This window comes from Schistocerca americana, chromosome 6, assembly GCF_021461395.2.
Source record: "Schistocerca americana isolate TAMUIC-IGC-003095 chromosome 6, iqSchAmer2.1, whole genome shotgun sequence".
NCBI classification, from domain to species: domain Eukaryota; kingdom Metazoa; phylum Arthropoda; class Insecta; order Orthoptera; family Acrididae; genus Schistocerca; species Schistocerca americana.
Window position 1 is genome coordinate 198,947,176 of NC_060124.1, and position 72,089 is coordinate 199,019,264.

General features: G+C 38.7%; 1 protein-coding gene across 1 annotated transcript; it reads left to right on the forward strand.

Moving 5' to 3' along the window:
- The first annotated feature begins 10,051 nt into the window (after positions 1–10,051).
- Positions 10,052–40,410, forward strand: LOC124619586 (serine/arginine-rich splicing factor 7-like). Its single transcript, XM_047146088.1, has 6 exons — positions 10,052–10,146; positions 10,424–10,489; positions 10,607–10,760; positions 11,634–11,825; positions 13,522–13,704; positions 39,972–40,410. Exons 2-6 carry the CDS (start codon positions 10,432–10,434, stop codon positions 40,024–40,026), a joined length of 642 nt encoding a protein of 213 aa, XP_047002044.1. The 5' UTR covers positions 10,052–10,146; positions 10,424–10,431; the 3' UTR covers positions 40,027–40,410.
- Positions 40,411–72,089: the final 31,679 nt, after the last annotated feature.

Genomic DNA, 72,089 nt, shown 5'->3' on the forward strand with positions numbered 1-72,089 from the left:
CATCAAGGAAGAATTACAAAGGAGTCTTCATCCAAGTCCGTACAAATTCTTAGAAGCAGCACTGAACACGAAATTGTGAGTGAAACAAGAAATTTAATTCAATCTGCCAGTAATCTCTGCAAAGCGTTTAGAATCTACTTAATGTAATTATCTACAGAAGATCAGTCAGTGATTGGTATATAGAAAGAACAAGCCGCGATTTAAATGAAAACTGTAACGATCTAGGAGCTGTGTTCATAAATCTGAATAAGTTCTCAATCATTAAACGTCTGGCAAAGGTGGTCTTCATTTAAATAGGCTAGGATCCAAAAGTCTTAGTAAAATGTTCACTGATACATATAAAATTCTGAAAAATGGGGGAAACTTATAAGAGATGATGGGGATGAGAAACTGTGTTTGGTATCCCAAGAACGAGTATGCTTAAAACCACAAATAGGGAACAATGTCCCTACATAAGTGCTGATTTTTCAAGCAAATGTCATAAAGTGGACGAGTTACTAATTATTCTGTCTGAATATAGAAATATCAAAGCTATTTACTTCAATGAACAGTGGCTTGCATTTGATAATATTAAAATTCTTAATAAAATTGATAATTTCGAATTAACCAACAGCTTTTGAAATTGAAATCACATGTAGGCTCGTGTGTATTTACTAATTCTAACATAAAATATGAAATACGAGATTATTTTAATCATTTTGATAAAGAGTATATATTTGAAACCTGCTGTGTCGAGTTGAGGGACCTAAATTTCATAGTAGTTTCCATTTATAACGTACCAGTGAAAACTACAACTGAAGCTTTTCTGGTGAAATTCCATTGCCTGCTTGTAAAGCTTAGTAAAGAAAAAAGGAAAGACATAGTAATATCTGCTGACTTCTGTTTTAATATCATAGTTAAAAGCACTGATGTTTCAAAATAAACCGACTCAATAAAAAACTTTGGTGTCAAAACAAACTTCATGAAACCCACAAGAGTAAATATAATATTCTAACAAATTATGTGTTTGAAGATGTTTGTAAATTTTGCATAGCTTTAGGAATTTCTGACTACTCTACATTATTCAATGAACTACCAAAAATTTACAAAGAAATTACATTTAACAAAAGCCATATGAAAAGAAACTTCAATGAAAAAAAAATCAGTTACATTTAGAAATAAGTTGAGAGAGGTTGGAGAGCCTTATAACAGCCATTTTCCAAATAATAGTAACTTTAAGGATTTTTAAGTATCTTTCTTGAAATACTTAATGAAACTATTGTGCTTAGAATCACATTAACAAAACTATTGATCATTTTTAATATAAATGTGTGAACTTTCTGAAACAACGTTTTATTAATTAATCAGTATATGTGTAACAACAACTACACACCCCAGAACACATAATAACCACCTAGTAATTACAACATAATGCAGTAAACAAGAAAACTGTCGATATCAGTTTACAAACCTGAACATGTTCCCTTAATCTGACACCAACACACAGTACAAAGTCTAAATATACAGTCATTCCTTCACTTATTTCACAGGCCACAGTTTCTTACACATGTTTCATATCTGTCATTGCTAAGTGGTTTTGTGAAAGCTTTGGGTAACACTTCTTCAGAAAGCAGGTGTTCAACAATAATAACACCTGACTCCACATGCCTTTTTATAAAATAATAATTTATATCTAAATGCTTTAATATAGATTTAGTCCCTAGTATCTTGGCTAACTGAATGGCTCCTTTATTATCACAATATATGGTAAATGGCTTTATGACACTGCTTGGATCTACCTCAAACGTAAATTGTCTCAACCACAGTAAATCTTGAGCAGTCGATGCCAGCAGCTTCACAAGTAGCAAGTGCAATAATTTTTTCTCTTCTACTAGACCAGAGATTTTGCAATTTTATGCAAGGAGCAGTTACAGAGTCTCTGTCATTGATTTTATGTCTCCAATCGGCATCGCTGAAGGCTGTTATTTCTCTGTTACCATCTCTAGAAAATTCTAGCTGGTTGTCCGTGGTTTCCTTTAAATATCTAAACAATCTTTTTACTGACAACCAATGAATCTATTTAAAACAGTGATTATATCTGCTAAAGAGATTTACATCGAAATACATATCAGGTCTGGTAATTTTTAATGGATACAGAAGACTTCCTGTTGCTTCTTGATATGGTGCCTTGATATCACCTGATTTAACTCGTTCAGAGTGCAAACCAAGTTCAAGTGGTGTTGGAACTGGCTTGGTTTCACTCATTCCAAATTTGTCCAGAACTTTTTTTGCATAGGTTTTCTGGGAGATCCAAATTATTTCTTTATTACGATCCTGTGTAATTCCCAGGTCTATCTGTCGTAAATCTTTTATCTCAAAAAATTCCTTAAAAGAACTTTTGAATTGATCCGAAACAGTTCTGTCATTTGAGAACAATAACAAATCATCGCCATAAAAACTGTGATGACTAGTTTGGTGCTATCTCTGCGAAAATAGATACATGGACCAGTGTTTTATCTGTTCAATTTCAGTTTTCTTCACACCTCTTCAATTTTTTGATTCCAATTCCTACCACCCTGTTTGATTCCATAAGTCTCCTTAGAGATAAGCACTAGTGATGTCTCTAGGTTCTTTCGAACTGACATAGATGAGAGATATCTAATGGATGCATCCTTGACTACTTGTGCCAAGGTTTCCTGATAATCAACACCTTGAACTTAAGGGCATCCTTTTACCACTAGGCATGCTTTAATTTTTTCTGGTGTACTGCTAGCCCCAGGTTTCATTTTTAATGCCCACATAGTCTTGAGTGGTTTGTGTACCCTGGGTAGCTCTATTTCTTCAAATGTGTTATTATGAACTGGAGATAAGAATTCTTTCTTCATTGCTTTTTTCCATTCTTCATTATTGGCCCCTTCCAAAGCTTCTTTGACATCAATGTCTTCACTTGGAAGTCGTTCTTTCAAATAGTAACATGATCAGGCCATGTCTTCAGTTTTGGTTCTCTGTTTGATCCTCGAGGTGTAGCCTCTTAAACTATGTTTTGATTTTCATGATCCTCATCTTGAGCTTCAGTTTCTAATGAATCAGTGTCAAAGTCTTAAAAGGGTTCATTATCACTGTCTTCTGATTTAACTTTTTCTTCAGTTTGTGAAGTACTGATGTGTTAAAGAACTGCTTCATATTCCAATCATAAGGCATTTGTGGTCTTAGGTTACTCTGTCTTTGAGCTTGAAAAAATTCGCATTCACCTGGAATTTTACATCTCTGCTTACAATTATCTGCCCAGCCTCCCCGTTGAAGAATCGATAGCCTTTGGTTGCCTGACAGTAGCCTACAAATGTCAACTTCTGTGACTTCTTGTCCCACTTCTTGTGATGGGGTTTTGGAATGTGAACCATTGCACTACAGCCAAAAATTCTCAGATGTGATAAACAAAGCTTTCTCCTATGCCAAAGTTCATATGGCGTCTTATCTCTGAGTGTGGTGGATGGTGAACGATTTGAAAGGTATGCAGCAGTAGACAATGGTTCAGCCCAATTCTCCTTTGGTAGGTTAGCACTGAACATTATAGTATTACCCTTTTTAACCAATGTTCTATTAGCTCTCTCGGTAATGCCACTATGCTATGGCCTGTAACGTACTGTAAGCTGGTGGATGATACTCTCAGAAGTCAGAAATCTTTTTAGTTTATCATTGACACACTCCTTTCCATTATCAGACCGCAAATTCTTCTTTGTGTCTGTGTTTCCTCCATGGCTTTGAAGTTTTTAAACATCTGTGTCACCTCAGACGTTTTTTTCAAAAAAAAAAACTTGAATCTTGAAAAATCATTAATAAATGTGAGAAAATAATGATTTCGACTAACAGATGTGTTCTCCATTTGCCCACATAAATCAGAATGTATTAAGTCTAATATGTATTTAGAATACCTTTTTCTAGTTTGAATGGAAGATATGACTGTTTTCCTATGATAGACATCTCACAGGGGTCCTTGACCACAATGTATTCATTTAGTCACATTTAAACCTTTTACAGCTTCAGCATACTTTTGCGATTCATATGTCCTAGCCTGCAATTCCATAAGAATCCACTACATTTTGTATAGTGTTTCATTTCACTTGTATTTAACCAATAGATGCCATTCTTAGGCAATGCTTTGGCAATTAGTTCACCTTCTGTGTCGTAGATGAATCACCTTTTTTTGTTAAAAGTCACTTTATGCCCTATGCCTACAATTTTACTAATTGAGGGCAAATTTACAGCTGAGTTTGGGAATTGAATTACATCAGATACTTCTACTTCTACTGTTTTATCACCAGTATAGAAGGTCAGATCAACATTTCCAGTAGTCTCTGCTAATAAGCCATCACCTCCCACACTGGTCACTGAACTATTGCATGGCTAGACATTGTAAAGCTTCTTTCCATGACTAGTATTGTGAGTTTAAGCACAAAAATCTTTTCTGTGAGACTATTTAACATCAGCAGCAAGAAAAGCTTTCTTTTGTTGCGTCTGTTTCCTAAATATATATCAGTCATCGTCATTTTATGACGAGCTTTCTCTTTTTTCGTCGTCGCTAGAACTGTATTTACCAATATGATTCGGTTTGTTGCACTTGTAGCATTTAATAATAGGTTTTGTGGGCCTTTTCTTATTTGTATATTGAACAGATTCTTCATTTCTATATGTCCCTTCAGGTTTGATGTCGTTACATCTACATCTACATTGATACTCCGCAAGCCACCCAACGGTGTGTGGCGGAGGGCACTTTACGTGCCACTGTCATTACCTCCCTTTCCTGTTCCAGTCGCGTATGGTTCGCGGGAAGAACGACTGTCTGAAAGCCTCCATGCGCGCTCTAATCTCTCTAATTTTACATTCGTGATCTCCTCGGGAGTTATAAGTAGGGGGAAGCAATATATTCGATACCTCATCCAGAAACGCACCCTCTCGAAACCTGGCGAGCAAGCTACACCGCGATGCAGAGCGCCTCTCTTGCAGAGTCTGCCACTTGAGTTCATTAAACATCTCCGTAACGCTATCACGGTTACCAAATAACCCTGTGACGAAACGCGCCGCTCTTCTTTGGATCTTCTCTATCTCCTCCGTCAGACCAATCTGGTACGGATCCCACACTGATGAGCAATACTCAAGTATAGGTTGAACGAGTGTTTTGTAAGCCACCTCCTTTGTTGATGGACTACATTTTCTAAGCACTCTCCCAATGAATCTCAACCTGGTACCCGCCTTACCAACAATTAATTTTATATGATCATTCCAGTTCAAATCGTTCCGCACGCATACTCCCAGGTATTTTACAGAAGTAACTGCTACCAGTGTTTGTTCCACTATCATATAATCATACAATAAAGCATCCTTCTTTCCATGTATTCGCAATACATTAGCAGTTTCACTTTAATAGAATCTCCCATGACATGTGTACCACTGTTTTCAAAGGCTATGATCATTGGTCCAGCCAGGAGCGAAGTTCATATTCACTCTTCACTCACCGCAAATTTCATTTCGTTTAATTTAAATGCGGTCGTTATTATTCGACTGCAGCAGTCGTCTACCGACTTACATTTGTCTAATTTTTTAGTGATTAATTATCTAAGGTAGCCCACTCTACATGTGAGTCCTGTGTCTTCCAATACATTTTCCAAGGCCATCCAGGCTTCTGGTGCTGGATTTGTGTCCTTTATACGGGAATAGTTCATCTTGTCCACAAAAAGTATGATCCGACTATGTGCCTTTTTTCTCTCTTCTTCCAAGCATCAACCTGGTTCGTGGGATCTGAAGGAGGGTTTTCAACAACGTCCCACAGTTCGTCATGGGCCAAATACGCTTTCATGGCAAATTTCCACATCGAGTAATTTTCGCTCCCAATCAACATTTCAACCACTGGAAGTATAGTTAAGGCTACTACCACTAATTTTTAGCTTTGAGTGAGAGAAAAAGACATCGCCAATCTGCACCCAACAATGATCAATCGGCAAAATATGAATGACCGGCACACACGTAACTCCCGAACTGGCTGTGGATTTTCGCGACGACTTCGATTTTAACGTTTATAAAATCTCACTTTCACGCCTGTGCGTGGGCTTATAATCTTTTATTGAGCACTTTTTAATATAAACATGAAATCTGTCTGAAACATCATTTTATTAATTAATCAGAACATTCATAACAACAATGACACACCCCAGAACACATAATAACCACCAAGTAATTACAACACATTGGAGTCAACAAAAAACCTGTCAATATCAATTTGCATATCTTAACATAAACGACTAATAAACTTAAATGGAGAACTCAGGGTATAAAAATTTCTAGTGTCAAGAAGAGGAAACACTACAATAAACTGAAATATAATAAAACAGACGTTTTACCGAATATTTTTGCTGTTATAAAACTATATTTAAAAAGTTTCTGAAGGCTCTCAAACAAATACAAACATAAGTTCATTGCAGAGCATAAAAGTAAGACAAAAGCAGTGTGGTAAATTGTCAAATCAGAGTTAGGTATTAGATTTAATACTAATAAAATATATAGGATTAAAGTAAATCGTAGCTTTATTGTAAATCCAGTTCAAATATCAGAGTGTTTAAATGGGTTCTTGATAAATGTGGCGAAGTCAGATGTTGACATAACGGAGAATCAGACTCCAGAAGCTGAGTAAATTATGGATTTAAAAAAAAGTCACAGTGAAGGATGTGGGAAATGTTATATTATCATTAAAAGATAAAAACTCTGCTGTGTGAGATGGGATACCCAATAAAGCGATTGGAACTGTGTGCAGTGGCATAATAGCATGTCCCCTGGCTAATATATTCAACAAGTCTTTTGAACAGGGATGCTTTCCCAATGTTATGAAGTATGCTGAAGTCTGAGCTCTGCCGAGAAAGGTTCGAGGGAAGACCTGGGAAACTACCATCCTATTTCCATTTTTCCAGTCCTGTCAAAAGTGCTAGAGAAAGTAGCTGCAAATCACATCAAATATTTGTAGTATAAAATTATTTTATTGTAAGTAGAACAAAAGCAAACTGGTGCTTTTCATTTATTATAATAAAACATCCTGGATGCAGTGAATAACTTCAGTGAAAAGATATGTAAATGATTGGATCAGAGGAGTAAAGTTGCAGGTATCGTCTGTGATCTCTCAAAACAATTTCACTCTGTCAACCATGACATGCTTATCTACGAATTATACAAAATCAGGATTAAGGACAATACTCTAAATTGGCTAACATCAGATTTACACAAAAGAAAACTAAGGGTAACTATTGGTTTAGATGCAGTGAATTATTATTCTAAATGGAGTGCAGTATCACAAGGTGTGCCTCAAGGTTTCATTTTGGTCCAATCCTGTTCCTATTCTACATAAATGACTAACGCATAGGTATAAATTCCCCATCAGTTCTGTCTACAGACGATACTTCTGTTTTAATTGTAGATGATGCTACAGAAAAAATTCCAAGCTCCATCGTAAGCACACTGGATATCTTACAAAACTAGCTCCTGTTAAATGGTTTGAAGGTGAACATTGCAAAAACCTATATCTTACATTTCAAAACCAAACATTCAAAAGGTGTGGAACTTAAAATACAATCTAATAATCAACTTACAGTAGAAGTTAGCATGGTCAAATTCGTAGGTCTAAATGTGGACAAGACCTTAAGCTGGAATACACATTGACTTCCTATCAAATAAACTACATAGTTTTGCATTTGCAATGGAAATGCTTGCATTCCACTAACTTGAGTACATGAAAAATTCCTTATCATAGTTATTTTGAATCTGTTATTAGATTTGGCATAATTATCTGCATAGGTTCGAGTAGTGTATCTCAAATACTGAAACTGCAAAAAAAATTGCCACATACGTATGTAGTGCACAGAAAACAGAATCTTATCGCCCATGGTTTCGGAAACTAAAAATCCTATCTGTTCTCTCCATATACATTCATGAAATTATAATCTTCCTGCACAGCAAGTAAAAAGTTTTAACCACACGTATAACGTGAGAAACAAAACTGATTTTATGCTACCTAGACAGCAGTTGGAACTGTGTGCACAGACCCCACAGTGTTTGGGGACGACAACATATAACAAGTTTATTGGCAAAACATATTTAACATGAAACAAGAAATTTTAAAAACGATATTGCAGCAGATTCTGTCGGAGAAATGCTACTATTCTATAGAAGAATTCATAGAGGATTAAATGATAATTTGAGCAATGGGTAATTAAGTGTTAGGTATTATTGTTTGTATAAATAATAAAATTGTACTATTATTCTCATGCTGTTTGTTAACATGAGCTGTTCTATGATTATGGTGAAATTTTACCGCAATTTTTACATGTCTCCTGTACGTGAATCAAATGATTTAGATTATGCACGTTATGATACAAATAAATCACAATTCACAAAAAAATCACATTTCGCATATCTGCTATTCATTAGCAACAATCTGTCTGTGCAGATCGTTGTGCGCAGAAACTCGTGCAGACAGTTCGTTGAGCGTGTACAGCTTTGATAATGTCAAATGAAATACTGCTTTTAAGCCCGGTCCACACGCAACGATCTGTCTGCGCAGACATCGGCGCAGATGTCTGTACATGCAAAAGATCGCTGCAAATGTGGTGTGTTCACACGACACAAACCCCAATCGACTACTCGCCCGCCATCTGTCGGTGTAGAAAAGAAATATCAGTGGCAAGCGACTACGCTCCCCGAAAACGTCAAAATTTAATTCAGTTATTTTGAAAAATAGAAATGGAGGAAGTTCTGTTGTGGTCTGTGTTTGCAACTTGTGTTGCAAAAAACATTCAGACCAACCGCAGGAAACAGAGAAAGCGGTCAAAATGGTGCAGACAGTGGCTGCTAAAGCGAAAGCAGTTTTGTCACGTAAATTTACTGCGAGAGTTGCAGGGCGAACCTGTTTTGTTTTACATAACCTCGTGTTCCATTTTCTCGCACATTGGCACTCCAATTTCATCTTCAATTGTACTCCTGCTTGGTCTTGCCGTTTCTTGATCACTAAGAAAGCCAAGCAGATCAAAATACCATAACGTTGGCTGGTATACTTGATCTACTCCTACACCAGATCTTCTAGATTTCTGAACTTTGGATAACTCTTTTCGGTAAACAGTTCGCTGACAGACTAATTTACTTGACTTGCCTTCATGAACTCATCTTTCAGGAAAGCGTAAATAGCTTCACATGTGTTGGGTATTATTTCACTCAATGCTTGTTTCGATATTGCAGATGAAAATTCCAAATCATTGTAGCTCCTTCCTGTTGCTAGAAATCTTAATGTTACTGCCAGGCGTTCATGAGGAGAAATTTCCCTTCTCATACAAGTATTTTTCTCATAATATGAGGGGTTACATGCTTTAAGAGATAATTATAAGTTTCGACATCCATCCGCAAATAATTTCGCCAGTTCGCAACGAAATTATTTTTTTATTACCGTTTCTCTGTTTGCCGAGGCGCCAACTGCCCGCAATTTTTCAATTAGAGCATTGTATGCTGCTGTCTTTTTGTCTCGGTCACTATATTCTTTACTTTTAATCTTCCACAAACATGGGTGGTTTCTGTATATTTCAATGAATTCACTTACAAACTCTCGAGAACACTGACGAGTATCAGACATTTTAATGCCCTGTGCACACAAATACAAACACTAGACTGAGCAAACAGCTGTTTCGCGCCAGATTTGCGGCGATCTCCTGTCCACACGCTCCAACTTGTCTGCGCAGATGTGGTTTGAACCGACAGATTTGAGAGGTTTCGCTCAAACCTCCAACTCCAACTTCCAGGTTTGCACACACCTCAGGTTGGTGCAAATCTTCTGTTCACACGCAACGATCTGTCTGCGCAGATGTGATGTGCGCAGACATTTGCGCAGACAGATCGTTGCGTGTGGACGGGCCTTTAGAAAGCATGTGTGCACACTTTTGCATTCATTTTTCAGTACATTTACGTTCAAATTGGCTATTCTTTGAAATATTTTGAATTTATGCTATAACATCTTTGAGGTTGTACTTTTTCTTGTGGCGCGTATTTCCCATGAGCTCCTGCGACTGTGCGTCCGTTTGATTCGATCGCCATTTTGGGATTACGTTTGTATTGAATGCGACAGTTGCAAAATTTTGTAGGGTAAGCGTACTGTGAATATTTTTGATTGAGTATGTGAAGTTTTTCACAGCAAGTGTTTAAATGTCCTTGTAAATTTTTGAGTGCAAAATATAAGCCTTCGTCGTTGAATTAGAGTAACTTTGTTGTCGGCGAGATGTACGAATTTTTGTTTGGTGTCTATTTTGCTCAGAAATGAGTGTAATGGCGGAGCTGTAGACCTGGCTTTGAGTCTTATAAGCACAATAGATTCCTTGTTTTCAGGCATATGTAAATTAAATTCAGTAGCTTTTTGTTCCAGGCACCAAAATGTCTCGATATCGAGATTCGGGGTCATCTGATGCTAAGTTATATGTTGGAGACTTAGGTACGTAAGTAAGACCTCACATTTATATATTGCGTTGATTGATGCATTGTGAGAATTCAGTTGAAATGTTCAGAAACCACCGACAGGAAGAGAAGTAAAGGGCTCCTTTGTTGTTAGGATCGTCGGCGTCCAAACAGGAACTTGAAGAAGCGTTTTCGTATTACGGCCCTTTGCGCAATGTGTGGGTCGCTCGTAATCCACCCGGCTTTGCGTTTGTGGAATTTGAGGACGTGAGAGACGCAGAAGATGCAATTCGGGGATTGGATGGAAGGTATGTACCCCTGTCTCTCACAACGATGTAACGCTGCATCATTGTAGAGAAGTCACTTGAGAGCTAACCCATCTGAACACACATGGTGTTGGGGGAGGCTTATTTAGTTGTAAAATATTTATCGCATTCATCTGAAGGTGACAAGCAGTATGAACAAATGTTTCGAAAATTTCTGTCTGTGACTAGTAATGTGTTCTGGGGTAAATGTGAATTTGTGTTTTCATGCATTTCTGTAGCATCCATAAGTCAGTAGGGTATAACCTTGGTTTATTATTGTAAAAACTTACGTCAGCAGAAGTATGCAATTCCATTGAGAATTGTCAGAGTATATTGTATACAAAGTATTTTAAGCTGTGTTAAAATTACTTCACTCAGTAGAAAGAAACTGTTATATTTAGTTTGTGTTACTGTTGGTGTTTAGCTCTGCTTGATCTTGTAATCTTAAATTTTATCATGCATGTGCTGTGATTTAATTACCTTATTTCCTTTCGTGTGTCTCATTGTATTCTGAATATTGTTGGTGATTAATTTTCTATGCTCTGTCGGACTTGAAGGGGACTGTGGAAGAAAGAAATCTTTCAGTTAGGAATAGAAGGCTTTATCTGTTATCAAATGCACTGCATGCTGGTAACAAACAGTTCCATATATATTGCTGGAGAATGCTGTTTCCTTTATAAATTTTTTGTCCTGTATTTTTCTTGTTTCTGAATTCAACATTATACATGACATCCAGTTCCTCAAAATTGCTCTTTTGGGCTAGCAGTTTCTTGTGCAGACCCCTTCGGTTTGTCCTGATCATTAATAGTAGGTACAGTAGTTTTGTCTTTGTTATTTAAATCATGTCTCCCTTATCACTACTTTTTCATTAAACAGAACTATATGTGGCAGAAGAGTTCGTGTAGAAATGTCAAATGGCATAGGTGGCAAAGGTGGCCGATTCAGAGGTTCAGTACCACGACGAGGTCGGCCATTTCACCCAGAAGACAGGTGCTACGAATGTGGGGAGCGAGGCCACTATGCCCGTGATTGCTACAGATACCGTTCTCGTAGCAGTGGACGGCGCAGGTGAGTGATTTGTTCAGATTGGGGAGGAGTTCTGACCCTCCAAATCGGCGGCCTTGGCTGCTTGCCACGTACTGAAAATATTGCACACACGCATGCCCTGCTCACAGTTATAATTGTTGTTCCTAACGTTTTTATAGGAAGAGCGGCAGACAAATTTCACAAAACACACTCTTCGACCCGTACGGCTGACATATCTCGTCAAGTCGACCTCACAACCCAACTGCTCTGCAGAGCTACAGAGCCGCGAGAGCGAGCATTGCGTAGTGTTTTAGCGTAAAGTGGGCTACAGCTTCGAGTTCACCAGCCATCTCTAAGTTCTCCCTCTTCTGTGTCTACGGGTTTTATGTTCTGCACACTGTCGACAAGAATTTCTCGTAGTTCTGCTGTGCTTGAACCTCTAGAGCTACTGTTCACAAATAAGTGAGTCTGTAACTTGTACAGAGATGACAAGAAACTAATAGTATGGGTTTCATAGTTTCAACTCGCTGTCAAATGTTTCTTTTAATGTGATTTTTGTGAAATATTTATAAATGTTTAAAGTCTTTGAGCAGACTGTTAATCACAGTTGACAGGGAGTTAGTAATTGGCCCAACGTAGTCCACTTTGTGAGAATTGCTATAGGACCATTCATATCAGGAAGGAAACATTGTGAGTTCTTAAATTTTCACAAATGGGAATACTTTGGGCTGGCTGTTAAACTCTGAGACCCAGTTATTTGTTATATAACATATTCATAACAATACTCAGTATCATTTGATTATTGTTCCATTTGCTAATACAATATTGAGACCATACTGATCAATTTTGAAGTTTTCAGTTTGTTAAATTGTAAAATACATCAATGTGTAACTTCTAAGTTATTACTGTTATATTACTGAAAATTTTCATTTATTTTTCTGATTGTTGGCACATGGCAATAACTTACATAACTTCAAACTTCCTGATACACATTACTGCCTTTGGTGCTTGGATTGAGGCAAGCTTTCAAATTTTAATTGCGTTGTGCAGTCTATGTAGTGTGGACATTTTGTTACCCGTTTGGAAAGTAAAGGGAATTTTGAGGGCTAACTCTGAGCATATCTGGCTATTCAGGAGTAGTTTGCACAGTTTTTCATCCAGTTTATAGTTACAATATTTGCTTATTATTATCCCGAATTAGTCACACTGTGTAGGGTTTAGTCTTCATTAGACTACTGTCCATTACAGGGTGTTTCACGCCATCTGTCTGGTGAGCAGCAATTAATATCAAGTTATGTAGTCCATAATAATACTCAACTGAGTTAATTTCACTCCCATCTGCATGCTCCCCAAATAAATGGTGAAAGAATTGAGTAGCAGTACTGAAGCTTCGATGTTATAATTGTAGCTGACTTTCAGTTGCCATGTTGTTTTTTACTAAAATTCATAACCCTACATTTTTATTGGGACAAAGAAAATTGTTGCAGGTTTCCTTTGTCACATGAACATTTTATTATTTCTGATCTGTTATTTGCAAGGTCGGGAGACATATTACTGCTTTTTCGGATTTTAGCTGCACATTGGAGATGAATATTTAATGTCTTGTTACAGATAGTGAGACATTTTCATTAAGTTTGTATGCAGCTGTGCGTTTAATGTATCAATTGTAGGAGTGATCTTTACATTGTATACTTCATAGTAAATTTTTGTTACTTTCATATGCATTATTCATCCTCAGGTCATACTCACGTAGTCGTTCACGTTCAAGATCAAGATCACGTAGCCGCAGCAGGTCACGAAGCCGTCGTTCAAGAACAAGATCAAGATCTCACAGCCGCTCGAAGACACCTAGGTCACGTTCTCGCACTCGCAGCCCAGCTCGTTCTAGGACACCGCGCTCACGAAGCCGCAGTGGAAGCAGGTTAGAAACAGAATTCATAATTCTTACGTACTTTACATTCTACAGACCTCTACACTTTCCTGGCAGTGAGCTTGTCCAGAGGAATTTGAGATATGGACAGGTAACATGTTTTATGCTAATGTATTTCCCCAATTTTTTTGTTCGAAAAATCATGTGAAACACCTATTAAGACTTGATGCGTAGATCAGTTGAAAATACAGGAATCATTAAATATGGTAAAAGCTCGGTGTTTCAGCAGCATGTTATCACATGAAACTTGCTTTGCTCAGCCCATACATTACTGTTAAGCAACTACTGAGAGGCTAGAAGATGGAAAAACTATCCTTAGTGCTGAAATTGAAATGTATTTGTAGCAGAGATTGTGGTAAGACTATTTCTAGCAAATATCCCTTGTAGTTTGCTGGCTTTCAATGACATTCTAGCTGTTGTTAGATGGGAGTGTGAACACTGATACGGTCTTGACAGTAATGATGATGTCATCTTGGTGGAGGCTGGAAGTTTACTGATAGAAATTATTTCATTGAATACAAAACTCACTGCCATGTCAAAATGTGATGTACTTACGCTGTGGCAATATTTTGCAGCCACATGAACATCATCATTATTAAGAAAAAGAAAGTTGCCCCCTTACCATATAGTGGAGATGCTAAGTCACAGTAGGCACAACAGTGTCACAAAGCTTTTGACCCATCTCTCTCTCTCTCTCTCTCTCTCTCTCTCTCTCTCACTCACACACACACACACACACACACACACACACACACACACACACACGCAACTAGCCACACTGCATTTTCCGTCATTTGATCATTATCCGTAAGTTACATCCTAAAGAGCCCATAATTACATTAACATGAGTGCTAATTAATGTAAGTAACTTGTGATTTTCGGCAAGTCTTACAATTTGGGAAAACACATTGTGCTGGAGCCTTTTTCTCTTAGAGGATTCGTGTAAATGTAATATAATACTTACCAGAATTGGCACAATATGGGAGAACAATGAATTAGTTCACTTATTTTGTTTACCAAATTCATTAGGGAAAATTCTGGATGGAATACAGAGTTGTGCATGTCAAGTCAATGTGAAGAATTATCTGCGGAAGGTAAGTAAACCCTGAACAGAGCAAAAGATAGTGGTTATGGACTTCAGCGTTCTTTCGTACATAGGTTTCTTAGCTGGCTTGACACAGTTAAAGCTTGCTGGCCTGTATTGCAGGCTTTTTTCTGTTTAAGGACTTTTGCAAGTAGAGGACAAAGGGTGTCACTTTCATTCTTTGATCTGTCACATGAACTTGACACAGATTGTCAAGAGGTTCTGTGTAGTAAACTGGAAGCTTATTAATTGGAGGAATAGTTCAGCCTTGTATGATAATAGTGGCAAAAATGTGATTCGCAATAGAGTAGACCAGGGTCCGTACTGAATTTCTGAATCTGATGTTGTATGGGAAGGCTACACAGTGTCATCAGTCTGTATGTACAAAGTTTCAGCGTGTGTCTCCTCTCGTAGGTGGGTCCCAAGCTTGCACCATCTACACACATGGTGAAATGCCAACTTCAAATAACTTACACGAAAGGCACTCTTACCTTACAAGCTCCTGCATGATTCTTCAATTTCTCCAGGCGTATTTCGTCACATTACTGATTATTTTTCTAATACCTGTAGTGACAGCTGTACTACAAAAAATGCAGAAAATCATGTGATTTGGAGAATCCATATTTAATCAGCTGTAAATCGTAGTTTTATGAATGGATTCAACCAAAAATTTTAATGGCACTTAGCCATGTTGTCTTCTGCTTTCCATCAATAATATATGCCTTTCTCTGTCAAAGTACATGCAACTGAAAAATTGATGTAAGCATTTTGGGTGCGTATTGGGGACACTATCTCCAGTGTATGTTCTATAGTCTTTTTTATCATACAGTATTTGGAAAGAGTATTCTTTTAGCTTCAGAAGCTATATAGTTTTATACACATGTCTTCACATTGCTGAAATGACTCCCAAAAGGTTTCAAAAATAAATTACATACTGAAAAAAATTTTACAGCATTATTTGAGACAGTACTGAAAGCATTCTTAAAATATTGCCAATACTGTTAACACTGTTGTTGAAGGAAATATCTTCGCTAAGATAGCAGAAATGTGTTTCATATGAAACACAGATACCTTTCTGTAGTTGTAATTACAGGATGGAATAGTAGGTAAAACAAAGGAAAGGCAACAAAAACAATGTTCATATCAACTTTTGACATCTTCTGTAGCAGAAGTATGTGCCACAGGGCCCCCCCCCCCCCCACCCCGGAGACACACACACACACACACACACACACACACACACACACACACACACAGTGGCTCCATGTTCCATACGTCAGTCAGCTATAAGCCTTTCCTTTATTTCATATTAAAAATATTTCTAGTGCATACAGTTTTTAATTGATGCAAGTTATACTACTGTAAAGAAATGCTGAATCCAGAAGTAACTATCTGCTGTACATTATTTAGCAGTTCTATGGTATTTATGGCCCTGTTTAATGATTTAGCAACAAAACATTGGCACACAACATAGTTCTTTGCATTCAGTTTTTAATGTTGTAAAAGAGCTGAACATACAAACACACAAAGCTGATGTCAATTTAAAGGCTTTCACACAAAAATAAGTTAGGAGAACATTGTTTTCTTCCCACAATTTGCGTGGAAAGATCATGCAAATTGTAAGCAGTGAACCATGACACATCAATTTCTGTGTAAAATATAAACGAGATTGCAAGCACTAATTGCATTGCATGTGCCTGCACGTACACAGTAATTGTCTTGCATTCTTTCTTTATCTAGTGAGCATTGTACTAACTCAGATATTATATGACTTGTAAGTAAAACAGATCACATCAGTCTTTCTTAGGACAGAATAAGGCATTTTCAGTGCATTTAATATAAGTTCGGTATGGAGTGAGTGGAGGAAAGGGTAGTTGCCAGTGTGTGCTGAGTGCGGCAGCAGGGGGTGATAACCACCATACTTAGTGGGACCTGGATGCCCTGAGGGCCCCAAAAATGGAATTCTTTCAATTAATATAATTCTATTCTGCCTAATTCTAAGAATATATACTTTCAGTACGTAATAATTTTTGTGTTCAAATTCCTTTCTAAAGCAGACTCAACTCCTGAATGCCTAGTTATCACACTACTGTCAAACACAAAAGTTGCCTACAGTGTTTTGTTGTTCAGTTTTGGCACTACTACTAAAGTAGCATTTGTGTGATATCGTTGAACATGTTGATGGTACTATGAGCAGGTATGACAGTACCAGTAGGTTACTGTAGAGTAGTTGCTCCTCTAGACGGCATCCTATACAAGCTGACCAGTTGCGTCTTTACGTGTGGTTACTCGTACTTGAGGTACTTGGGCTATGCATTCCTTTACACCGCAATTTAGTCTTCCCATTGTTATCGTTTTTAGGCAAACCAAAGGGTAAAAACTGAAGTAAAAGAGCATGTCCTTGCAGTATTTATTTATTTCCGTTAAAAGTAAAAGAAAAAAAATCAGTCAACTCTATTAAAATAGGTTACATAAATAAGTCTTCAGTCAGAATAAATTTCCACCTGCTGGCCATTAGCATCACAAGAGAAACACACAACATCCTGACAAGAATGCTTCTTGCAGACATTGTTTCTACAATTGTTGCACGATGTCTTCGTCCTGACATTTTTGTGTCATCCAAATATATGATCTATTCCAGGTGTAGGTTTGTCATGAACTGGGCTTCCTTTTCTGAATTTTTCAAGAGCTATTTGTATAGCTTTCAGAAGGTTCGTTAGTTTCGCTCTTTGCACTAGATGAGCCTTCATAAGACAATATGACAGGTTTTTAAGAAAAAGCCATCGGTTGTCTGTCTGGGGTGTTGTGGCTAAAGATGACATTCAAATTTATTCCTGCAATATCAAGATGTCGATAGAATAATGCCAGCAGCTATCTGGTTATTCTGGCTGTAGTATACGATGCTCACATCTGATTCAGTCTCTGCTCCTCCGTTGGTTCTGTTATAGTCCAAATTTACTGCTGATTTCTCACTTTAGATGTCAATTTCATTTGTATCACGCATCGTAGAGAGGAGGACCACAGCTTCTGGTTTTTTAGTGTCAGTTGAAGATAAACAGATTGTACTGAAAGCCATTGAGTGTCTATTTGCTTTCCGTTGTTACCAGCTTGAAATTCAGGTGTTTTTTGTTAAGTGCCAATGGAGGTGAACTTCTTATCTAGTAGATTATGAGCTAGACTATAACTGGTGTAATAGTTATGTCATAATATTCCTGTTTGTGCCCTGTATGGGAGTTACCAGTCTTTTGATGTCGTCTTCAGGTTTATTTGATTTTAGATAAGGTGCAGCAAACTGTTTGCCACAATACACTTCAAAATTGAGGGTTTAAAATGTTTTTGCATCACTAAGGGAGTATAGTTTGATACCATACTTCGCAGGCTTATTTGGAATGTACTGTACAAACTTAAGACGGCCTGTAAAGGCCTGCAGCATTTCAGCAATTGTCACAAATTCACTGACATTATAGTGATTAATAAAGTTATTTACAAATTCTTGGTGAAGCTCACATAGAGGTGCCACTTTTTCTGTAGACCTTGGTTCAATTCTTCTTTCCATATTGTCAAACCTAATTGCTCTAAGTAAAAAACAGAGAGTTTATAACTGAAAAGTGATTGTAAGATAGTCACACCAGCACCATCAGATGTCCACAGTTGACTGCAGTTGGCATGATGTCCTTTCTTTATGCCAATCAAAAAAAGTGCACCAAAAAGAGCAAAAAGAGCTGAAGTGTCTTGCAATCATGAACTCTAAAATAGTTGCTATCGCTACGTTTTTTTCCCAGTCCACGTGTTTGTATGAGCTAAGATGTCTTCTATCATGTTTTTAGTGATAACAAAATAATATGCATCTAAAGGTGTAAGTGCGTTTCTGTCAGTCCCTTTTGGGCCTGGTAAAGTTTTGGTAATGTTTTTAGCACCTTTTTCCCTGCAGTTAGGGGTGGAAAGTATGTTGTAATCATAAAAGTACTCCTTTGCAAAGCTAATGAATTTATAAGAATAACATCAAAGTGTTTCACAATAAGTTGCGGACTTTGTGAGATACTATTAAAGAAAGACAATATATTCAGTGGGATATTTGAGTATCTGTATTCAATACACATACTTCAAAAAATCCAAAAAGATCCTATTTAGATAGCAGCAAATACTCCGTTCATACACAAGAGGGACCTGTGAATTCCACTGCATATATTGTCTTTCTTTAATAGTATCTCACAAAGTCCGGAACTTATTGTGAAACACTGATGTTATTCCTATAAATTCGTTAGCTTTACAAAGGAGTACTTTTATGAGTACAACAGACTTTCCACTCCTAACTGCAGGGAAAAAAGTGCTAAAAACATTATCAAAACTTTACCAGGCCCAGGTAGTTTGTTTTTTAAGCATAGGAAGGTCCAAAGTTGAATATGCTGCTAAAATATCTATTGAAGAAATAGATAAGAGGTGGCAATCGAGTGACTGAAAAGATGAATTTGCTTCAAGAACAAAGAAAGGATTATATTGAAGTAGGAAAAACATATCTGGCAGAAAATATTTACCAGCTTATTTAACTGTAAGCAAAATGCATAGAATTTCTTAAGATTACTGACAAAAATCACACAAATAGTATTCATTGTATTATTATGCTTGTCATTCAGCCTTTAATTTTTTGTTGTGGCTCCTTGATTGGTATTTGAAGTGAATGTTTGAGGCTAAAACTGTGACAAAGCCGAAACAAACTCACAATACAAGCAGCAGGTCATTGTTTCGTATCTCGTGTATAATAATCGAGCAAAGCGATTTTTTTAAAACGCCTGCTCCCTGAAGGAACTTTGAAGTGTCAATTTTGATCTCATGCAGAACCAATCTTTAGTGAAGGTCACCATAGGGGAAGTACACTTTGCATGCCAAATATGATATTACACATATGGCATAGCACTTAACACACTAGAGAAGATATTGAACTACATCTACATTTATACTCCGCAAGCCACCCAACGGTGTGTGGCGGAGGGCACTTCACGTGCCACTGTCATTACCTCCCTTTCCTGTTCCAGTTGCGTATGGTTCGCGGGAAGAAAGACTGTCTGAAAGCCTCCGTGCGCGCTCTAATCTCTCTAATTTTACATTCGTGATCTCCTCGGGAGGTATAAGTAGGGGGAAGCAACGTATTCGATACCTCATCCAGAAACGCACCCTCTCGAAACCTGGCGAGCAATCTACACCGCGATGCAGAGCGCCTCTCTTGCAGAGTCTGCCACTTGAGTTTGCTAAACATCTCCGTAACGCCATCACGGTTACCAAATAACCCTGTGACGAAACGCGCCGCTCTTCTTTGGATCTTCTCTATCTCCTCCGTCAAACCGATCTGGTACGGATCCCACACTGATGAGCAATACTCAAGTATAGGTCGAACGAGTGTTTTGTAAGCCACCTTCTTTGTTGATGGACTACATTTTCTAAGGACTCTCCCAATGAATGTAAACCTGGTACCCGCCTTACCAACAATTAATTTTATATGATCATTCCACTTCAAATCGTTCTGCACACATACTCCCAGATATTTTACAGAAGTAACTGCTACCAGTGTCTGTTCCGCTATCATATAATCATACAATAAAGGATCCTTCTTTCTATGTATTCGCAGTACATTACATTTGTCTATGTTAAGGGACAGTTGTCACTCCCTGCACCAAGTGCCTATCCGCTGCAGATCTTCCTGCATTTCGCTACAATGTTCTAATGCTGCAACTTCTCTGTATACTACAGCATCATCCGCGAAAAGCCGCATGGGAATTCCGACACTATCTACTAGGTCATTTATATATATTGTGAAAAGCAATGGTCCCATAACACTCCCCTGTGGCACGCCAGAGGTTACTTTAACGTCTGTAGACGTCTCTCCATTGATAACAACATGCTGTGTTCTGTTTGCTAAAAACTCTTCAATCCAGCCACACAGCTGGTCTGATATTCCGTAGGCTCTTACTTTGTTTATCAGGCGACAGTGCGGAACTGTATCAAACGCCTTCCGGAAGTCAAGAAAAATAACATCTACCTGGGAGCCTGTATCTAATATTTTCTGGGTCTCATGAACAACTCTGTGTAGAATCGAATTGGTATCCCGTCAGGTCCAGTGGACTTTCCTCTATTGAGTGATTCCAGTTGCTTTTCTATTCCTTGGACACTTATTTCGATGTCAGACATTTTTTCGTTTGTGCGAGGATTTAGAGAAGGAACTGCAGTGCGGTCTTCCTCTGTGAAACAGCTTTGGAAAAAGGTGTTTAGTATTTCAGCTTTACGCGTGTCATCCTCTGATTCAATGCCATCATCATTCCGGAGTGTCTGGATATGGTGTTTCGAGCCATTTACTGATTTAACGTAGGACCAGAACTTCCTAGGATTTTCTGTCAAGTCGGTACATAGAATTTTACTTTCGAATTCACTGAACGCTTCACGCATAGCCCTCCTTACGCTAACTTTGACATTGTTTAGCTTCTGTTTGTCTTGAGAGGTTTTGGCTGCGTTTAAACTTGGAGTGAAGCTCTCTTTGCTTTCGCAGTAGTTTCCTAACTTTGTTGTTGTGCCACGGTGGGTTTTTCCCGTCCCTCACAGTTTTACTCGGCACGTACCTGTCTAAAACGCATTTTACGATTGCCTTGAACTTTTTCCATAAACACTCAACATTGTCAATGTCGGAAGAAAAATTTTCTTTTTGATCTGTTAGGTAGTCTGAAATATGCCTTCTATTACTCTTGCTAAACAGATAAACCTTCCTCCCTTTTTTTGTATTCCTATTAACTTCCATATTCAGGGATGCTGCAACGGCCTCATGATCACTGATTCCCTGTTCTGCGCTTACAGTCAAAAAGTTTGGGTCTGTTTGTTATCAGTAGGTCCAAGATGTTATCTCCACGAGTCGGTTCTCTGTTTAATTGCTCGAGGTAATTTTCGGATAGTGCACTCAGTATAATGTCACTCGATGCTCTGTCCCTACCACCCGTCCTAAACATCTGAATGTCCCAGTCTTCATCTGGTAAATTGAAATCTCCACCTAAGACTATAACATGCTGAGAAAATTTATGTGAAATGTATTCCAAATTTTCTCTCAGTTGTTCTGCCACTAATGCTGCTGAGTCGGGAGGTTGGTAAAAGGAGCCAATTATTAACCTAGCTCGGTTCTTGAGTGCAACCTCCACACACAATAATTCACAGGAACTATCCACTTCTACTTCACTACAGGATAAACTACTACTAACAGCGACGAACACTCCACCACCGGTTGCATGAAATCTATCCTTTCTAAACACCGTCTGTACCTTTGTAAAAATTTCGGCAGAATTTATCTCTGGCTTAAGCCAGCTTTCTGTACCTATAACGATTTCAGCTTTGGTGCTTTCTATAAGCGCTTGAAGTTCTGATACTTTACCAACGCAGCTTCGACAGTTGACAATTACAATACCGATTGCTGCTTGGTCCCCGGATGTCCTGACTTTGCCCCGCACCCGTTGAGGCTGTTGCCCTTTCTGTACTTGCCCAAGGCCATCTAACCTAAAAAACCGCCCAGCCCACGCCAAACAACCCCTGCTACCCGTGTAGCCGCTTGTTGCGTGTAGTGGACTCCTGACCTATCCAGCGGAACCCGAAACCCCACCACCCTATGGCGCAAGTCGAGGAATCTGCAGCCCACACGGTCGCAGAACCGTCTCAGCCTCTGATTCAGACCCTCCACTCGGCTCTGTACCAAAGGTCCGCAGTCAGTCCTGTCGACGATGCTGCAGATGGTGAGCTCTGCTTTCATCCCGCTAGCGAGACTAGCAGTCTTCACCAAATCAGATAGCCGCTGGAAGCGAGAGAGGATTTCCTCTGATCCATAGCGACACACTTGATTGGTGCCGACATGAGCGACCACCTGCAGATGGGTGCACCCTGTACCCTTCATGGCATCCGGAAGGACCCTTTCCACATCTGGAATGACTCCCCCCGGTATGCACACGGAGTGCACATTGGTTTTCTTCCCCTCTCTTGCTGCCATTTCCCTAAGGGGCCCCATTACGCGCCTGATGTTGTAGCTCCCAACTACCAGTATGCCCACCCTCTGCGACCGCTCGGATCTTGCAGACTGAGGGGCAACCTCTGGAACAGGACAAGCAGCCATGTCAAGCCGAAGATCAGTATCAGCCTGAGACAGAGCCTGAAACCGGTTCGTCAGACAAACTGGAGAGACCAACTGTTCAGCCCTCCGGAATGTCTTTCGCCCCCTGCCACACCTTGAGACGACCTCCCACTCTACCACAGGTGAGGGATCAGCCTCAATGCGGGCAGTATCCCGGGCAACCACAGTCGTAGTCCGATCGGGGGATTTGTGGGACGAGCTGGCCGTCCCCGACAAACCCCCATCCGGACCCCCACAGTGATGCCCATTGGCAACAGCCTCAAGTTGTGTGACTGAAGCCAACACTGCCTGAAGCTGGGAGCGAAGGGATGCCAACTCAGCCTGCATCTGAACACAGCAGTTGCAGTCCCTATCCATGCTAAAAACTGTTTTGCAAAGAGCGTCTGAACTGATCTACAGAGAGCGCAAACAAATCGACAAAATTTAAATGATTATTAAAATACAAGATTGCCTAGTAAATGCAGTAATGCTGCTACTTGCGCACTGCTGACACTGCTCGGCGGCGGAAGGAGACTACGTGAATTTACACTATTCAGGTACTAAAACAAGATGCTACAACTGTCAAATACTATAATACACCCGAAATTTATGAATTAAACAATGCAAGTATCAAAAACACGCAAAGAAATTAAGAATTAAACTATGTAACAAATGAGTGAGCTTGGAGTATACGACTTCCTGCTGCAGCTGCTTATCCAATGGCGGCAGGGAGCAGGATAGTCTTCTTCTACAGGTGGCTAGAGACAGAGCATGGAAGGGGCTACAATGAAGTATCACTTCAAAAAATGGGAAGTGAGAAACTAAACAGTGAAGGGACTTTGCCACATTTCCGATTCTTTTGTGGGATGAAACAAAAATTACACTACTTTCTCAATTCGATTCTACCCACAGGAGAATCTCTTGACGATGATGGTGCATATGCATTGAAAGCTCGAATTTGAATTTTGGCTTGAAAGCTGAGAACATTTTATTAAGAAGAAACTTCAGTTTGTGATTTTTCCACGTGTAGACCCTTTTGTCCATGCGTATCGGGCATTTGGTTTGGTGAGAACGAAAAGAAGGAAACTATTCTACAGTCGTTGCAAGGGCACTTTTTCAACAGTAGGTACTCTGCCTGCAACTTCTAATTTACAGTTTGTGTATTGGAAAGCATGTTGTGAAAAACATTTGAAGACAGAAAAGGCTTCAAAGTAAGAGGCAAAAGTTTTGGGACTTCTTGATCCTTCATCTGACTGGCTAACATATATGTACTGTTCTGCAGTCAGCAAAATTCATACCATTTTCAAGCAGATGTTCACCCTGAATGACAGGATTTTCTTGCTGAAAACCATTAACTGTACACAGCAAAGGTGTCAGATGTTAGAAGGCTGCTCCAGGGGGACAAAGTAGACACTTCGCGAGACTACCGTATTTACTCGAATCCAAGCCGCACTTTTTTCCAGTTTTTGTGATCCAAAAAACTGTCTGCGGCTTAGAATCGAGTGCAAAGTAAGCGGAAGTTCTGAAAAATGTTTGTAGGTGCTGCGACAACTAACTTCTGCTGTCGAATATATGTAGCGCTACACAGGCATGCTTTGCAGGCACAAAGATAAATATTGGCGCCAAAACCTCTGTGTCAGTAAATAAATTAAATAAAAAATCGTGGAAGACGAGCTTCTTTCTGCACCCCGATTTTCGACCACTGCATTTTCATACATTATCCAACGAAGTAAATACAAATTCCGTATTGGTCATCTTCGAATGTAGCAGCATTTCAATGTACTACGAAAATCCGACTAGAAATACTGTTTGAGATGTTTGTTAATATTGCCAAATATACGTTCTGAATTCTTTCGTGCCAGTGAGAAGAGATGGTTGCTAATAGGAACTTCTATGAATTGTGGATCACATGCAGTATTCTCTTCACCGTAAGAATAATATGAATATAAACATTTTACCATGTATTCTTTCGTGTTTGCTTCTATCTCATTTAAATCTACGAAACTAGTGAGACAACAGCAAACATGGAAGAATATACCGTATTTACTCGAATCTAAGCCGCACTTCTTTCCGGTTTTTGCAATCCAAAATACCGCCTGCGGCTTAGAATCGAGTGCAAAACAAGCGGAAGTTCTGAAAAATGTTGGTAGGTGCTGCCACAACTATCTTCTGCCGTCGAATATATGTCCCACTACACATGCATGCTTTGTAGGCACAAAGATAAATACTGGTGCCAAAACCTCTGCGTCAGTAAATAAATTTACAAAAAAAGGTGGAAGACGAGCTTTCCCCCCCCCCCCCCCCCCCCCCGAGTTTCAACCACTGCATTTTCATACATTATCCAACGAAGTAAATACGAATTCCATATTGTTCATCTTCGAATGTAGCAGAATTTCAATATACTACGAAAATCCGACTGGCAAGACTGTTTGGGATGTTTGTCAATATGGCCAACTTTACGTTCTGAATGTTTTCCTGTCTGTGAGAAGAGATGGTTGCTAATAGGAACCTGATGAAATGTGACTCACATGCAGTATTCTCTTCACCATAAGAATAATGCGAATATAAACATTTTGCCATGTATTCTTTCGTGTTTGCTGCTATCTCATTTAAATCCTGTCTGACAAACTACGAAACTAGAGTGACACAACAGTAAACGCGGAAGAATATACGTATCGTGACATGTTTATATTCGTATTATTCTTATGCCTAATAGTGATAGTCAGAAATTAAGCACGGCAACTGACTAGATTTTTAAATCTGAGATGACTCTAATTTCTGTGCAGAATTCGATGTGCTAAAGAAGCGGCCGCAAAGATTTTCAAACTGAGAAAAATTTTCGCCTAACTCTCGTTCAGCACATGTTCTATCATACGCAGTCTATTATTTGGTTCCTGTTGATCATTATCAAAGAAAGCAGCAGTGTAAGTAACAATAAATAGCAGTCTCTTGCCATTGTTTCGCTAATGAGACCATTCCTCTCTCTCTCTTTTTTTTAATTGTATGCGGCGGTAACGCGCACAAAAGCAAGCCATGCCGCGAGCGGCGACAGGCCGTAAACACGCACTATCAGAATGCGACAAATAATGCACGACACAGTACAGTAATGCATTTTCAGCTTAGTGACGTAAACACGTATAACAAAGAAAACGTCACTTATCAGATCAAAGCAAAATAAGCAATCGATTCAAACCAGACGAAGCACGTGGAAAAGGAAGTGTACCCGTATAAATACGGACGGAGCGCCTGACGCATAGCAATGGCTACTTGGTAAAGCTTAACTGTTAAGCTTAGGACTCGAACCAAACTACTGTAGCTGTATCGTCATTCATTCGACCTAAATTGTCTCATATTACAATGGACCGACTTTGTTTCGATTTGGAGGTGAGACCTAAAACTTTTCTCTCCCCTTTAATTTCGAGTCTCAAATTTCAGGTGCGGCTTAGATTCCGGAATTTTTTTTTTCCTTTATTTTGAATCTCATTTTTCAGGTGCGGCTTAGATTCGAGTGCGGCTAAGATTCGAGTAAATACGGTAGCCTGCAAACTGTCGTGAGGCGGCAGCCGCCTGAGACCATACTCAAGTAATGAATGAAGATTTGTTGTAGAATTGAGTACAAAAAGTGGCAGATTTTCCCCCTATCATAAGACTTCTATGAACTAAAGGTTCTGGAAACAAGCTATGCGTTTTATCTAGAACACTTTTAACAGCTTCAGCAGTCAATATTTTAGGTTCGGGGGGGTTACATAGAACATTAATCTGATTCTGTGATTAGTTACGTTGATAAACATACTTAAGTTACAGGATGTTATATGGAGTTTTCTATGTATTTATTTATATAGTAGAGGGAACATTCCCCCGAAGGTGCTTTAACTTACCAAACGAGAAAGTGTTGGTTGGTAAACATACAAATATTCAAGTTTTCGTAACCCCTTGTTGCTTCATCAGGAAAGAGGGAAGGAGAGGGAAAGACGAAAGGATGTGAGTTTTAAGGGAGAGGGTGAGGAGTCATTCCAGTCCTGGGAGCGGAAAGACTTACCGTAGGGGGGAAAAAGGACAGGTATACAGTTCATTACAGAGGCGAGTGTATACCTGTCTTTTTTCCCCCCAAGGTAAGTCTTCCTGCTCCTGGGATTGGAATGACTCCTTACCCTCTCCCTTAAAACCCACATCCTTTAGTCTTTACCTCTCCTTCCCTCTTTCCTGATGAAGCAACCAGGGGTTGCGAAAGCTTGAATGTTTGTGCTTGTGTTCGTGTTTCTTATTGTGTCCATCGACATACCAACGCTTTCTCGTTTGGTAAGCTAAAGCATCTTCGTTTTTTATATTTATTTATTTACACGTCAAGTTGCGTTGGACCAAATTGAGGAGCAAATCTCAAAGTACATGAAATTAACACATAAAAGTAATAACAGATTTTTAAAAAAAATGTTGACGAACCCGAAAAAAGTCAGTACATAAGTTTAAGTAAAAGCAAACAACAATACAACAAGAATCAGCTTAATTTTTCAAGGAACTCCTCGACAGAATAGGAGTAGTGACCCATGAGGAAACTCTTCAGTTTCTGTTTGAAAGTGTGTGGATTACTGCTAAGATTTTTGATTTTGAGTGGTAGCTTATTGAAAATGGAAGCAGCAGTATACTGCACACCTTTCTGCACAAGAGTTAAGGAAGTCAGATCCGAACGTAGGTTTGATTTCTGCTGAGAGCTACATGAGTGAGAGCTGCTTATTCTTGGGATTAAGCTAATATTGTTAACGAGAAATGGCAGTATATTTTGAGAGGCCCAGACTTGTGAACAGGGGTCAACAAGAGGTTCGTGAACTTGCACCACTTATTGCCCCAACCACCTGTTTTTGTGCCAAAAATATCCTTTTAGAATGGGAAGAGTTACTCCAAAATATAATCATATGCCCATTCTGTGAAATTAAAACATCAGAATTTGCTGAGTTGATTCTCACTGTGATTTAGCGTTTTTTTTCTAAATCATGAACTGCATTATTTGAAACCGAGCCAATGTTGCACACAACATCCCTTACTACCAAGCTAGTGTCATCAGCAAACAGAAATATTTTAGAGTTACACATAATACTAGAAGGCATATCATTTATATAAATAAGGGACAGGAGTGGCACCAACACTGATCCCTGCTGTTGCTAAGAGGTGATCCAGTTCTGAGCTACTCCCTGTATTCCGTAATGGTCCAACTTCTGGAGCAATATTTTGTGATCTACACAATCAAATGCCTTAGTTAAATCAAAAAATATGCCTAGTGTTCAAAACCTTTTGTTTGGCCCATCCAGTACCTCGCAGAGAAAAGAGAATTCAGCATTTTCAGTCGTTAAACAACTTCTAAAGCCAAACTGTACATTTGGTAGCAAATAGTGATGTATAAAATGATCAATTATCTTTACATACACAGCCTTTTCAATAACTTTAGCAAACACTGATGGCATAGAAGTAACTCTAAAATTGTCTAAATTATCTGTTTCTCCCTTTTTATAAAGCGGCATTACTACTGAGTACTTTAAACTTTAATTGTTCAGGCAACTGACCATTCCTAAAGAAAAATTACGAATGTCGCAAAATACAGGGCTAACATGTGCAGCACAGTACTTTCATATTCTGCTAGGCACTCCTTCGTACCCATGAGTCCTTAGTCTTCAGTAATTATTGACTCAATCTTTCCCTTGTATCACACAGGAGTATTTCAGACATAAATCTTGGAAAAGCATTTGCCAAATACTGTACATACATCTGATTTATCAGTAACAGAAATATTTTTACTATGAACTGGCTTTATATCGTCGACCTTGTGTTGCTGACCACACTTGGTTTACAACTGGCCATATGGTTTTAATTATATCCCGTGAATTAACTATTCTATTTGCGTACCACATACTCTTTGCCTTCCTAATAACATTTTTAAGCACCTTGCAGTACTTTGACTCTTCAAGCTTTCCTGGTGTATGTGCTGTAAATGGCCTTCACGGATTTGCCGCCGGATCACTTTGTGCAAATTCCACAATATTTCCTCGGAGCAACTGTCACACACATTCAGGTGGTTCAACCTTGCTGGTGGCTATGTACGACTGACTGTATATGCATGTCAACGCCTCGTTTCTCGAACATGCGCGGGAAGAATGCGTAGGTGCGGAAATTGTGCATGTGCAATGATTTGCAGATAGATGGTGCCATAATCAAACTCCCTCCGCTGAAAATTGCAGAGCGGCTCTCCTGCGCATGCCCTGTATGCTGCATTTGTAAATCATCCGATGTCTGTATTCAGTGTTCCACAATTGCCGATACACATCATTTCCTCAGGCCAAGGTCATCCTTAACTGAACCCAACAGGTTTCTCAGTTTTGCAGATGGTTGGAAAACGCGCTTAATTCCATATCTTCCGAGGACTTTTCAGATTCTTGATGACATGACACGAAAATACAGCGAAAAGGCCAAAGCGGTTGGGTCTTCATGTTTTTATTATGTTCCGTCTATTGAACTCGCCTGGGCCTGAATGTATTACGTGTCTGTCTCAGAATAACAGTTAACACTGTCTTCAAATGTTGTATTTCACTCTACAGGCTTTCAGGATCAGATACCCCATGTGCTCTATGAACTAACGTACATAATGCACTACCACGTTGTGCAGGATGATGGCTTGTGGTCTGCACAATGCGGTACTTTTGTTAAATTTAAACATTGTAGAGATTCTGCGGCTGCCATTAAACGACGGCAGAGTGCAGCACTTGTGATAGAAAGGGTGCGTTATATGTGTTAGGAATTGTGCTTGGGTCCAGACAATTGTATCACTCCATCTGAAGATTTAAGTGAACCTTTCAGTGGTATCCTGGAACTGGGTAGACAGTGCGACTTGCGCTCTGGCTGACTGGACTGAATGACAAGCTAAGTTTCGTCAAATGACTAAATACAATTGACCCGGGGAAGCCTGAGTGCAAGATGACTTGCCAAGAAGACCTACAGTGTTTAGTCTCACGGAGAAGACTTTGGGTGATGCTGCAGTTTTGGTGCTAGAGAAGGATCTGAATTTTGTACCTACACTAGGGACCATTCCCCTCAGATGTGATTAGTGGAATACAGCAGGCTGTTTCGAAACTTTCTAAGGAGGCTGCCTAAGAGGTTAGGTGTGACACATGCCACATCTTGACTCGAGCTTCATCTGAGAGGTCCAACTTTAACATCACCTCAGCTGAAAGAAATGCTGTAAGAGAATTGAGAGAAGACCTAGACATTGTCATCTTACCTGCTGACAAAGGAAATGCTACTGTGCTTCTCTCACGCACAGAATAAAACAGCAAGATATACAAACTGCTCGACGATCCTGCATATAGAAAATTCAAAAGTGATCTGACGGGTAGGATCCAGAGAGATTGTGGATCTCATCAGGAAGAGCTCGATTCCAGCGAAAGTCACTAAGGGTTTGCGTCAACAGGCTGCAGTACCTCCTAAACTCTACAAGCTACCCAAGATCCATAAGAATGGGGCGCCTCTCCGCCCATTGTAAGTAACGTAGGAGCACCTACTTTTGTTGCCAAATATCTGACATCACTATTGGGACTTCTCTTAGGCAAATGCGACAATCACATTCGAAACACTGAAGATTTATAGGTCGCCTGAAAACTCTTAGATTGCAATCGTCGGATCTGTTACTAAGTTTCAATGTTGTGTCTTTATTTACAAAGGTGCCCTTGCAGTACTCTTTGGAGCACACTAGTAACAAGTTTGAAGAGGACATAGTAACATTATTTAAACATGTGCTTACTTCAACATACTTGTTACTTCATGACCAATATTTTGAATAAGTGGACAGTGTTGCCACGGCAAGCCCTCTTGTCTCCTATGGTTATTCTGAGAGACAGATACGTAATGCATTCAGGCCCAGGCGAGTTCAGTATATGGAGCAGAATGATGTGAAGACACCCACCACTTTGGCCTTTTTGCCATATTTTGGTGCCATGTCGTCAAGAATCGGAAGAGTCCTAGGAAGACATGGAATTAAAGTGTTTTTCAACCATCTGCAAAACTGAGAAACCTGTGGGTTCGGTTAAGGATGACCTCGGCCTAAGGAAATGTGGTGTGTGCAATCTTCCTTGTCAATGTGGGACAGTGCGTATAGGCCAGATATGCCGCACAGTACAAGAACGCTGTGATGAACATCAGCGTCATACGTGCCTTCGTCAACAGGAAAGGTTGGCAATTGTGGAACACTGTCTGAATACAGGACAGCGGATGATTTAAGAGAAGACGGAAGTTTTATCCCCGGCATCATTCTGGGATTGAGTCATTAAGGAAACAATACATATCCGTACAGCCGATAATGTTATCAACAAGGATGCAAGATTTCAGCTGAGCACAGCCTGGAACCATGCATTGGCTGCTATTAAATCACAGTGTGAAAATGAAGCTTCTTTGGTAACAGGCCCGTCATAACATTGATCTACTACGGCTGTTGGTGAGTGATGTCTGGCCGCAATGTTGGCAAAAGCAGCGTACTGGGCAGCGCGGGAGAGCCACTCTGCGATTTTCGGTGGAGGGAGTTTGAATGTGGCACCATCTATCTGCAAATAATTGTGCATGCGCGATTCCCATGCCTGCGCATTCTTCCCTCGCGTATTCGAGAGACGGAGTGTCGACGGGTGGATACAGTCAGTCATACTAGCGAGGTGGAAACATCTGAAGATGTCGGACAGTTGCTCCAAGGAAATACTGTGGAATTTGCACAACGTGATCCCGGCAGCAAACCCGTGAAGACTATTTATTACACCTTACCATACTGTTTGTGATGGGGTACTGTAGCTTGATTGTGACTACTTCTAACATTTTGATATAATTCCTGCTACATTCTTTGTGATGTCCTTATCCCACTAATCAGCCACCCGAGCTGCCTATTGCTGCTAGTACCCCATTCAGAACGTTCTAGTGGAAATCAACTCTCAAGGAGCATGAGAAATGTGTTAAGGAAAGAATTATATTTATCATCTCTTATTGGCACAATAAACATCCTGCCACTCTTGTTCCTTGACAAGGTTTCAAAAACTCTCCATTTCTGTTGGATTACCTTTCCTATGTAGTTTGTAATTATATGTGGCATTTGAGTACAAAAGCCTTTTAGTGTTAAAATTTGTGCATCATGGTCTGAAAGGCCATTCACCCTTTTACTAACAGAATGCCCATCTAGTAATGAAGAATGAATAAAAATATTGTGTATGGCTGTGCTACTGTTCCCCTGCACCCTAGTTGCAAAAAATACAGTCTGCATCCGATCATATGAATTTAGGAGATCTACAAACATCCTTTTTCTTGCACCTTCACGTACAAAATTTATACTGAAGTCACCACAAATAACTAATTTCTGGTACTTCCTACAAAGTGAATGAAGAACCCCCTCTAGCTTCAACAAAAATGCCTATAAACAACAATAATTAGAAGTTTAGTTTAATTAAATCTACTGTCCCTGCACAATGTTCAAATATCTGTTCAGTGCAGTGTCGCGATAAGTCTGTGGAGTCAAATGGAATACTGTTCTTTACGTACATAGCCAGTCCCCCACCCTGTAAGGAACTCCTTGAAAAACAACCAGCTAATCTGTAACCTGGTAAACGAAGCCTCTGAATTGTCAAATTATTTAAGTGGTGCTCTGATATACCAATAATTTCAGAGTCAACATCTATAAGCAGTTCACTAACTTCGTCTCTAATACCTCTTATATTTTGGTGAAATGTTAATTCCTTCTCTACTTGGAAACATGATATCCTCTGAAGGTGAGCCTCAGTAGAGGGACTTCCTTTAAGCAGGTATACCTATCAGCTGACTTCAATCTAAAAAAAGGTGCAGCTCTAACACCAACTACTACAGGAATTTTTCCACGAGTGATCCCACCACCAGCCACTACACTGTCACCTATAAGCTTTGCCAGCCCCCCCTTCCCATACCAGTTGAGGTACAGGCCATGCCTAGTGAAATCCGACCTACTGATAGACCCAAGTGACACCACTGAAATGTGACCCATGCCCTCTGCCATCAGCAACCCCCTGCAGCCCCATGTTAATGTGCCTAAAAGCTGCATTAAGATTGGGCCAATCATGATGCTGAAACAGTTGCATGAAATGCACATTAGTGCCACCAGTTTGAGTAGCTATCTTTACCAGGTCACCACCTACATCATTTTCCCCATCCCTATCAAGACCATTCCCTGCTCCACCCACTGGTCACTCACTACCTGATCCTCGTTCGTAAAATTCCTACACAAGCCCCCTATGCTGTCAGTCACCTGAACCAACCCTGCACTAGGCTTCACAATGCTGGTGACCTGGTACTCACTCCCCAACACTTCCTGCAACTGCTGGCCCACAGCTGCGAACTACCTAGCAGCAGAACCTTCTTTCTGTTAGACTTTGCAACTGACCTAGGCCTCCTAACTGCTGAGGACTGCTGCATGTTCCCTACATCTACAGCTACAAGAGGCTTCTTTCCACTTAATTCTGACAGTTGGTTAAATCTATTGAATGTATGCAAAGTATAACTGTCTGAATACCACCTCCTCTTCCTAGCTGCATTTTTGCCAACTGCCAGTTCCCATTCCCCACCACCTTTCACCCTCCTCAACGTATCTAGTTCCTCCTTTGTGCATTGTAACTGCACCTGAAGGGCACAGATCTTATGCTCCTGCTCCTACATAAACTTACTTCTACTACAGATTCTACGTTCCCAGGAGAGTATCTCGCTAGAATGCCCACTGGCTTCCCCACTATATTTCCCCCCAATGAAAATATTTTTAACAAATCCCACACAGTAACCCCCTACTCACAAACCCATGACAGAGCCCACACTTCTCATTCATTGTAAAATTTTTCAGTTACTGAATAAACTATATGTCTACATTACCTAATTTCAGTTACACCTGTAGAACTATTTATAGAACTAGCAATAGTGATCTCGAAATTCTCTGACAACTAAGAAAGCAGCTACTTGTATTAATACTACTAGACCACAGCCAATACCAGTACCATCAAAACTTCACAAAATTATTAGCTAGAACCAAAAATTCAAGCAGCCACTGGAACACTCAACTAAATTAAAACACTGAATGAAAATTTTACTGAAATGTTTCACTAGAAACAATGAGAAATGTTAGCTGAAAACTCAAGCACGAAATTTACTAAACGACTTCAACGCACAGAAAACTGAAAAAACACAGCTAGTGAATGTTTCCAAAAATTTACTGAATTGTTATTTTGCCAGAAACAGCATGAAACACTGCTGAAAACTATTAAATTTAATAACTGTATAACAGTGCACAAATAACTTTGTTAGTACTTAGCTACAGCAGCAACTGCACGCTACATAATGTAAACACACCACTGAGGTGTGAGGCTTGGACGAACCACTTAAGAACACTCATGAATGAAAGACCACTTAAGTCAATAACACAGGAAGAAAGACTGAGATTAATGAAAATCCACCAATAAGTTACTTTTACAGCAAATATTAACACAGTTTAAAATGAGTAACTGAAGACTAAAACTTAATAAAATAGTGATGAGCAATTTCAACAGTAGTCCAGCACGTGTGATGTCACACCAAAGATGCTACTGATACATCTCTTAGATAGTTTACTAGATCAGCACAGAACATGTCATGTTGTGATTAATAAAATTCTAATGTTAGAAAATTGGTTCAGGTAGTAATTGAAAATACGATTATATTTTTCAGAAAGGTGTAACTAGTGGTGTAAAATGCCTAGGCATTTGTAAGTAGGAGCACATGCCCGGATTTCATAAACTCCCAGGCATTTATGCATTTTAAAGTTCAATTGATAAGTGGCGCTTATAAAAGGAAAATTTAAGCTGATATTTTGTGTTGGAAAATATGTTTTGCAACACTGCTTGTTCAGTGATTGGGTAACCATGTTGAAAAAGCTGCTTTAGAGTTGGGGAAGAATAATTAGGAGAAATAAATGGATGTAAACATGTAAATGGATGTAAACATAAATTTTTACATCCTTAATGAGGTCAATTCTTGGGGTAGTACATAATAAAGAGGGCACTCAAATTTAAAAGTAAATGTTTGTGAAGTGGTCAACCAGCTGGCTACCAGATGGAAGCAGATAGATGGACACTAACAGAAAATAGCCACCCATAGTGTCACATGCGAGTACCCAGCATTGTGCTAGAAATAGTGATGTCAGAAAACCATCGGAAGATAAACCTGAAAATGTTTGCAAACTGGTTCATGGAATGATAAATAACTATTCATAAAAGTGACTGGTTGCAGTTTTATGTATTTACATTCAATTAAGTTATGGGTTCTAAAATATCTGTAATTGATAAGCTTAATTTAAAAACAATATTTACAAGATTTTCCTTTCCATTTTGAATGGAAAAAGTTCCAAATAGATCCTTTTTTTCTTAACAATCTTGCAACTGTTCAGTAGCCTGTTGTCTGTAACATTGTGAATAACACACACAAGATGATATTGCTTCTCTCTCAACCATATAGACTGGAATGTCGAAGTCAGTCTGACCAGTGTTGCCAATTCCAGTTAACTAAATAACCAACAGAATTGCATTAATTGCCTGAAATTACCAGCCACTCACTCAAAATATCATCTACTACCTATTTGCAAGAATAGCAATAGCACTAATATTTACTTAGAATAACTGGAGTTACAGTGAATATTCCAATTTCACAATTTCAAGAGTTGTGGATTCTCTACGAAGGGGCTATTATTGAAATCGAATGGTTCCAGTGTTTTGGGCATCGATTCTTTGTTGTTAAATCATTTTTTATGTTAGTGTACTCATTTTATCTTCACAGCAGTGCAGTCATACAAAAGTAGATAAAGGAGCGGAATAGGAAACTATAATCTCTCAAATGTTGCTACATTTGACGAACCATTTTTTGTTTTTTACTAGAAACAATTTCACATTTAAGAGTACATTTGTCAAAGAAATACATGCCGCTTAGAGAGCGTACACTGGTAAAAATAAAAAGGATATTATAAATGAAAGGCAGTTGTCAGCAACACATGATCTTCCTTGGTACAACAAGTTCATAAATTATTTTATTTTAGCAGTAAATTTTTTATGTGTCCAGATTTTGGACATTTAAAACTGCTTTGGCCAAATTCCCAGGCAAATACCTGTTTATAAATGCCCAGCCTAAATCACTAGATGCAGCTGCTGCTTAACTAATGTTTACCTCTAATTCACTTCTATTGTCTTCCACTGTATGAATGACCTTTCCACAGAGCAGATGTTGACTGAAGATTTAGTACAACAGGTTTCTGTACAAGATACTTTTACAAGTTCTGCAAAATCAATAGGAACTTTTTCGACTGTTCAGGTTGAGTAAAAGACATGCAAACTAAAGTAGTACACTGTGATTTAGAGAAACCTAAATGTGAAAATCATACTATGTTACAGACTGATTCACGAATGATGGTAGCCTGCACAAGTCAAGGCATGGACAGGAATTGCAGTGTTCCGAACAACAGTTGCGATACGCATGTAGAGGGGCTTTGCAGCTGAAGGAAGTTTGCAGGAAAAAAATTCTCTTACTTGCATTTGTAGAATTTGTTGCTTACCTCTATCATTAACCACACAAATTATAACAAACAGAACAAAAATTCACTAAATAATATGCTACAGTTACTGTTAAATGCCTCGCTGTGCTGTAAAAATCTAATCTTGTCCTTGTGATCCCATTGTGAGTGATAAGTAGGGGTTGTTTTATATTCCTAGAAATTCTTGTATTGTCCAAAGATGTAAAAGCCAATTGTTTGCCAGTTACATAAGGCAGAAATGCCTCTCTCAGTATGGTATTTCTTACAATGTACCTGCTCTGCATTCTCAGATAATGCGTGGATAGTAACGGAGCACTGTAGGTCTACTAATAGAATGTGGAGAAAAACCACGGGAGAAATTGTGTCGAGATTCTTTGTAGTTATGTCATAAATTTAAAAAAGGTTTTGTCTCAATTGTTTAGTGACTGGTAGTGGAGAATGGCTACCATATTTTGTTGACTTCCAGATGCATTTTCCCCTCCAAAATTCAGGTGCGTCTTATATTCAGAATTGATATACAAATATCCAGTGTTTGATTAATATTCCCGCTAGTCTTAAAAATGGCCATGTGTGTGATGCCACGGGAAACAAATCTCTTATCAGGCAACATTGGATTCAACTGGCAGCAGCAGTAGTAAACGGATGTGACGAATGTGAATTGTGCGGATTCACAAGCTTGCGAACACTCTCCCTGCTGCCCTATCATCACCAACCCAGAACACTGTGTAGCCTAGTATGTATCATTGCAGTCTGTGGTACCAGTGAACTTGAACTGAAAGGGATTTGTGTTATTGGTAACAGTACAGTGTTTGTGTTAGTAGCTGGCTTTTTAATGGAAAAAATAAAAGGTATTCATATGATATGGGCTTCAAGTTGAAAGTGACAGTATATGCTAATACATGGAAACAGAGCAGCTGAGCGGCGTTTTGGCCCTCCACCAAGTAAAGGAAAAAAATATTGGCATGCTGTGACTAAATGTGCAAAAAGAGGACTAAATGCAAAGTGGCCAAAACTAGATGATGTATTGAAATGGATTAAAGGACTCCGTCAAAATTGCATTGGAATTACAACAGCAATTATTAAAATACACGCACGCAAGCTAGTGCTGCAGTGAAACTTGACAGATTTTAAGGTTGGAGTTGGTTGTTGTACAGGTTTATGAAGCGCCATGGACTTAGTATGTGAGCTAAAATAATGTATCAGAAAATGCCACAGGAGTGTGAAGAGAGAATATTATCTTTCCATCACTTTATTATTCAACAATGAAAGAAAACCATTGTGGAGCTAAGCCAAATTGTGAATATGTATGAAATTCGTGACATTTGATGGACTGAGTAACATAACTGTTATGAAAGGTGCTAAGACTGAAACTATTAAAGCAAATGGACATGAAGAAATGCACTATACTGTTGTCCTTTCATGTTGTGATGACGGTATTAAACTTAACCCAGTGGTCATTTTCAAGTCCAGAGTGATGGCTAAACCTTCTGAAATACTGCCAGGTGGTGGTGTTCACAAGTGTGACAAGGGTTGCATGGATGAGGCTGATACGAAATTATGGATTAACAGTGTGGGAGAGAAGGAAAGGTGCTTTTTGAAAGAGACTTCTCTCCTTATGCTACATCAGTTCAGTAGTCATTTGAAAAATTCTGTGGACGAGAAATTTAGAGGGGGAAATACACAGCTTGCTGTTAATCCAGGACGACTTACTTCACAATGGCAGGCAGCTGCTTGATGTCTCAATAAATAAACCATGTGAAGTGTATGAGAGAGAGGAATGGAACAAATGGACAATGGATGAAACCCATCATGCCGAAGGGTGCTTTAAAACTTCCTACAGTAAAAGAAATGTCAGTGGATAAAACAGTCATGGTCTAGAGTAAGGGAAGGCATTGTTGTTAAATCTTTCAAGAAGTGCAGCATAAGTAACACTCAATGGCATTGAAGACAATCTTCTGTATGAAGAGGACGGCGACGAGGAGGAGGAAGAAGAAGAAAATTCAGATGATCTTCAGCCTGGCTTTGCAATCTAATAATGAAAAAGGTACAAATGATACTTTAATAATTGCTTAAAAATTGAGTTGTCTTAGCTGGTGTAGTGTCTTATGGTCCATAAAAGATTTTACTATTTTCATGTGGAATCAGAAGAAATAGACTTTAATCTCTTAAGTGCGTAGTTCATCTGTGTCACAGTCCTCGTGTTACAGATCAGAAATAATTGATCATCAGCGAAGTGTTTCTCATCATATAATACACAAAACAATGTGAAAAAAAACAAAGAAATGTATGCAGATGTTTCAAAAGTTACTTAACTGGAGTGGAAGTGCTTTCCTCAACCTTCGACTAGGTGGAAGGAAATCCAGAAATTGCTAGCATAGGTAAAAAGTATTAAATATCTAAAGAAGGCGGCTTTGGTACAAAAGGCAGAACAAGTCTGGAAATTAAAGTATTGCAGGATTAAAAAGGTGTTCAATTTTGTAAAACAAATACTGAAAGTATATTGAAAATACCCTGACTGTTGACAGAAAACCACATGAGATTGGCAACTTCCATATGAATGACAGTATAGAATACAGTTATCAATTTTTTTCTTTGGAGGAGCTCTATGTGCCACCACATGGTGATTTTAAAAAGATCATGAATGGTGTAGAAAATAGTTTTCTGCAGGAAAGTCGTACACACCCTTGCTGTTCGGGGTCTGGGTCTTCAATTCTATTTTAGTTGATTTAGTACAGGGCTGTTTTAAAACAAATGCTACTTGTCGCTTTGAACTGCTTCATCAAACTTGGATTCTGTGGTTGTAAAAAAATCACAATGTACCACAGCATGTGTGCTGTTTGCCATGAAAATTCCAAGTCTCACTACGCGACCAACAGGTTGGTCTGTCTTTAAAGATAATGCCACCTCTGGAGGCAGCTCTTATTAGCAAGGTACAAAGCTATTATTGGTTGGGCACACTTTCTTACATATTTGAAGACATAGTTAAATAACCTGCCAGATGTCAAAAATTTACCTACAAAATGAATGATTACTTAGTCAAAACACACAATAAAAAGTTAGAACAGAGCTGTTTGAGCCATCACTCAATTGTAATTAAAACCTTTGTGGAGCATTAGACTTAATGTTACATTGACATGTTCTTAATGGAATGCTGGAGTTAGCTCACAAAAGTTATCTAGCTAATTGTACATAAGATTTGAGAAAATGTTTAATCAGAAAGACTGAGAAAATATTTAATCAGAAAGACTGTAAAAGTCTTAGGTAGTACAGCCGTTTTGTTTTGGTACAGTGGATGGTCATCAGTACATGATCTGCCAAGTATTTAAAAATAATACTTGGTACTGACTCCTTGCTGTGCTTTATCTGTTTAATATTATATAATAGATTTGTATGGTTGTTAATTTTTTAAAATATTACATTTGTCAGATATTAGGGTTTAATTATACATTTATTTTCAGGGCACGAGATTCTCCTGATCGCAATGGGGATGTTAACACAAATGAACGGGATTGATTGCTTTGCTTTAACACTCATCTTGGACCTTCTGGTGATTGCTGGGAGGCATCTAGACAGCTTGGAACTTCCAGATTATATTTTTAAGTCACTCTTGTAATGCTTTTAAAATGTTCCAGCACTTGTTTGACTAAAGAATGAATTAGGCTAAGCTTTATTACTTAATGTTTCTCCATATGTTGTATTGAGTACTACTTTTGCGGTACTCACTGTCAGTGTTAGATTTGGACATGCATTTTGTAAACAGTGTACCTTTTATAGGTTCCTGTGAACAAATGCAGCAGGTTTGTATTTAAAAACACATTCTATACTTTTCTTATAAACTATTGAGTGGTATCAGCTCGTATACTCACATGAAGTATAGTTTCCTATAGTGTGATTTGACAGAGATTTTTATTTTTGATCTCACTGGAATGATACAGTTAACCACCTCAGTACTGGGCAACAGTATTTTTCAGTTCAGTTCTGTTCTGTGATGTCATTTTGGGCACCAGCCTATAATATGATAGTAAGCTCCTTTGCAGTAGTACTAAGAACTTCACGTGCTTGCCATATCAAGAGCAGTTGTCTTGTGGTGACAGTTGAGTGATAAGCCATTGCGCCTCTCTCTCTCTCTCTCTCTCTCTCTCTCTCTCTCTCTCTCTCTCTCTCTCTCTCTCTCTCTCTCCCCCCCCCCCCCCCCCCCCCCCCCCCCCCCCCCCCCCCGGGTCTCCTGTTCTGTTCACTCCGCCCTCCTGTTCAGAGAGAGAGAGAGAGAAGGGGGTGGGGCTTGTTTAAGTGTACTTGTTTGATTTTGCAGATAGTTAATAAAAATTTAGAAATGTACCTGCCTGTGAAAATAACAGGTACACATGACAGGTCAATTTTCAGCATTTACCTTAGATTCTGTAGTTTGTACTCATACACGTCATAACTGAATTTATTCAAATGCTTGTCTTCTCCATGGTTGGTCATACCTGTATTGCAACAGCTGTCTTTAACGTAACAAGTGTGTAGTAAATCAGGTGGGTCCAGTAGGACAGTGATAGCTGCAAATAAGGGGAAGGCTTGCATGCCACAAATCCTTTAAATTCACTTCTTCATGTGAAGTTCTTCTAATGAAGTGTACTTAAATGTTATGTTAATAAAGTATCTTTTCGGACATTGATATTGTGGAATTACTTTGTACCTTGTACATTCTGCAGTTTTGACTATGGAGCAAAAGGATTCATTGTGAGAATAGTGTGAAGTGCACTGAAAAGACTGTTTGACCAGAATTAACCCTTTCACTGCTGTGGATGTGTACACATGATCTGTTACACTGCTCCCCAGTTGCTGTCGGCATGTACAAGTGCACCATTGGGCTTTCCAGCAGTGCTATGGATGTATGTTTGCATCTGGAGCCGCCGACCTCTGCTGCGGATGAGTTACTTCCACATCTCTGAATAAAAAGGTTTAGGGAGTATTTATTGTGCAACATATGTACCTCATTGTGTGCTATCATTTGCAAAAATCCTTGCATCAACAATGTAGGAAAACATAGATTGCTATTTACTGTAAAGAAGACATGTCAAGTTACAGACAGGCACGATTAAGACACATATAGCTTTCAACCGCAGCATGTGTGAAAGATACACACAAGCACATCTCACACTCACACGACTGCCAATTCCAGCATCTCGAGCCAGAATGGATATCCATTGGATTAAAACCCAATGACTCTGAAATGAAAAGAGATAAGTATTCTGCTATTAATTTTAAATAAAATTTTGATACCTTATCTGCATTTCAGTCACTTCTATGTACTGGTGAAAATCGACTACACGCTCAATTTACTAAAGGCAGTTTTACCTCCACAAACTCTTTAAAATTTTACGCATTGTTTTATGTAATATGATGCAGTTCTGTAAGTATGACATATAATGAAAAGAAATTCAGTTCTTTATCGAGAAGATCTGACTGCAAGATGCGCAAAAATAGTTTATTTATGTAATAGTTTTTAATAAAAACGGGTAAGTATTTACCGGCCAGGATGCCATCTCAGCACAGGCACCAGCATCTGGTGAGCAGTACAGCCATAACAAAAGCCGCCATCAGCTTGGAACGCAGAGAGAACGTGTGTGGCAGTGAAAGTGTTAATATGATTGGAGTTTATGAAGTTAATATAAAGTATGTATTATCAAACATTAACATCGAGTATTTAAGTGTCAGGAAGTCGTTTCTGAAAGTATTTGTATGGAGTGTAGCCATGTATGGAAGTGAAACATGGACGATAAATAGTTTAGACAAGAAGAGAATAGAAGCTTTCGAAATGTGGTGCTACAGAAGAATGCTGAAGATTAGATGGGTAGATCACATAACTAATGAGGACGTATTGAATAGGATTGGGGAGAAGAGGAGTTTGTGGCACAACTTGACTAGACGGGATTGATTGGTAGGACATGTTCTGATGCATCAAGGGATCACCAATTTAGTATTGGAGGGCAGAGTGGAGGTTAAAAATCGTAGAGGAAGACCAAGAGATGAATACACCAAGCAGATTCAGAAAGATGTAGGTTGCAGTAAGTACTGGAAGATGAAGAAGCTTGCACAGGATAGAGTAGCATGGAGAGCTGCATCAAACCAGTCTGAGGACTGAAGACCACAACAACATTATCAAACATTGGGAACTTGAGGCAAGAATACCGTCAAAGTAGGAAGACAGATCGCTACTTACCATAAAGATGACATGTTAAGTTGGAGACCGGCAGAGTTGACCCACAGCCTAGGCCAGAAATAGAGAAACACACACCATTCATTCACACAAGCAAGCACACCTCGTGTGCACATTACCACCAACTCTGGCAGCTCGGGCGCTCTAGTGGTTAGCGTTGCTGCCTCTGGATCTCGGGTTCGATTCCCAGCCGGATTGGGGATTTTCTCTGCCCAGGGACACGATGTTTGTCTTGTCCTCATTGGATCATCATCATCATCATTTGTGACAGTGGCTAGACTGGATTGTGTAAAAATTAGGACTCCGTATGGGTGCTGATGACCACATGATTGAGCACTCCACAAACTGATCATCCGACAGCTTGGGCCAGGCTTTCTGGCACAAGCTGCTAGGTTTGGCGATCATGTGTGCATGAGGTCTGATTGCTTGTGTGAATGAATGGTGTTCTCTTTTTCTGATGAAGGCTGTGGACAAAACCTTACGTGTAAGTGTCTTTTAATTGCGTCTGTCTTCAACTTTGTGTCACTTTTTATGGTAAGTATAGTAGCGGCCTATCATTACCTACATTGTAAATAATGTATTGTGGCCGCCTTAACACAAAATGGATAGTGGATATTTCCAGATTAATAAAGCAAATTTCTGAGAATTACTGATTTCGTTCTCAGTCTTTTTACGCTATTTGGCTGTAACTATGCTCTTTGCTGCTTGTGGAACTTCTTTTTTTCATTTGTACTGTGCCCAGAATTATGTATATGTTGTTTTGAATTGTAGGAAGCATAATTGTTCTTGTGAATAAGAAATTTTGAAGATATTTTCTTTACACCAGCTTTCCACTTTCTTGTTGAGTGAAAAAATTAACAATCCTAAGTGTTTTTTACATTATTGTATGGGCACCAATTTGTAATGATTTTTGATCTGGTTAGGTGTTCTAAGTAGTTATTTTGCAGGTGAGTGAGGACATGAAATAGAAAAAAAAGTTGTGTTTGTTTAGACTTAAACCAGCAGTACAGTCACCTGCGTTATATTGCCTTTTTTTGCTGTTGCTCTTATTGACATATCTTTGAGTTTCTATTTATATCTGGAGTTTGTAACCATGTATTCAGCAGTGGACGTCAACTTGGTTACCGTATTTACTCGAATCTAAGCCGCACTTTTTTTCCTGCTTTTGTAATCCAAAAAACCGCCTGCGGCTTAGAATCGAGTGCAAAGCAAGCGGAAGTTCTGAAAAATGTTAGTAGGTGCCGCCACAACTAACTTCTGCCGTCGAATATATGTAGCATGATTTGTAGACACAAAGATAAATACTGGCGCCAAAACCTCTGCGTCAATAAATAAATTTTTAAAAAAGGTGGAAGACGAGCTTTTTTCTCCGTCCTGAGTTTCGACCATTTTCATACATTATCCAACGAAGTAAATACAAATTCCGTATTGTTCATCTTCGAATGTAGCAGAATTTCAATGTACTATGAAAATCCGACTGGCAAGACTGTTTGGGATGTTTGTCAATATGGCCAACTCTACGTTCTGAATTTTTTCCTACCTGTGAGAAGAGATGGTTGCTAATAGGAACCTTATGAAATGTGAATCTCATGCATTATTCTCTTCACCATAAGAATAATACGAATATAAACATTTTGCCATGTATTCTTTCGTGTTTGCTGCTATCTCATTCAAATCCTGTCTGCCTAATAAACTGCGGAACTAGAGCGAGACAACAGCAAACGCGGAAGAATATACGTATCGTGTCATGTTTATATTCGTATTATTCTTATGCCTAATAGTGATACAGTCAGAAATGAAGCACGGCAACTGACTAGATTTTTAAATCTAAGATGACTAATTTCTGTGCAGAATTTGATGTACTGAAGAAGCGGCCGCAAAGATTTTCAAACGGAGAAAAATTTTCGCCTAACTCGTTCAGAACATGTTCTATCATACGCAATCTATTATTTGGTTCTTGTTGATCATTATCAAAGAAAGCAGCAGTGTAAGTAACAACAAATAGCAGTCTCTTGCCATTGTTTCGCTAATGAGACGATTCCTCTCTCTTAATTGTAAGCGGCGGTAGTGCGCACAAAAGCAAGCCATGGCGCGAGCGGCGACAGGCCGTAAACACGCACTATCAGAATGCGACAAACAAAACTTCGAGTCTCATTTTTCAGGTGCGGCTTAGATTCGAGTAAATACGGTAACATTCTTTTCGGATGCATCTCTCTCCATCAGATCTTTCGTATTTGTAAGCAGGAAACTGACATAAAACTTCATATATAAATTAAGTATTTATTCTTTGTATGTTTTCGAAACTTTCGTATTTTTTATTGTCATTCAGTGTACACTATGTACAGATATTCTTGTTCTTTGCTCTAATGAACAACTGACAATCATTAATCGAATGCACAAAATTAGACATTAACATTTTGATTTTGCAAGTATAGAACTGGTCCTTCATTGTGTCTCAGATGTTTCATAGGTTTCATGTGGCTAATTCAGTGACCAAGATAACAGTGGGAGTTCACTATTATGCTCCTCAAACCACAGTATAATGATTCTGACCTTTATCACGGAGAGTAAAACTGCTGGAAGATGACATTTTCAGAGACTCCCTCGATGTAAATAGAGAATGGTCAGTGTATACAGCCTACTAACATTTTGGTACTGCAGGGATAACTAATGAGGAGGAATTGAATAGAATCGGGGAGAAGAGAAGTTCGTGGCACAACTTGACAAGAAGGCACCGGTTGGTAGGACATGTTCTGAGGCATCAAGGGATCACAAATTTAGCATTGGAGGGCAGTGTGGAGGATAAAAATTGTAGAGGGAGATCAAGAGATGAAAACACTAAGCAGATTCAGAAGGATGTAGGTTGCAGCAAGTACTGGGAGATGAAGAAGCTTGCATAGGATAGAGTAGCATGGAGAGCTGCATCAAACCAGCCTCAGGACTGAGGACCACAACAACACCACCACCAGGGATTTAGTTGTGCATAATATGTGACCGTGTCGTACTGCTTGACCTCTAACAATCGCAATTGGACTCTCATCAACAAATTGCAGGATCTGAACTTTCATAAATGAGTTGAAGTGGATGTCAACACCAAGGGCTTGTACCAATACAAAGTCCATTTAAAATTTTCTGGTTCAGCCGGTGCAGTTTCTGTAATTTGCTGTTGCTGTTTAACATTAAGAGACTGCAGCCAGTAGGAGAGTGAAAAAGTTTCAGGGAAAGAAGTAGGTAAAAGCATTTGTGAATAACATTCTGTAGACCACTCTGAGCTTAATAGTGGGATAATCTGCATTTGGAGTACAACACAGCTGCAGTTGGGCATTACAAATTTAACAAGTCCTGGGTATGTTTCTGGAAGTGTGCTGTACCAGATTTCTACATCTAGGTTACCCCAGTTCCTGTAAGTTACGGGCCAGCAGTTTTCGGGTACGGAACTGAGCCTTAATAGTGTACCAGATGTGTTCCATCAGTTTCATGTGACGAATTCAGTGGCTAAGACAACAGTGTGAGTTCACTATTATGCTGCTCAAACCACTGAAGCACGATTCTGGCCTTTCAGCACGGGCTGTTAAACTGCTGGAACATGCTATCCTGAAATGGGAAGTATGCAGAGGTGTACAGTAGGTGGCCTGCAATAGTGTTCCTAAATCATAGTGCCTTAATCATACTACCGTGGACCTATGAAACCCCATTGGAAATCCCCATAGCTAGAAACAAGAAAATGCTTTTTTATTTTGCCAATTGCAGTGCTGTCTTTTTTTTACCAATTTTGATGCTATTTTTTTACAGATTTCAATATTATTGACATTTATCAGCAATTTTTTGTCAGTTTTGGTGCCTCTTCTGCCAGCTCATGTATTTTCTGTTGCTTATTTTTGAAATACTGTATGTTCCTTATTTTTATCTTAGTTTTTCATTCTTTTGTTGAAAATGAAAAATGTGTCAGTTACATTGATTTGACATTGTAGGTCATATATGTTTAAATTACAAAAAATCTTTTACATTAACCTATTACACCTAATCATACAAAAAAACTCTGGAACCACACGCCATGGTAAAGTTTTTCAAAAGAAAGCATTATCGTAACTTAAGTTATCTTCTGAAACATGCTACAGATATCAGCACTTCAGCATAGTGTGGAAATGACTTTTCACAACGTACACGTTTCCTACTGTTTGAAAGTTGCTTTTGCACTAATATTGAACATTGTTTAGATAACTTACATGGCTGATACCTGTAATTCCAGGTGCATTTCGTGACCGACGTGCTATATCAGTATTAATAGAGCTCAGAGGTTGAAACAAGAACTTAAGGGTGTTAACCAGACTTGCAAAGATCTGCAGCTGTAAGAACCTAGTTTGGAGTTGCAGACCAGTGAGTTTAAGTCCTCCCTTTGTCTGAAATGCTTTAGCATCATGTTCAACAGTTCTCTGGTTTTGCCACCAAACATTCCTGTACCCACAACAATGAAAGAGCGTTTTAATTTGGAATAGAGGTTATAGTTTTGATGATGGCACATTTCCAGATTTTTACACTACATATCATAACATAAATATGCAGTTTGGGATGAATATTAATTTACAGACGAATAAAAAAAGCTGGTAGAAGTCAACCTTGGGGGAGATCAGTTTGGATTCCGTAGAAATATGGGAACACGTGAGCCAATACTGGCCCTACGACTTATCTTATAAGCTAGATTAAGAAAAGGCAAACCTACATTTCTAGCATTTGTAGACTTGGAGAAAGCTTTTGACAATGTTGACTGGAATACTCTCTTTCCAATTCTGAAGGTGGCAGGGGTAAACTACAGAGAGCGAATGGCTATTTACAATTTGTACAGAAACCAGATGGCAGTTACAAGAATCGAGGGGCATGAAAGGGAAGCAGTGGTTGGGGAGTGAGACAGGGTTGTAGCCTGTCCCCGATGTTATTCAATCTGTATATTGAGCAAGCAGTGAAGGAAACAAAAGAAAAATTCGCAGTAGGTATTAAAATCGAAGGAGAAGAAATAAAAACGTTGAGGTTTACCAATGACATTGTAATTCTGTCAGAGACAGCAAAGGACTTGGAAGAGCGGTTGAACGGAAGTGTCTTGAAAGGAGGATATAAGATGAACATCAACAAAAGCAAAACGATGATAATGGAATGTAGTTGAATTAAGTCGGGTGATGCTGAGGGAATTAGATTAGGAAATGAGACACTTAAAGTAGTAAAGTAGTTTTGCTATTTGGGGAGCAAAATAACTGATGATGGTCGAAGTAGAGAGGATATAAAATGTAGACTGGCAATGGCAAGGAAAGCGTTTCTGAAGAAGAAAAATTTGTTAACATTGAGTATAGATTTAAGCGTCAGGAAGTAGTTTCTGAAAGTATTTATATGGAGTGTAACATGGACGATAAATAGTTTGGACAAGAGAATAGAAGCTTTTGAAATGTGGTGCTACAGAAGAATGCTGAAGATTAAATGGTAGATCACATAACTAATGAGGAGGTATTGAATAGAATTGTGGAGAAGAGTTTGTGGCACAACTTGACAAGAAGAAGGGATCGGTTGGTAGGACGTGTTCTGAGGCATCAAGGGATCACCAATGTAGTATTGGAGGGCAGCGTAGAGGGTAAAAATCAGTTCTGAGGCATCAAGGGATCACCAATGTAGTATTGGAGGGCAGCGTAGAGGGTAAAAATCATAGAGGGAGACCAAGGGATGAAAAACAGATTCAGGATGTAGGCTGCAGTACGTATTGGGAGATGAAGAAGCTTGCGCAGGATAGAGTAGCATGGAGAGCTGCATCAAACCAGTCTCAGGACTGAAGACCACAACAACAACAACAATTAATTTACTGCATCAGGTAAATACATACTTTCATAGTTCACATGTATAAATACGAAAATCTCAAAATATAGCACTTAAGCTTCACAAACACGTAAATCAATTAGATGCTTGCCCGGATTGCTTCTGTTAGTGAGTTACAGCAAAGGACATGTCATGCTAGGGGTGTGTGACGATAAAACAAGATTCCTTGAGTGTTTCAGTATTAGTTTTACTATTTTGAGAATGCAGTTTTCAGTCATAACATGATCTGTTGGAAACCTAAAGTTTAGGTAGGTAATGCTCAGATGGTTGCACGTTAATGAAACCTATGAATGTGATTCAGAGGTGCTCATCATACTTCGTCCTATTTGTAGTATCGGGCAGCTGTGATCTTTGTGTAACATTGCAGGTTATGTGTTGCGATTGGCTCGTAGAAGCAGACCAAAGAGACATGCTGGTTTGTATGTATGGTAAAGTAGTGTTGTAATTAATGTACAACATTGAAGATTGCTTCAAAACAAGTATTTTTTTCTAAAAGTAGTGGCAATTAAAACTGTTACTGGAATGGAATATTTTCTTTTGATGTCAAGTCATAATTCATTTGGCAGAAAATGTACTGCCATTTTAAGATTGAAGATGAACTTCAAGATTGAGGAAAGGCAGTCCAATTTCAACATACAATAACAATTATCAATATTAGCAAACTGTCATCCTCGTATTTATAACACTTCTATATGGGGGAAAAAATGTCAAGTTTCACGAATTTTGTAAAAACAGCTGAGTTCATAATTTTTCGTGTTCCTGTATTTTCAAATTTTTTCCTATTCTTTCCCACAGCATAATATTGCCCTCCCCCTCCCCATAAAGCTGTTTACCTGCGTACTGGAATATCTGGGCACAACCATTGATATGATTTAACAAGGAATATGGTTCATCAGAGCAGGCGACACATTTCTACTGATCTACAGTCCAATCTCGATACCGTACCCGTCACAATTGTAATGAACGGTACTTTTTATAAAAGGTAAGCTCACACTGAACACCCTTTTAAAACAGCAAACGGTCACTTTGGAGGGGGCATTTAACCCTTCAATGCTGTCATAAGTCATGACAGTAAAGCAGTATGTACGAGGGTATTTCGGAAAGTAATGATCCGTACGCCAGAGGAACAGAAGAGTTTTGGCGAGCAAGTCGGTAACACTGGTGTTCACCTTGAACCGTTAGATTTCTCCTCGCGGTCGTTCGGCAGTTGAACCACAGAACAACAAGGAAAGAGAAGTGCAACTCCCGTGTTGAAAGAGGGAAGCATAGGCCGATAGCAGCACCTCTAGTGGTATGGAGATGAACTAAAAAAGGTTAAACATTGCAGGATGCATCCCTCCTACCTTATGTACGCCGTTTTTTTTTCTTTTAATTTTGTTATCTCAATTTTCTGGGCGTGCTAAGTAATTATTTTGGCTAGCATCATAATAAAATAACTGAAACACAGCTAGAGCACATTGCAGTACAACAGTGACAAACCTATTATTCAGAAATATTTGTGGTCCAATTTAGCTGCAACAATTTTATTTAGCTTCAGCTATTTAAGCTACAAGCCTGTTTCGACTTACTGTCCGTTTCAAGTATTACATCTAGTTTTTATGACGCACAAAACATCCTGGAGCTTTTATATGTTGATAGCAATCAGTATAAGTGCGTCAGTTTACAAGTCTATTTTTGACGTTTGCGTCTGATTGTCGCTGCTCCAATGATGTTTTCTTGAGCATCAACTGTCAGGTGCTACTGTCAAGAATAGACTTCCAGACTGACACACATTGATTTCTATCAACATATAAAAGTTCCAGGACGTTTTATGCGTCACAAAAACTAGACGCAACACTTGAAACTGACAGTAAGTCGAAACAAGCTTCTAGTCTAAATAACTGTCACAAGCTAAATAAAAATTGTTGCAGCTAATTACTGAATAATTTCATACTTTGAAATCTTATAAACTATGGGTGTAACATTACAAGTCAAGATAGCTGTAACGGAACTTGAATAGCGTGAAGTTATCGTTGAAAATGCACGCCGCGCGATTTGTTACGATTTGGTCGGTCATAATAATAGTAACATGCTTTTGAATACAATTAATATATAACGGCGATACCTGTTTAGTGTTATTGGAAATAATATGTAGTAAATTAATGAGTAAGGTAGCCGATCCTATAAGAAGAGGTAAAATTGGGCATATTAAGATGTTTCGCTTTATATCGACTAAGACGATGATACAGCGTCTTTATTTTTTATTTACTCTTAAAAAAAACAAAAACAAGTAAAGAAGTGCTAATTGTGCGTTGTGAAAAATATAGGGGTGAATTTTAAATAGCTACGTTGTATAATCAGACTAACAAATGGACATTTAGTTACACAAAATCGCAGATAGCGAAGTGTGATCATTAAATTGAGTACACCTACAGGGCGGTCAATTCTGGGATAATTCTATTCGCATCTCACGAGGGACGCGGTATTGAGACAGTTTTTTTTTATTATATCACGGAGAGCGGGCTTCAATTTATAAAAAGGAGAAAAGCTGTATCATTATCATTAACTGTTGGTGTCAAGCAACCAAAACTGTTCATCAAAGGGTTTCGGTGAATGAGTGGTGAATGCGAAATGAAACTGTGAACGAAGTTATGTTAAATAAAACAGAAGAGACAAGGCAGTTTGGTCGTATCTGTTATTATTCCGTAAACTGTAACATTTCTTCTCGTTGTACGAAGCCTTTATAGACGATCGTTATGACAATTGGATTTGAAGGGATCTCGTTATGAGTTAAGTTTTGGGGACCTGGTCAAGAGGGGATTGTTCGTAGATCCTAACTACTGCAGCTATTCTGGAATCAGGTGCTACCGTGACCGTTGTGTGTTGTCAATGGCTTAAGGTCATCATATCTCATGCTCTAAGATCGACTCGCCTTTCCTCTTGGTATAACGGTGTCTCACGGTAACAACGACAATGCCAACGATGAAGGAAGATACGGTAGAAGTGGCGCCACAACGCGTGGCTCGATCGAGGAGGATTGCTGCATCGAGTTGAGTGTCATCTGGATTCACGAACTCTAGAGTTGGAAAATATTGTAGCAGCCAGTGAATCTGTCCAATGAGAGAGGTATTCTTCAATAATCGCTAAAAGTGAGCGATACTACCAGGTATGATTAAAATAACAGTATAATTATAAAAAAGGAAGTTGAAACTTGGGATTTTGGTAGCTATATAAATACATAGTGAAAATAAGGGTATGTCTTGGTAGTGAATAATCATGTCAAAACGAACGAAAGGAATACAAGATAATGTGCAGTTGAGTAGAGTAATGAGCAGAGAGAGAGAGGAAAGTGAAGAGGATATGGATGATGCATCACATGAGCTCAATGTGGGACAGGAGACATGTACAGATAATAATACAGTTATTGATTTAGAGGCGTTAGGAGATTCAAATACAATGATAAGTAAGGTAAGCAACATGGGAGAACATAAAGATCTTGAGGTTTCGGAAGTAGAACAGCAAGTTGATCCTCAAAATGGGAATATTAATCAAAAAATGTTTGATATGCTGATATCAATAAATACTCAAATGGGTGTAATGAATGGAAGACTTGGTTCACTAGAAAAAGAAAATAAGCAGTTAAAAGAGGACAATCAAAAGTTAAATGAAAAATTTGAGGCCAAATTTGGTTCATTAGAAGTTAAATTGGATTCTTTGGAAAGCAAACTGAACACCTTTGATTATAAACTGGAAAGTACTAAGAAAGAATTAAAGGCAGACTGGGAGACTCAATTAAATGCGAAATTTGGAGAACTAGATGTAGAGTTTTCTAACACCTTAGAAAGGCAATATAATAATTTAATGGGAAAACTTCATGACATAGAAAAGAAATATGAGGTAGTTTCAAAGAGTTATGATGGCCTGCCAAATAGGATGGTTAAGTGTGAAAGCAGCTGTTTCAATGCTAGCACACAGATAGAAGAGCTTTCGAAACAAATAGTCGAGTTTGAGTCCGATACTCGTAAGGGGATTGACAAGTATTTAGTAGATCAAACTAAAAGACTTGATGAAGATCTATCTGAATGGATAGAAATAAAAGGAAATGAAATTGTAGACAAGATTAAGACTACTATTGGATCTCAGCCAAATGAAAATATCAATGAGCACCTATGTAGAAATGATAAATTAATTAACTCTTCACTAGCGAAATTCAGAAAATAAAAGACAAAATAGTTGATGAGTTACCTAAATGGCAAAAGGAAACCAATTATAAATTGGCGGAGTTAGAACGAAAGTCATCACAAAATTTGTTGACAGAGAATGAACGTTCAGAGAATAGGTCGAAAAACAACCGAACATGTGATAATACGAAGTACAGTTGTGGTGAAAATTTGCATTGGGAAGTTGATGATTCGGTTGGTAAAGATGATGATTCTTTTGGTCAGCGAGGATATTTGTCTTCTTTAAAGGTGGAGAACAGCATTTTTAAAAGTAGACAATTCCCAACATTCTCCACTGAAAAGAACAACCTGCATCCGAAAATCTTCATCAATAATTTCAAAAGAATATTTCCACGTAGCTGGTCTGAACACGACCAACTTCTATTTATAGTATCCTAAATTACCGGAGAAGCCACATTATGGGCTTCCGAAGTAAGTGAAAGTTGCCATACTTGCGCTGAGTTTGAACAACTTTTTTGGCTAAATACTGGTCATCGAGTAAACAAGAGAAATTAAGAAAAGAGGTTTATCAACCTGAGTATTTTAACAGTAAAAGAAGTACTTTAAGGCAATATTTTGAAAAATACATAAATAAGACACGTTATTGGAGTGATCCGATTTCTCACAAGGAAGTGATCAGAATTTTGAAGGGAAGGTTGCCCATAAATACATGTGAAAAGTTAATAAATGTTCTTGACCATGATGTAGAACAATTCTTGTCAGTGATTGACTCTATAGATATGATTATGGAAGACTCAAGACAAATTAGTAGTAATCAAATGTCGACTCACACTCATAGTAATACGAATAATTATAATAATAATTTAATGTATGATAATAATAATACCGAAAACCAGGTCAAACCCACATCACAGGAGCGTGGACAATCTTCGTCCTATGGTTGCAATAAAAACAATGATTATAATAAATATAGAAGAGATACTTACTGTGCTAGCAGTAAACTTCGATATGGTGACGCGAATGTGCATAGTAGTGATATTAATAAGAGTAACAGGTGCCCAAGTGATGAACCCAATTGTATTCGACCTTGGGAAGATAATTCGAAGCATAATATTCATCAGCAGGATGGAACAAATACCTCGAGTCCTCATCCAGCACAAGGAGTTATACCAATGGGCGAAGGAGCCTCCAGTGTGTGATGGGGTGAATACCATAACTCGGATCATACTGTACGGATTGTGGAAGTTCATGAACCCCCACTGATGACCCAACGAGATAGATTAAACTAATACCAGTCACCAAATGCCTTCCTAGGATGACTGGAAAGGAGAAGGAAGGCAGGCATCAATTTAAACTGAAAGTATTAAGGTACAATAATGATCAGGATATAAGGAATGAATTAATTGAAGAAAACCTGAAGTTTCTAATAAATGTGGACAAATTTTACTGGCAATAATTCCAACAAGTATAAATAATGTTGATGTTGAAATATTAATTGATACTGGAACGACTATTAGTGTCATGACACTGGACTGTTTAAAACAGATAAGCCAAGGGGTAAAAATGCCCACTTTTCCTATCACAGGATGTACCGTGTCTGGCGCGTTCAGCACAAAAATGCAAAAAGTTTTGAAACAGGTATGTGTCGACGTTACAAATAGAAAGTACATTCCTGGTTGTTCCTAAAATGACAGTACCATGTATCTGGGGTTTGGATTTTTTATGTGAGACCAGTGCAATCATTAATTTAGAGAAAGGTGAATGTATATTTAATTCCAATGGTAATGTTTTGACAGCCACCCTGAGAAAGGGCCGAGTAATTCCAAATCAATTGTGTATGAAACTAATGGTAAAATATGTCAGTATTGATGATGAAAATGTGTATGATATCTGCCTTATTGAATGTTCTGAACAAATGATGGATAAAATGTCATTGCAGGAAAAGGTGTTAGAATCAGAATATTTATCTGTTATCCAAAGGGACGAATTGTACTACTTGTTGGAAGCATATCAGTCGATTTTTAGTAAACGTCCGGCTATAATAAAAGACTTTGAATACCATATAAAGACGTATGCACATAAACCCTTTTGTCATATTTCCTATTCTATCCCATGGACAAAGTAAGAAGTAGTCAGAAAGGAAATCAATATAATGTTGGAATGGGGTATTATTGAGCCCTCAGATTCCGAATATTGTAACCCTCTTGTGGCGGTAATTAAACCCAATGGTGACATCAGATTGGTGTTGGATGCCAGAGAGATCAATTAGATCATTATACCTGTACAAACGCGACTGGAGAACCTAGAAGAGTTAGTACAAAAGTTTTATGGTGCCCGCTTCTTAAGTTCTTTGGATACGCGCAGTTCATATTGGCAAACTAGAATATCGAAAGAATCTCGAAAATATACTGCGTTCGTTTTTCTGGGCCGAAGTTACCAGTTTACCGTCATGCCATTTGGGTTGAAAATAAGTGGTGGTGTTTTCATATCGGCATTAGATACCGTACTGGGCAGGAACCTTTTGAATGAAGTTTCTTTATATGTGGATGATTTGCTAATTGCTTCTGAAACTTGGGAGGAACATTTGGACTTATTAAGAAGAGTTTTTGCGAAATTTCTGGAATACGAAGTTACTGTAAATTTGAGCAAATCCAAGTTTGCTCATAACCAATTGAAATTTCTTGGACATATAATTACTCCTGAAGGGATAAAACCAAATCCTAAAAAGATGGATGCAATTAACAGATGTGCTTATCCAAAGAATAGAACGGAATTAAAGTCATTTATCGGCTTAGTTTCATTCTTTCGACGATTTTTACCCAATCAGTTAGGCAGCCAAGACTGTTTGTTACGGCTGTTAAGAAAAAATGTCATGTGGGAGTGGAATTCCGAATGCACGCAAGCTTTTGATAACATCCGCAATGCTTTGACTAATGCTCCACTGTTACATCATCTGAGACTTGATCGAGATTTTTATACTGCTGTGGATGCTTCTGAAACAGGATTGGGTTCCACTCTTTTCCAGATGGACAATCCAGAAGATATCAGTACCATCAAAATAATTGGGTTTGCCAGCAGAACACTCTCTAGCTGTGAACGTGCGTATTGTACTACTGAATTGGAAGTACTGGCTGTGGTCTGGTCCCTTAGAAAGTTTCGCTATTTTGTATATGGAAAGAAGATCATTGTATTCTGCGACCACAAAGCTTTATCTTTTATTTTAACAGGAAGGATGTTCCATTCACGTTTAACCCAGTGGGCTTTGCTACTGCAAGAATATGATATTACACTCAAATACATCAGAGGGAGAGACAACATCATAGCCGATGCTCTTTCAAGACTATTGAAAAGAAAGAATGACGACGAGGGTGAAGAACGGAGTATTGACATTAAAGTCATGAATTTATCAAGGCAATATTGTGAGAGGCAGATTTCACAGCTATGTCGAAGTCTCCACAACTGCAAGAAGATGATAAGTTGTGGAAAGCCATTAGACATGCTGTTGAAAGCAAAACGCTAAGTCACTCTCAAGAACAGTATCAATTAAAATCCGGAATATTGTATCGGAGGAAGGATGAAGAAGATGTTTGGAAAGTTTGTGTTCCAAATAATTATTTAGAATCACTAGTATGGTACACTCACTTGAATTGGGGTCATTTTGGTGCCGCTAAATGTACAGCCAAAATAGCACAATACTGCTATCATCCAAATTTGGTACGTCTAGCTACAAATATTCTTAAGAAGTGCAAAATATGTCAGAAGGCAAAACCCATGAACTATTGTCAGAAGATAGAATTACATCCGATCATCCCACAACAACCTTTAATGTTGGTGTCATGTGATGTCTGTGGGCCATGTCCCATGACACGTGGACGGTTGAAATATGTTTTGGCTTTCTATGATTTCTTTTCAAAATATGTGAAATTATATCCTTTGAAAAATCTCCACAGTCGACCCATGTTACGCAAATTTATCAACAACTATATAACTGAACTCGGCAAACCTATAATGATCTTGACAGACAATGTTGCTTATTATACAAGCAAAGTATGGAGAGACACTATGAAAGAACAAGGAATCCAGCACATTTACATCTCAAGATTTTACCCTTGTGGAAATCCTGTTAAGAGAATCTTCTGAGAGTTGAACCGATTTTTACGGACGTACATACCCAAACAACATTATAAATGGATCGATTGGATTTATGAATTTGAGAAAGTGTATAATGACTTACCACACTTATCGACAGGTTATTCACCTAACCAAATAGTATTTGGTGAAAGTATTGTGCCAGAATGGATGAAGAAATTACCTGCGATAGAACAAAAGGTTACCAAGAAAGAAGATATGGAGAAGAAGGCCTACAAAAACCTGAAGATCAAGCACAATTGAGAGAAACCCGTTTTGATAAAAATGTGAAGAAAGTAGTCACCTATGATGTAGGGGAAGAAATTTTATTGAGAAATCACCCAAAAGCATCAACCAGGAAAAGACTGAATGAGAAATGGCAATATTTATATACAGGTCCATACAAAATTATGAAAATACCTCATTAAGTGAGCTACCTCCTGGCAGATTGTGATACTGATGTAATTAAGGGCTTGTTCCCTCACATAGACCTGAAGAAGTATTATCAATAATGAGCGAAATATAGATTCAAGAAACACTGAATGATACCAAGACTACAATCAGAGTGGACTAAATAAAAGCACCAGTGGATAAATACATACTTATACTAACTCACAAAGAAAATTAAAGAATGTACCAAAGATTTCCATGAGATACCTTCTTGGTATCAGCAACAATGACGACGCTGAAATACGATTTATCCTCTCACCGAACAGCGAGGATGGATGATTTAAAAGTGAAATTGAGAGGAAAAGAAAAGGACCAAATCCTCTCCGGTTAAACAAGTGGCCTGATAAGGGTTTTGGCCTAGGATGCCAATCATCGAACCCGGCTGTGATCCCTGCCTTGCACAGTTGGTTGAAGAAGAAAAAATGTGGTGTGAATATGAAGTGATTAGTGCAAAGTGTTTCTAAGACAACCTATAAACAAATGTGGAATTTAGTTAAGAGCATTTTGTCTAGGCCCATTAACTCAACTTAAATATTGTAGAATGTATGTACTGACTTGTTGAGTGAATCTGAGAGTGAGTATATTCGCCGAAACAAATACCCTCTCCTGTCACAGTACACAAAAAATAAGCCTGTTCTGTCTGGAGCCCTCTTCAAGACATCACAGTCTGGGGGGCCGTGTAACAGTTTACAAGTCTATTTTTGACATTTGCGTCTAATTGTCGCTGCTCCAATGATGTTTTCTTGAGCATCAACTGTCAGGCGCTACCGTCAAGAATAAACTTCCAGACTGACACATATTGGTTTCTATCAACATATAAAAGTTCCAGGACGTTTTGTGCGTCACAAAAACTAGACGCAACACTTGAAACTGACAGTAAGTCGAAACAAGCTTCTAGTCTAAATAACTGTCACAAGCTAAATAAAAATTGTTGCAGCTAATTACTGAATAATTTCATACTTTGAAATCTTATAAACTATGGGTGTAACATTACGAGTCAAGATAGCTGTAACGGAACTTGAATAGCGTAAAGTTATCGTTGAAAATGAACGCCGCGCGATTTGTTACGATTTGGTCGGTCATAATAATAGTAACATGCTTTTGAATACAATTAATATATAACAGCGATACCTGTTTAGTGTTATTGGAAATAATATGTAGTAAATTAATGAGTAAGGTAGCCGATCCTATAAGAAGAGGTAAAATTGGGCATATTAAGATGTTTCGCTTTATATCGACTAAGCCGATGATACAGCGTCTTTATTTTTTATTTACTCTTAAAAAAAACAAAAACAAGTAAAGAAGTGCTAATTGTGCGTTGTGAAAAATATAGGGGCGAATTTTAAATAGCTACGTTGTATAATCAGACTAACAAATGGACATTTAGTTACACGAAATCGCGGATAGCGAAGTGTGGTCATTAAATTGAGTACACCTACAGGGCGGTCAATTCTGGGATAAGTCTATTCGCATCTCACGAGGGACGCGGTATTGAGACAGATTTTTTTTATTATATCACGGAGAGCGGGCTTCAATTTATAAAAAGGAGAAAAGCTGTATCATTATCATTAACTGTTGGTGTCAAGCAACCAAAACTGTTCATCAAACTACTACTGACGTACCAAAGTTATTTAAGTAAGCAAACAAATCACACAGCTTCATTCACGATAGAAGAGAATACATTTCATTTATAGACTACGAGATTATTTACTGAAAATTAAATGTCTTACCTTAGGATTAATTTCGGACATTCTTTTCAGCAGGAAATCTCTTCAATTCTACGGTGAACATATGAAATTTAAAGAAAAAAACCTGTTTATAATGAAGATCAGTATTATGTAAATATGAAACATATGCAAAGACGACTGTAACCGTTGACTTCAGTACAGAGCAAGACGATATAATATCCACAACCGCCATTGGATAGCTCTCATTGGTCAATTCCAGCTTCGTTTGACCTTTAGTGGTCTGGAAGGAACTACCTGGCTTGTTGCTTCTTCTCTCATATAGCTTTCACCCCCGTGAGTTGAACATTGCTTATGTTTTGAGTAGGTCGTGTTTAAAATGGCTGCGTCGATTCAGAATCCCGCCAAATGCGAAGTGCGTTCCGTCATACGTTTTCTTCATGCAAAAGGTCAGCGACCAGCGGATATTCACAAAGAAATTGTTTCTGTTTATGGGAAAATTATGCATCGACAAAAGTAACGAAATGGTGTCGTCATTTCTCTGAAGGTAGGACCGATGTTCCTGATGAACAAAGAACGGGTCAGCCATCTGTGATCTCTGATGCCCTTCTTCGGAGAACAGAGGAAGCAATTCGTGCGAATAGACGTCTCACATTGAAAGAATTGCATCAGATCATACAGGACGTATCACTGACAACTCTTTATGACGTTGTGACTGTCAAGTTAGGGTACAGGAAATTGTGTGCGCGCTGGGTTCCAAAACTGTTAACGGAACAACACAAACAGAAAAGGATGGGCTTTGCACTCGACTTCCTTACACGCTATGCTGAAGCAGGTGATGAGTTCCTTGATCACATTGTGACAGGCGGCGAGACATGGGTTTATCACCACACACCTGAATCCAAGCAACAATCAATGCAATGGCGCCATTCGAATTCACCAAAAGCCAAGAAATGCAAAACGTCGATTTCAGCGAAGAAAATTATGGCTTCTGTTTTTTTGGACAGACAAGGCATTCTTCTGTTGGAATTTGTGCCTCCTGGAACGACAATTAATGCTGCTGCATATTGCCAGACTTTGAAATGTCTTTGAAGGGCAATTCAAAACAAACGCAGGGGAATGTTGACAAGTGGAGTCTGCTTGCTTCATGACAACGCTCGGCCTCACACAGCGCTCGTAACCAAAGCACTACTCAAACATTTCAAATGGTACGTATTGGACCATCCCCCATACAGCCCGGACCTTGCGCCCACCGACTTCCATGTCTTCCGTTACTTGAAGTCACATCTTGGTGGAAAATCATTCCACGACGACGAAGAGATCGAAGATGAAGTTGAAATGTGGTTCCGATAACAGGTGGTAACCTTCTATTACTGTGGGGTACAAAAGCTTGTTCACCGACTTAACAAATGTTTGGATAATGTGGGTGATTATGTCGAAAAATAACAAATAATCCAGTTAATAAGATGTAACTGACGTTTTCTAAATAAATGTCCTATTTAAGGACTGCAAGCCATTGTATCTTTCCTTTTCGAAATGCCCTCGTATGTACCTGACATTGTATGGAATGAGTGCACCGAGTGAGGTGGCACAGTATTGCAAATGCTTGGATGGTTCCTTTGAGACACAATTCGAGCTTGTGCTCTGTCGCTAATGACCTTAAAGTTGACGGGATGTTAAATCGAATATTTCTTCCTATCTTCCTTCCTCCCTTGGAATGAGTGCAGGAAGATGGGTCAATGTGGAGTGGACTACACAGTGAATGGAGTTGTCAGATTTTTAGTGTATTGATGGGGACTCTTGACATGTCTGAGGAATGATGATCCACTCACAGCCATATAATGCAGTGTAAGAGCAGTGGTCATAAAAAGATCCTAACCCACAGGAACCAAAGACAAGTACCACACCTTGCCAATGGCAGTTGTTTTCAAACCTGACAGGAACTGCTAATGAATACATTGTAAAGTGAATGGTATGCCAAACATTTGGTGTCTGGAGCCTTGCAAAAGGCCATTTCTTCCACTAGCGCATAAAATTCCCAATCTTCAGCGTACCAAACATCGCTATTGGGGAGTAGCTGAAGGGGTGTAGTATGGTAAACTTCAGTTCAGGTTTTGCCCATTTTCAGATGATGCAAGCCTTGTGATGCATTTAACGCAAATTGTGTGCCGAGGGTAGTTGATCCTACATGTGGTTCTGGGATGTTTTGTAGGGACGTTAAGACTATGATTTGGGCCTTTTCTCACAGGTTATGAAATATGGGTCTGTATGTTTATTTCTCATTGTCAGTGACCAAATGATCTCTTTCTTCTGTATCTTCATGCTGTGGACCCCCCATTTTGCAAGATAATAACTTTTCCACAACACTGCTCACATAAGTTCTTGGTTTGATGAACACTTAGGCACCCTGTCGCACCTCAGCTGGTGTGCTAAATCACCCAATCTAAATCCCATAGCAAATAGTAACACTGGCTGAAATGTAGCAATCAACATCCCTGTGGTTACGTTGGTTTACTAGACTTAATTTCAATGAGTGGCTTCAGCGGAATATAGTATACCTGATGAAACATGAGGAAACTCGTCGAATTGAGACCATTAGATTATAGGTGGTGTTACATGGCATAGAGCGAAGTCTCCTGGGATTGACTAGCTTTTTGTCCAGTGTAAATTAGCGTCTTTTAGGATAAAGGCAATTACCAAATCTTCGTAATGTTCAGCAAGATGTCCCTTTAAGTTTAGAGTTTAAAAATATATACAGAAAATTATAGATACATATGTGGTCTGTGAGCCAGGTAGTTTTACTTAATATGTGTCCATTTGTCACAGCTGCATTCTACCATGTTCAGTGCTTTGCAAGTGCAACTTTCTCAGTTAGGAGGAAATAAGGATTGGACAGATCTGTGAATCATGCATTGTCTCCGTGGGCAGAGTCACAGTGGTAGCAATTGTATTCTGCTGCCTATTGTGCATTCTATTGTGTGAATAATTGTAATGAATGTTTGTGCTGTGTAAGTTTGTGTTCATGGTTTTGTGGGCAAAAAGTACAGAGACAATGTAGTGTTCAGTCCAAAGACAGGTTTGATGCAGCTCCTCACACGTGTGTCCTATGGAAGTATCATACGAGGGAGGATTGGGAAATAATGTGCAATAATTTTTCTCCTCCTCTGCTAACTGAAATGTTGACACTCCATGATGATATAGTTCGAAGTTTGCGCTACAGAGAGTATTTCGTTTCGTGTGCAGCTTTAGAGAGAAGGCTGAACTACAAAACATATGTGATTTGCACGTTAGTGCTTTCAGCTTGTGAGGAGCAGCAGTGTAGTTCAGTATTTGTGAGCTATAGGGCATAAACAGTCAGATTCACAGGGACATGTGTGGTGTGTATGTGGACAACTTTATGGACTATAGCAGTGTCTCCAGATGTGTGCATTCCTCGAAGAGGGCTGTGTGAACCTTTTGATTCCTCATGCTCTGGGAAGCTGGTATCAGGTGCAGCCACACAGAATGTTGGAATCATTGAGGCAGCAATTTTGAGCAACTAGTGTGTGCAACTGCACACACCTTATCAGAGCAGTTCAACATTTCCTATGGTGTGGTTTACAATATTGTTCAAGGCATTTAGAAATTTAGTAACATTGGTGCTCGCTGGTTACCGAAGAACTGGCAGATAACTCCAAGGGCAAGCGAACGATGACAAGCTTGGCTTGCATACGTTGCAGGACGTCGTTCTCAAAGGAATTGTCGCTGATGGTCCACATGTGGCCAAACACAAGTAGATCTCTACATAGCAGAAACATGCTGGTTCCCCACTACAATAAAAATAGAAAAAAATTCAGTCACTCAGTCTGCTAGGTAAGTTTTTGGGACAGTGTTCTGGGATATGCATGATGTGTTGTTGAAATTTGCTAAAAACGGGACCACTGTGGATGCTGCAGCTTACATTGAAACTTTAAGTTGTGTCATGTCCTTAATGGCAAATGCCACAATATTAACTTCGATGGTGTCAAACCTCATGACGATGCTCACCGTCATAATGCTGTTTCTGTTCGTGAGAAAATGCCAAATTTTGGTGGGAGCTGCTTCAGCATTCACCGCGAACTCCAGAGCTTGCACTGTAGGACTTTCATACGTTCAGTCCCATTAAGAAATTCGTGGTCAGCCAACACTTTGCAGAAGTGAAATCAGCAGTCTACTGATGGCTATACTCCAATGAAACTAACTTGTACTAACAGGGCTTATTGATACTGGTACAAGTATGGGAGAAATGTGCTGAACTTTGGTGAGTATGTAGAAAAGTTGGTAAAATATGTAAGTTCATTTGTAACTTTTTGTTTTGTTACCTATTAAACGTTTGGGTAATAAAATTGTGCTTTACTTTCTGATCTTCCCTCATATCTGTATAAGAGTTGTGACTTACCTACATTCGAGCCTATTCAAGCTTTGGTCTCCCCCTACAATTTTTCCCTCACACACCTCTCCATTGCCAAATTAACTGCTCCCTAACAACTCAGGGTATGTCTTATCAACTTATCCTTTCTTTTGATCATAAAGTTTTGATATACTAATTTATTCCCCAGTGCAATTAAGTCTCTTCACTAGTTACCCATACTACCATCTCATTCAGCATTCTTCTGTAATAAATTTCAAAAACCTCTGTAATCTTTTTTATGTTCTACTAATTGTCCATGTGTCACTATCACATAAGAATACATCCTGTGTACTTTCAGACACTAGTTCCTTTAAATTTATTTTTGGAAAAGCTTTTTGTACTGTAAGTCTAATTTTAAAACTCCCTTTTATTACTTCAGTCACTGTCAGTGACTTTGGTGCCCAAATAGTCTAATTTGTCCACAGCTCTTAGTGGCTCAGAAAATCTTAATTCCCACACCAGCACATGACTTTTAATGAAGCTATAATTCATTAATCTTTTAACATTTCAATTCCGTTCAGTTGATCTTGCAAAGCATTTGCTGTCTGTCGGAGAATTAAAATTTCATTGTCAAATCTGAGTTTTCATTTCTTCTTCCTGAACTTCAATTCCATGTCCAGATTTCTCCTTATTTGTGCTTGCTGCCCATTCTTCTCAAAATCCAAAGCGGGGTCATCTAGTTGTAAAAGCAACATCACAAGATTATGTTTCATCCAATATTGCGAGCACTTAAGTCAACCAGGCATAATACCCTCCATCTGATAGTAATAGTCTGTGCAGCAATTTCCTGTACACAGCTTGTTGGCCCATTTCTTGCATCTGTTGCAGGCATCCCTCTTTGTTGGCTTACTGCCAACTGCACTTGGCTGTGACTAACTTGTGTCTTGTTCTTCATGTGTGCATCCTCAGCATAGCTTTCATATGCCACTGGCCCATTAACTTGTACAAAACGTAGGACTTTATAATTAGATAACATTAAAAAAAATTATCTAATGAGCCTGGCTTTTTAGGGGACAGTCTTTACATCTTTGGAAAAAATAAATAACATCACAGTCTGTGGAAACTCAGGCACATAGATGTATTTTTAATACTTTTACTGCAGCAACCATTTTTTCTAATAGCAAGGGAAGATTACCGTAGATTGTGAGCATGGTTAAGTACAAAACATGTGTGGTATGATAATTCACAAGAGGATTTTCTGTAAAATAGCAGGCTTAATCAGAGGAAAGGCAGTCTTTAGTGGGAAAAATTTTAATTACCAAATTTTTTTTACTGCTATTGTGTAAAATGCAGTCCATTTATTTCCACTGCTGTATTTTTTCCTTCTATATTACACTAAAGGCAGATAAGATTGCATCATTTTCAGTACCGTGCTACAAACTTGCAAATTTGTTCCGTAGAAGAAATTAGGGACATGAAGGTACTGATGTTTTAATTAAAAGTGGGTGGAAGTAGAAAATAATGACAGTTTTCTGTATGTCAGTGCAGAAAGGGACTTCAAAGCAACAGTTGTAGAAATCACTGGTGCAAATATAGTTGTGTCTGTCACATTTATCAATAAACTTGAAACATTACTAAATAAGATACATGCAGGCAAGAAATCAACAGTACTGTGTATGGGTATTGCAACACTGACATTCTTGCAGCAAGCAGGAATAAAGATCTGCAACTGAACCTAACATACTTCCAGTTTAAAAGAAACAATAACAACACCCACAAGAAATAAAAAAACTTCTGCCATTACTGTGGACCAAATATTTAACATACTCTGTACTGCAAATTGTCTAAATTCAAATTTTACTCATCCTGAAGATCAAGTAGCAACCCTCTCAGGCTATTTACTACCAAGACAAAACCATAAAAGAACTTTGGCTGCAAGAAGGTTCACAAGACACGGCATAGAAACAGTCACTTATTATTAAAAGAAACGTGGGAAGAAATTTCTCAGATGTGTGACACCAACAAAAAGTTCTTTGGCATTTTCAACTATTATTTTGAAATAGCTGTTCCTCTCAAAATACAGGTGGAAAGGAGCACAAATCCAGAAACAGAGACATAGGTAACAAGAGGCATAAGTCTCAAGAAACACAAAAAAATAATTGCTCCATTACAGAAAAAGCTACAACATACCCCACCTCTTTAATTTAATTATGAAAGATATTAAGATATATAGGAAAGACGTGTTAGGCAAAAATAATGGCTAATCGTAAGTTTATATTAATCAGAAAATAAAGCAAAGCAACTGGGAAAGTAATGAAGCAGGAAGGAAATAGTAAAAAGAAAAATATCACCCTGAACTTTGAAAACAAGATAATTACGAACCTCAATAGATTGCAAATATCGTAAGGGAATACTCTGCAGACAATACAAATAATGTTACCCAAAATGAAAAGAGATGAAAGTAATTTCTTGTCTTCATTCAATCTCTCTTTATGTAACAACTCCAAATGCATTCATTCACATAGCGAAAACTTTAAAAAAATGTCCTCAGGAATTGATAGTATTCCAGATGTCATAAACACTGCAACTCCCCTCGCAGAGATAATCAACTCATCCTTCATGATAGGAATCTTCCCTGAATGTCTTAATTGTGAAAATGATCCCTATTCATAAAAAAAGCTGGCACAGCAAATTTGGAAAATTCTAGAGGAGTCTCATCAGTTTTTGCCACATGCACTGAAAGGATCACATATAACAGATTAATCAAATTCCTGAACAAAAACATCCTCCTCACTGATGCCCAGTGTGGTTTTGAGAGAAATAAATCAATGACAAATGCCATATATAATTTATTACATAATGCTCTAGAAGCACTGGATACAAAACAAAATGCTACTGGTATTTTCTTAGAGCTAAGGAAAGCTTTTGACATCTTGGACTGCAGAATCCTGTTGGAAAAGCTCCAAAAGTAAGGCATTAGAGGCACTGGATTAAAATGGTTCTCCTCATAATCGACTGGGAAACATTAAGCAGTAATAACACAAACTAAATGATAGCACTAGAACATATTTTTCAGATGCAGAAATAATAAAAACTGGAGTTCCACAAGGAACCATCCTTTTATATACCCTTTTCCTTCTGTACATAAATGACCAAGCATTGAATCACAGATACTTTTGTTTGTGGATGACATTGCCACCCTTCTTACAGAGAAAACAACACAACTACAAGAACACTTACATGAAGCTACAGATCAGCCAAGTTACTGGTTTTGAGGAAATAAACTTAACAATAAAATAAAAAAACAAATTATCTTAATTTCTGTTTAAAAGGGGAAGCCTATGACACCTCTGTAATAAACACCAACAGAATTATACCCTCATTGGAAGTAAAAATTTTAGGCACATGGTTTCAACATGATTTTAAATGGCTTAACAAAGGCAAAGGCAATACTGCAGAAAGTACTGAAGTGTATGTTCACTTGCACACAAAGCAAGCTTCCATACTTTGAATTGCATACTTTGTCCAGTTCCACAGCATTATACAGTACGAAATTATATTCTGGGATAGTAAGAGTTATAGTTCAGTCATCATAACTCTCAAAACAGCTGTAAGAACACTGCACCATGTATAACTAGATTCCTGCAGGCCTCTCAGAAGTCTTAATCCTCCTAGGCCCTGTAATTTTATTCTAGAAACTTGTAAGTACATTTGAATTTAAAAGAGAGAAATAAAAACTAATGTACATGAATGTAGTACCAGGCAAAAAGACAAACTCCATGTCCAGTCAGTAAGGACAACAGCCTTTAAAACCTCCAATACAGAATGCTATGAAAATGTAGAGTGGTCTTGGAATGTTTTCTGTCTTTCTTTCCCTAATGGGGAAGTTAGGAATAGGCTATTGAAATACAAGGTCAATTTAAAAAATTCTAAAACTATGTCCACAAAATTTTTCTGCACTTGATTTTTACTCATTGTGCATGGTCTCTTTCGAAATACTCTCCTTGACAATTGATACACTGCTCCCAATGCCGTTTCCACTGCCGGAAGCAGCCTTGGTTGGTATGCCTCTTGCTGGATCACGCGAAGCGCCATCTCTGAATTTTCTTTTATCTCGTCTATCGTCGCAAATCGTCTTCGTCCTTTCAACGGAGTTTTCAGCTTTGGAAGTAATAGAAGTTATGATTCTCATTAGGAACATCTCGTTCTCATTTGTGTGATCGAAAAACTATTCAGATTGTGAGTGGAAGATCTTTCTAGCCTCGACTCACCAGCCGTGGGATGAACTTGGCGGCATCACGATGCATTACAAGATGCTGTGTCAGTATTTCATTACATGGTCCAACTGAAATGTTACGTTCTTTGCAATCTCAGTCAGCCTGTCAGTCTTAGACTGGCACGCACATTTTCATTGAAGTTCCTGTCCGCCCCCGGTAGCTGAGTGGTCAGCGTGACGGAATGCTAATCCAAAGGGCCCGGGTTCGATTCCCGGCTGGGTCGGAGATTTTCTCCGCTCAGGGACTGGGTGTTGTGTTGTCCCAATCATCATCATTTCATCCTCATCGACACGCAAGTCGCCGAAGTGGCGTCAAATCGAAAGACTTGCACCAGGCGTACGGTCTACCCGACGGGAGGCCCTCGTCACACGACATTTCCATTCCGTTGAAGTTCCTGACATTAGCGTCGTTGGTTGATATCGAAGGGTGTACTGAAAGAGGGTCATCTTCAACTTCTGTCCAGCCATTTTTAAACCGAGTGAACCAATCATAACACCGAGTACGGCGTAAGCTGACTGGTTGCTCCTCTAACTGTGCCGTCTCGAAATTCGCAGACTGTACTACGTGACGTTCTATTCAATACATTATTGAACAGTACTAAACGACACACAGCACTGCACTTCCGGCAGTTACACAGGCATGTGCAGGGATGCCAACCGCATTTCACACCATTGGTGCGAAATTATGAATGTTGGATTATTTTGATTAGACCTCGTAGTGCAGTAGTCGATCCGTAACTTCCGTATCCCGCTTCTTTTCGTGCGTTTCTTACTTTTCTCTCACGGTTCCAGTGCAATACTAACGCTGCAAGGGTCGTGCTATTCAGTACTCTTGAACCGTGACACAGCTCCTCCCCTGTAGATTTCGGTCCATTGCGTCGAAGATGCTGAAAGAGACTTCCTTGTTTCTGTGGGATAACACAGTCAGAAGTCGGACTCGATGTTTTTCTTACAATGTACAACTGTAACTTCTCTTAAATGAATCGACAACACATTCGTTACATTTCAGCTAGATGTTGTCGTGCGTCCGTCTCACACAAGACTCGGAACAACAGTACAACAAAAAACTAAACATCAATGCTGTGATGATTTCCTTGGTGTCACATAGGACACGTGCAGTGGATGCTTTTCCCTCGCGGCTCCACGGAGCAAACGACTCCAGCCAGCAGGTGGAAGTGACAGTAGCACAGGGTCGGTCAGTTCCGATTGGCACAAACCATTCAAAACCTGAAAGTGAGGTGCTTCCTACTTACTACTTTCTACGAACATCTTTTATTGCTCAATGGATAACAAGGAGGTGGAATATCTCATTCTGTAAATAACATGTTACACTTCATATTCTCCCACTGAAAGATGTAGTGCGTATATATAAACTTAGTTCAGTTGTGTAATGTTACAACTTTACAAATTACTAATATTGGTCGCCGTTCATTTCCCTCTGGGACTTCTGATGAATTTTCACTGAACTCAGCTCATATTTCCCCAATTACTTCCCGTCGTAACTTTACCCACCACCAGGCTATCTTCAGATCCAGTCGCTATGGGTCTCACCTAATATTTCTTTTCTATTTGCAGTCTTTATAACAGTATAATTTCACCTCCATCACTTGGACGTTGTAATTTTGTGATTACACTTAAGAATCCATCTTTCACCCTTATTACTGGAGCTACATGATCTCTACTTCAATTAGCTATGGATATTCTGACATGCACAAACATTACTGTGGGTTTCTCAAGCAATTACACTTTGCTTTACCTAGATGACGCTAGTTTGCTGTTATGTTCTCTTTACTCCAGGTTTTGACAGAGGTATTTGTCATGTTTATTTGCAATTTTAAATTACTTCACTTAATCATTCATTTACCTGAAGAGTTACTTCTTGGATTGGAATCAACAATCTGTTTAACTATTAATCCTCAAATACTTGCTTCCTTAACCCACATTAAAAATTTAGTCATATCTACGAAGGTCAGTCAACAAGTTCCATACGACATTATAGTAGTCTGAAAAATGCTTCTATAATGTCAACATCCTTCCTGTGCACGTTTGCACCTCATTCTGAGGCCAGATACTTCTCAATTATCTTTTCATTTGAGGTGCTAGTGTCCCTTTACAATTGTCCCTTCATTAAAGCGGTATGGGTCTTTCCTTTTGTGGATCCACCTGACCTAAGGTGTAAGTCGTAATTTCCATTCATGTACATACCCTTTATCCTCTTTTAATGTTGCTTTTGGGCACACAGCTGTATCACTGTTCAATTCCTGTACGAAGTATCCTACCCAACTTATACTCTCGTAAGTAGGTGATGTTACTCCTTCTGTGTTTGACTCTAGTGATCTTGGTGTACTATCAAAAGTCTGACAGATAGCCATATAGCATTTAAAAGGAAATTAAAAGAATTTCTTAATGGCAACTCTTTCTACTCATTAGATGAATTTTTGGATATAGTAAGTGGGTAATTTCCCCAACCCCCACAAAAAATATTAAGTGTCATGTAATATTTTGTGTAATGTAATATCTTGTATAGACACCCTTTATTAACTTGACACGTTTCACATCATTACAAAGTGTCGTATTCATGATCTTTGGAACAAGTACTAATCTAATCTCTCTTTCCTCAAATCTTTCCTTGCATTAAAACTTACATCTCGTAACAGTTCTATACTGATATTTTGCCTTAATTGCGAACTATTTATCCTTCTATGCTTCTCTTCATGTGATGCCTTTCGCTAATAACTCTGTTCCACCTGCTTACATTGGTCAGCAGTCACCGTATTTGAACTTCTTTTTCACTCTTTCCCTATTTTAATCTAACATGTTACAGGTACTTATTGGGATGAATACTAGGTGACACCTGTGTCTCTTCCTCTTTATAATACTTACATTACAAAATATACGGGTTGCTCAGAAATTCCTGTTACAAACTTCTAGGATTTGTAGGGGAGACTGTGTAGACAATATTCTGAATTGGAAACCATGTCCAGAAGCGTACCGTTTTCGTGCGACAGCCATTTGAAAACGTGTTTGCTAGGTAGATACGCAACAGGTTAGTTAAGTTGTGGGTGAGGGTGCTTATGTCTGATCGGCTGATGTCATTTGATGTCTATCCTACCTCTATGACCTGGTTTGAGCTTCATTCATGAGTCTGTGAGTGTTAAGAGCAACATGGTTGAGTACACGTTTGCAGAATACACTGACATGACCCTCCTGTTCGGAAAAATTTATGGTAACAGAAGAGCTACTAGTCCCCTTTATCAAGATCATTATCCACAACATCCCACTACACTGCATACCTTTTTTGCCACAATTTTGCAGCGGCTTCGGGAAAGAGGTAACTTCACCATCAGCAGGCATGACTATGGTGCTCCAAGGAGATGCGCCGCATCCAGATTGGAAGAGGCCATACTGTAAACACCAGTGTTTGTAAAAACTGATTAAGTTTCCTTTTTGCTTCTTTGATTAATAATGAGTGGAATTTTAGAACAAATGGTGTACAAGGTCACACCTAATAAATAACATGTTTCCAAATGTTTTTAGCATGGCAATGGTTCGTTTCCGGATGGCTTCCATTTCAAAATATTATGTACTCAGTCCCCTCTACAAGTTTATAATGGAAATTCCCAAATATCCCCTACTTACTTGATTACCCATCAACTTTCAAGGGTCTTAATTTTTTAAAATCTTATTCTTTAATAAATGTCATTCAATCTTCCATATTTATAATTTTATTTGCACATCAGAACACTCCTTTTATGCCACAAGAATTTTGTTGCAATTCTTCCGTCTCTCCATTGTTACCACAATTGATGTGGGCATGTCCATTGTCACCTTTTCCATTGACATGTTACAAGCACCCTTTCCCTCTTAAGATGTCATGTGATTAACAAGTAACACATAATTATCACTCATAAAAGTTTGTCTAAGTGCAGCACTCATATTGTCCCATGTGTGTCGTTTTCTTCGGCTACCCCATGAAGGCAGGTTGTACTGAGATATTCTGTAAGGAGGAATTAAGGAATAAATACACTGAGAAGCAGGGGTTATAACACAAAGCTCCTTGAACAGGTTTCTACATGATGTTCTTGAATTTACACCACAAACGATTCTTATTACATCCTTTTGCACGCTAAAAAATTGTTTAGTGTCATAAGTTACCTCAGAATATGATCTTGTATGACATAATGGAATGAATGTAAGCAAACTATGCAAGTATTTTTATATTTATATCTCCTATATCTGACATCATTCTCACTATAAATACAGACTTGTTTAAGTGCTTAAGCATTCTGTGGTATGCCCTTCCCAACTGAATTTATTAGCGAGTTGTAATCCCAGAAATTTAACACTGTCAGCCTCTTTGATCTCCATGTGTTCATATGTTATATACATGCTGGAAGAATATCTCTTACAGGTTCTGAACTGCATATAGTGGGTCTTTTCAAAGTTT

Coding starts and splice junctions, on each gene's coding strand:
- LOC124619586 (XM_047146088.1), top strand. CDS start 10,432: ATGTCTCGATATCGAGATTCGGGGTCATCTGATGCTAAGTTATATGTT. Junction 10,761..11,633: donor ATTCGGGGATTGGATGGAAG/GTATGTACCCCT, acceptor TTCATTAAACAG/AACTATATGTGGCAGAAGAG. Junction 11,826..13,521: donor CGTAGCAGTGGACGGCGCAG/GTGAGTGATTTG, acceptor ATTCATCCTCAG/GTCATACTCACGTAGTCGTT.